General features: G+C 32.7%; 4 protein-coding genes across 8 annotated transcripts in view; 2 read left to right on the forward strand and 2 right to left on the reverse strand.

Moving 5' to 3' along the window:
* Positions 1–8,298: 8,298 nt before the first annotated feature.
* On the reverse strand, positions 8,299–9,922 carry LOC133291720 (phenylcoumaran benzylic ether reductase POP1-like). Of its 2 annotated transcripts, none has more exons than XM_061490024.1 (5): positions 9,663–9,922; positions 9,432–9,566; positions 9,055–9,292; positions 8,829–8,975; positions 8,299–8,585 (listed from the first exon to the last, which is right to left on the reverse strand). In XM_061490024.1, the coding sequence occupies exons 1-5, from the start codon at positions 9,846–9,848 to the stop codon at positions 8,359–8,361; spliced, it is 933 nt and encodes a 310-aa protein (XP_061346008.1). In that variant the 5' UTR covers positions 9,849–9,922; the 3' UTR covers positions 8,299–8,358. The 2 variants fall into 2 exon arrangements, with proteins under 2 accessions (XP_061346008.1, XP_061346007.1); XM_061490023.1 differs by having other exon boundaries at positions 8,772–8,975.
* Positions 9,923–20,994: 11,072 nt separating this feature from the next.
* On the forward strand, positions 20,995–24,102 carry LOC133291724 (probable pinoresinol-lariciresinol reductase 3). Of its 3 annotated transcripts, none has more exons than XM_061490030.1 (7): positions 20,995–21,248; positions 21,350–21,484; positions 21,966–22,209; positions 22,288–22,491; positions 22,703–22,804; positions 23,029–23,115; positions 23,766–24,102. In XM_061490030.1, exons 1-6 carry the CDS (start codon positions 21,066–21,068, stop codon positions 23,109–23,111), a joined length of 951 nt encoding a protein of 316 aa, XP_061346014.1. In that variant the 5' UTR covers positions 20,995–21,065; the 3' UTR covers positions 23,112–23,115; positions 23,766–24,102. The 3 variants fall into 3 exon arrangements, with proteins under 3 accessions (XP_061346014.1, XP_061346013.1, XP_061346015.1); XM_061490029.1 differs by having other exon boundaries at positions 23,051–23,115; positions 23,766–24,101; XM_061490031.1 differs by lacking the exons at positions 23,029–23,115; positions 23,766–24,102 and having other exon boundaries at positions 22,703–23,003.
* Positions 24,103–29,173: 5,071 nt separating this feature from the next.
* LOC133291723 (transcription factor bHLH63-like) lies at positions 29,174–32,338 on the reverse strand. 2 transcript variants are annotated; one of them, XM_061490028.1, is made up of 7 exons: positions 31,757–32,338; positions 31,386–31,634; positions 31,133–31,267; positions 30,950–31,021; positions 30,609–30,830; positions 30,418–30,520; positions 29,174–29,337 (listed from the first exon to the last, which is right to left on the reverse strand). In XM_061490028.1, exons 1-7 carry the CDS (start codon positions 32,171–32,173, stop codon positions 29,300–29,302), a joined length of 1,236 nt encoding a protein of 411 aa, XP_061346012.1. In that variant the 5' UTR covers positions 32,174–32,338; the 3' UTR covers positions 29,174–29,299. The 2 variants fall into 2 exon arrangements, with proteins under 2 accessions (XP_061346012.1, XP_061346010.1); XM_061490026.1 differs by lacking the exon at positions 29,174–29,337 and having other exon boundaries at positions 30,262–30,520.
* Positions 32,339–71,603: 39,265 nt separating this feature from the next.
* LOC133291722 (protein RADIALIS-like 4) overlaps positions 71,604–72,089 on the forward strand; it is a 1,781-nt gene continuing 1,295 nt past the window's right edge. The window contains exon 1 of the mRNA XM_061490025.1: positions 71,604–71,999. Coding sequence (XP_061346009.1) covers positions 71,725–71,999 — 275 coding nt within the window. The 5' untranslated portion in view covers positions 71,604–71,724. The remainder of the gene's footprint in view (positions 72,000–72,089) is intronic.

Below are 72,089 nucleotides of genomic sequence, written 5' to 3' on the forward strand. Positions count from 1 at the left end.
CAGGTAAGTAATATCCATTTTCATACCCCATTTGCAAAATGAAGAAGGAAGAAGAGAAAAATGTTGGAAATTTGAAGAGAAATTCTTGACAAGTGTTAGCCGCTAAAACTTCCCATTCAGGCCGTTTTAGCGGTATAGAGTTGCATAACTATGAAACTCTCTGGCCATGAGCGCTAAAATGTTCATACGTACCGTTTTAGCGTTCACCTGATAAATCAATTGCAAGCACTCTAGTAAACTGCGCTAAAACATCCATGATGACCGTTTTAGCGTGATGCTCAACACGAAGTGTTCACATTTCTCTGATAGTGAGCGCTAAAACTTTCATATTGACCGTTTTAGCGTTCACCAATAACTTATTTACACACTCTGGTCAACCGCGTTAAAACGTTCATGATGACCGTTTTAGCGTGAAGCTGAATACGAATAGTTCACATTCTCTGGACCTGGGCGCTAACACGGTTGGTTTCGCCGTTTTAGCGCCCGTCACTAATCTGAAATAACACGGGTTTTTCCCCCTTCTTCCCCTTACATTTCTTCTTTTCTCTATTCTCCCTCATTTGCTTACTCTCATACCAGTTGTATCATCATTCTTCATTTATTCCTCCACATTCTCTCATCAACATCAAGGTATGCTATTCATCTCTTTTCTCTCCATCGTTCTCCATAGTTGCATTGTACATGATAGTTATTTTTTTTTCTTTTTTCCTCTCCATCCAATGTTGATATCATGAATTATTCATATGATTGTATGTTGATATTAGTTCTATTAGTTCTATTGTGGTTTTCCTGTATTTTGGGGATGAACAAGTTTCCCAAATCAGTTTTACATTTTTGCAGCTGCACTTACGCACACAAGGTGTTTGTGTATTTGCCTGACCCAGAAAAGCCAGGACGCTAAAACGCTGGTAACCCAACGTTTTAGCGCTTGTCCAGTTTCATACACGTTTAAAGCCAGGCCGCTAAAACGCTCACTATGAACATTTTAGCGCCCAGGCTTGCTGCATACACAATTAAGGGTTCAGATTTTGGGCATGCTGAGGGTATTCACTTACAATATTTGGATCCAATTCCACCATTACTTAAATTCTAAATCTGGGAATTGGATCCCATGTCTTCAAATGTGATACTGACTATTTCTTTTGATTTTCAGGACAATGTATGCTCCTCCACCGAAGAAGACTAGAAAGAAGAGGTCTAGGGAACCTCAAGCTTCTGCATCTACACCTCCACCTCCTCCTTATGATGCACATTTTTGGAGGAGTGCTGAGCATGAGGCTCGTTACACTACTAAAACCTCTTCCAGACCATTCGTGAGGGAGCGGAAGTTCATTCTGGAGAAGGATAAATACCCTGAGTTCCAGTCCCAGTTGGAAAGAAGGGACTGGGTTACTTTTGGTAAAATTCTGGTGGACAGCAGCCCTAATATAGCTAGGGAATTTTTTGCTAATGCATATAACGGGGATCAAGGTGGTAAGAGGACTTTCACCAGCTGGGTGAGGGGCAAGAAAGTGAAATATGACGCTCATACCATACAAAAGTTGTTGAAAATCAGGCACTGTGATTATATTGACCAAGCCAGCTGTGATTCTAAGAGGAACTGGCGGAAGATTGAAATACCACCTAGGAGACAGGATCCAGCATTTGATACTTGGACTAAGATTGGGGCAGCTGCGCCTATTCTGCAGACCATAGCCAAGCCTGGTGAAACATGGGAGATGACCAAAGATAAGGTCAATCCTAAATTACTGTGGTTAAGGCATCTGAAAGGTGATGCCCGAGTCTGGTTCCATTTTGTGGTTTCCAATGTTATGCCCTCTTCCAACCAGGCAGAGGTAATATTGATGAGAGCTGTCTTGATCTATACTATCATGATAAAAGGGAAGGTGGAGCTACCCATTCTTCTTCAGGACAGTATCTATGATATGGCTCATTCTGATAGCAGCACTTCTGCTTTGGGTCATTGTTCTCTAATCCAGCTTCTATGCCAGAAAGCTGGAGTAGATGTTACTGATAATGGGGTGCCAATCAAATTGCATCCTACAATTGATGCAAAGATGATCAGACATCAGTTGAAAATTGAAGGAGAAGGACCCTCTGGATTACAACCTGGCAGGAAGTCCATGACTGAGGAGGCTTCTGAAGAGGATTCTGAGCTTGAACAAAGGATTCGATCTGGAGAGCAGTGGCTGGTTAATAATGACATTACATTGGGTCATTTACGCCGCCGTCTCAAGTTCATGCAATAAAGTCAGCATTCATTCCAGACTCATATGATAAAGATGTTGACTGATATCTGTGTGGCCCAGGGCTTGGAGTCAGCTGTATTCCAACCTTCTATTTATCCACATTCTGAGGAGGAAGATGCATTTGAAACAGATGTTCGCACCTATTATGACACTGTGGCTACTATGGGTGTAACTACTGATGGTGCACCTCCTACCCAGCCTTCTACTGCTGCTACTTTTGCCCAGACTGCTACTGATGCCACTGCTGATGATGACCTGATAGTTGGTGATACTGCTGTTATGGATGAGGACAGGGATGCTGATGCAGAATACAACCCCTTACCCACTGCCGACCCAGGATCTGATTTGCTATTTTCTGATGCGGAGTCGACTTATTAGATTTTCTGTTTTCTGCTTTTATTTTGGGTTATTTGGTTATATTTTAATATTGGTTTTAATTTTGTGAATTGGTTAAGTACATTGTTGTTCTCTGTTTTGAATGATTCACATTTTGAAATAGTACTGATATTATTTGCTTATATGTGAATATGTTTCAGACATGATCAACTAATATTTTAGATTTAAATTAGTTGTCGGGGACAGCAACGTTTAAATCTGGGAATGGGGTGTGAATGAATGACATGAAAAATTCCATTCCATGGAGATATCACACAGTTTGATGATGACACACAGTTGATGAGCCACAAACAGGGAAACATCCTTAATCTTTTCTTTTTAGTTTCTTGTGTGATGTAGTTAGGTAGTGTAGTTGTGTATGTATAGAAGTTGGATTTGGAGTAATATGATGTGAAATTTCATGAGGATAGGATAATCAAAGTTTTACATGATTGATCAAAGTCTAGGATACAATTCTGAATCCTTGCATGTGTTCTTAAATGACATGATTGCATGACTCATTCTATGTGAAGAGTAGAGAGAACAGTTTGATGTATATAGAGGTAGTCAAGCATGCACTCTGAACTGTGAGAATTTGAGCCTATACAGAAATTTTTGTTTAAGAGAGCACTACATTGCATGACTAACTCTAGAACTTGTCCTGTTTCTTGTTTGAAATGGTTCACGATTGTAGGGTAGATTTGATTGAGGCATTTTTTTTTAACCAAATATTCCTATTGCATGAAACTCTTGAGCCTAAGCCTGTTGTTTGATAAAACCAAGAGCCTACATCTATCCCAATTTTTTAGATTACATGTTCAAATAAGGGGCAATGGATGAAAGTTCTGTTTGGAGAAAAGGTGTTTCTGCAATGTATAAAAACACAAAGTATTGGAAATTTGGAGAAAAAGAGGAAGAAAAAGGAAAAGTAAAGTAAAGGCACAAAGTGCTTGGTTGAGAAAAGGGGAAGAAAAGGAAACAAGAAAAAGGGGGAGTTAAAAACACAAAGTCTTTGGAAGAAAAGGAGGAAGAAAGTTTAAGAAAAAGAAAAGCTGTAGAAAAGGTGGTGTAATATATGAATGAAAAAGAAGAAGGGAATGAGAAGGATTAAAGAGCATATAGATAAATTCAATTGTGATCCTCCTCTTATCTGACTCTGATTCATCTAATCTGAACCCTTTTTGCAACATTAAATCTTACCTTTAGCCAAACCACATGCCAAGATATTTCTGTCCTCCTATACAGAATCATATTCCTAGCCAAGCCATACCACCAAAGTCTCTTTTGATCTACTTTATAGATCATTTACTGTGGAGAGTGAGAAGATGGGCAAGCTTATGGTAGTTTGAGTGCAGTGAAAATTGTGTGATACGTACATCCTTAAACACTAGTGTGCAAGAGTGTTAAAATTCTCACAATTTTTGAGAAATTCCTAGTGAGGGGGTGTTTTTGTGTTGAAAGTCTCTGCATTTCATCTTACTGATCTGTTGAAAGTCATGTGATGAGGTTGAGCAAGTCATAGGAAATGATAGATTGCTTGGTTGTAAGATTGTATCAATGAAGGTTGATTTATCATAATTCAAATCCATCCTCATAAGTTTCATGTGTAAAGAATCTCAATCCTCCTCTATTTTTAAAATTTATTGCTGAGGACAGCAATATTCAAATCTGGGAATTTTGATAAACCCTTAGTTCATCAAGTTTTTCAGCATGAATTAGTATCAATTTTTGTGATTAAATGATGGAAAAAGAGGTTAATGTCCTAGAATTTCCTCAACTACAAGTTCAAGAAGCTTTATTGAGAATTTGTATTGTTCTTGTAGGAAAAGCTAGCTAAAAAGGCAACTGGAGAAGGAAGGAGATTTTGAAGAGGAGAAAAATGCCTAAGTGTTGAGCGCTAAAACGTCCACACAAAACGTTTTAGCGCCCTGTTGCAGAAAGAGGCCAAAACTTGCTGGTGCTGAGCGCTAAAACGGCCACACAAAACGTTTTAGCGCGCTGCTACATTCTGAGGACGAAAAGTTGCTGGTCTTGGGCGTTAAAACTTCCTTCAACGAACGTTTTAGCGCCCCAATGTTTAAAAATCTCTGGTCTCCAACGTTAAAACGTCCAAACCAAGTGTTCTAGCGCTGGAGTCAGTTGAGGACAGTTGAGTATTCACGAGGCATGGACGCTAAAACGTCCAATTATGAACGTTTAAGCGTTCAAGTTAGTTTAAAGCAGTTGGGCATCCGTCAAGCATGGACGCTAAAACGCTCATTATGAACGTTTTAGCGCCCATATTAAAATTCTGTTTTAAATTGTAAAACTATATAAGGCAAAGGCCTTTACAAGTTGAAAAATCTGAAGTCTTTCTCTCTCTCTTACATCAGAATTTCTGATCTGACTTCTCTCTAAAACTCTTAGACTTAGTCTTTGTATTAGTTAGTTTCTCTATTGTAATTGCACTTGGAGATTGAAGATTCACTACATGGAAATGGAGTTTGATCTTTCTTCTCTTTTATCTTCTTTTGTTATGTCTGAGTAGAGTCATTGTAGTCTGAATTCACTGGAACTCAATGATACTCTTATGTATATTTGATTAATATGATGAAGTGTTTTTCATGTGTTGATATGAGATTTTCTGATTCAATTCTTTCTACTAAGGGAAGAGTGTAGAACAGGAATGTTTACACTATTCCTATATTTGACAATTTCATCAGCAGGTTTATAGTACTCAAGGAATTGATGCTATAGTTCTGATGTAGTCTTAAGACCTTAATATTTCATGCATATATTAAGAAAGGAATCACCAAGGGATTGGGGTCTCTGATTAATGTATCTATCGGGGTAGTAAGGGATTACATCTTGAGGATAAGTAAAAGGTTGATTAACATCACATGAAAAAGATTTCATCATATGATCAGTTTACTTGAGTTCATTGTTGAGGAAAGTTGTTTTCTGACTATTGGTTTTTATAAATCTTAATTCAAATTGTTAGTATTAAATTAATTAACTTTCTGGTGACAAAACATTCATGATTTTTACAAACTTTTGTTTAATTCAAATTAGTTTTTCTATGGTTCATTGGTGTTTGAATACAAATCTCTGTGGGAACGATCTTTACACATCATTTTATTACTTGTACGACTAGTACACTTGCTAGATTCGCAACACCAATCTACTCAACATTTCATAAAAACCCTAAAACACTATTCATAAATCCTAACTCATGCAATTTTCCATGAAAATAAGGTTCAAGGGGTAGAATCTTACCACCAATGGTTGCACAACCAAGCAAGGAGCGTTCCTCAAGCTCCCATGGAGGTAGAAATTCCCAAAATCTCACAAAGGGCTGAATTTTTGAGAGGCAATATCTCTCTCCACAATGCTCCCCACTCAAAACTAAGCTAGGATTATGAAAGAGGGAAAGATTTAGAGTGGTTTAGGCTTTGGAATCACCCAAAACAGTTGGGATTTGCTCCCTCCTCTCTCACTTCTTCTCTCTCCCTTTCTCCTCCTTCTCCTTCTTCTTCTTTTCTTCTCTTTCTGGCTCGACGAAAATGGGGTTCTTTTGTGCTTTGGTCACTTAACTTATGTTAAGTGACTTTAAGCGGGTATTGGTTCGTCTATCTATTCAACTCTATTAATTACCAAACTTTACCCAAAAGTCTGGAATATTATTCTAGGAATATTTTCATTTTTATTTTTATATTTTGGGCACTTTTTCCTGTATCCATTTATACCCCTTAATTTTCACTGAGTACACTTTTTTAACTTCAAGTGACTCAGATTCATTTAATTAAGCCTTATACTTAATTTTACTCACTAAAACATGCTTAATTATTTAATTCAAATTAATCAATTAAATGCTTAAGTTTGGGGTATTATACATTGCATGGATAGTTGCCATTATACTGTTATTATCGTTTTGGAACTTATATTGCACATGTAAGTGAACTTGGGGTGGAGAGATCCTTGAGGACCTCTTGTCTTACCGAGATTTCTTGTTAGAGATCTCACCCCGTGTGAGACACATTTTCAGGTATAGATACCTCTAAGGTTGAGACCTCTGGCAGCATGAGGTCGGAGTTGAGCTGATATGATGCATGCTTTTTTATTGCCATATTTTCATATGATTATGCCTGATTATTACTATATGGTTTTAGTACTTGAGACATGATTGACTATATTATTTTATTTGGTGAGCATAGGGGTTGTCCATGAGACATTGGTATAAACTATGTTTTTTTTCAGACCTAAGTTGTAATATTGTATCAGGATATTGTCTGATCTACATGTTGTAGTTCCATGACTTGATACACTATTTATATTATGAGGTTATTCAGTGTAGTTATTTATTGCAATCTACATACAGACGTTTTTTGAAAAAGAATAATTAAATTCACTTGGTTAATATTATGAGTTCCATAATTGAAAAAATTCAACTTCCACATTTATTGAGCTGCACCTATTATCATTTATATGTTTAATATACCAGGTGCACACGAGGTATTACAGAATCAGATAAAGTTAATTTATATCGTTGGTGTTTAGGAAAGTGGTTCAAGGGCCAACCCTTGATTTAGTAGTTATTTAATTAGTCAAGATTATAATAGCACGGAGAGACTCCCACTGCATTTATACTTACTTAAACAATTGATATGGTTAACAGAATCATGAATTTCTAACAATATATGCCTTGAGTGTTAGGGGTGTAAATGGGTTAGGTTAGCTTATAGGGGCTTACAGCCTAGCCATTTGGCCTATTACAAATAGTCAAATAGAACAAACTTAAGCTTTTAAAAAAAATATTTAGAAAGCATGTCATAGGCTTTTTAGTACATGTCGGGCCTATAAGCCTACAAGTCGTCCTATATCATATTATTTATTTTAAATGAAATTATTATTTTAATAATTTTAAATAATAAAATAATATTATTTTAGTTATTTTTTAATTACTGAATATTTAATAGGTTTAAACAGGCTAACAGGCATAGGCTAAGACTTTTATTTTTTAAATATAAGGCATGTCAGACTTATAATTTGGTCTTGCACAGGCTAACTAGTCAGGTCAGGCATAATTTTTATTTTTATTTTTATAAAGACCCGATTTATTTAAGCCAATGTCTAGCCTAACCTTTTTACTCCCTAAGTGTCACCATTATATACGGTAGGTTGAAACTTGTAAAAAAAAACCCATAAAATAAGGGGATATGATCTCTATCTTTTTCATGTTTTCTTTATTATTCTTTTTTAATATTATTAGATTGGATCTCAACTCACCTTCACATTTTTTACTCTTGAGATTTTGATCTAATGATATTAGAAAGGAATAAGATAGAATAGAAATAAAAAATAGGCATAATATTATATTCCTAAAATTAATATTATATTTTTCTAATAATCTAATATATCTCCTATTATAAAAGTTATTAGCTTAACATATTCCCTCACAAACGAGTTGAATGATCAATACACACATATACAATCTTTTATAATAGGACGTTAAGGATTAAACTTGTGAATACTTAATTACAAAGACTTTGATATCATATAAAAAAATTATATTCCAAAACTTAAAATTATTAGATAAAAATTACATAAATAATTTTAATTATATTCCATATCAAGCAGAACTATGCCCGTTACTTATACTGAACAATGTAAACAAGACATAAAATTTTTAACCCATATTATCTGTTTAACAATCAAGTAACCTATTGCTACTTTATTAATCAAACAATATACATTTTTAATAAAAAATTTGCATATCTTTAATTGATATAAACTGGTGCAAATAAAATGGTGTGCAAGCATCATTTTTCTTGATGAACTCATCCACAGTGGTGTATTTGACGTCAGGATAGAGCTCTGAAGCTTCTACACCAAATGAGGGCTCAATTTCATAGTTAGTGTGGTCTCCCTTCACATAGGCAGCGTGACAAATTGACAAGCCCATATTCATGGGAAATGAGGACTCTGCAAGAACAGGAAACAACTTGCAACTGTCAGCATAGCCATATATTTTGAAGTTATATGCACAAAATTTCAAATTCCGTAAGAACTTAATTTGTGAAAGTGAAAGAAATATTGACATTACATCACCAACAACTAAAAAGAGAAAATCTTCATATTGAATATTTGCATTAATTATTACTAATTAACCTTGAATTTTCTTCAGAACTTGTTCCTCTGGAATATAGACTCTTTCAAGAGTCTTACCAATCTTCTTGTCCCATAGAAATACGAGGTCATTAAATGACAAGGTATTTGCCGGCGGTCTAATGTAGAGACTTTTGTTCAAAGTTCTTGGATCATCAACTGCTTTGATGGTATAAGTAGCAACATCTTCTTCCTTGTTAAAAATAACTGTTTAATAAAGACAAAGTTATTAGGAAGATGTGTGATATGTAAATTTATATTGTTTGGTGCAAAACTATATTTTTACCTTTGGGGTTTCCATCACCAAGGATAATAGCGATATCTAACGGGGAAGCTGTGGCTCTAAGATCTGACCAATTGGGTAGAAAGTGTCCAATAAAGAAATTGGCCACCACATAGGTATAAGGAATTCCTTCTGCCTCGATGGTTCGTCGAATTTGGGCCTTAGTAGCAAATATATTGGTTGCTTCATCCATTCCATGAGCCCGATCCACATCATTTCCAAACTCCGAAGGAAAGAACCTCTGCAAACAAACAGCTGTCAAAACAAGCTCAAAAAAAGTTATATTTTCTTCAAATTATAATCAGCGGACACTGTCACGAAATATTCAATCATCGAGTTAAGCTTCATTTACGCTTCAACAATAGTAACTTTGAATGTACCTTAACGTTTCCTGCTTCTTTAATAGCAGAAATGATCTTAAATTGAACAGGTAAGTGCATGTAACTCACAGCAGAGATAACCACATCCACCTGCTTTATTGCCTTAACCAAACTCTCATGATCATTTATATCTCCCTGTATATATATATATATAAGATGAACATCATCAAACACTACCATTAAATAGATTCCTAAACATTAATTGTTCCCTAAGCATAAGGTTTAACGTACCAAAACTAGTTTGACGCCCAGGTTCTTGAATTTTTCGATCATGGTTGCTTTTACTGGGTTGGAAATGGGTGACTCTCGGACAAGGAGGTAAGTGGGGTGGCCAGCCATGACACTCGCTTCCACAATGAACTTTCCAATGTAACCAGTCCCTCCAATGATAAGAATCTTGGAAAATGCTGCGGCCATTGGAATATTTATCAGGCAAGATAGTCTTTGACAGAGAGAAAATATGGAAAAGCAAATAGGAGAATATGGAATGCAACAGTGCTCTCTGTGGACAACGAAATGGAGCGGAAGTTCTTATATAGAGAAATTGATGTGCTAGGTCAGTTGATTCTGTTTATGCATTTTTATTTTCTAACCTTTAACTTGTAACTGAATATTTAATAAATAAATAAATAAAATAGATTGAGAATTTTGGAGTGCATGATGCATGGTGTAGGACTTTTTGAAAGAGAGACTCGGAACTAAAAAACTCAGCTTTAGGTGGATGTATGACTACAAAGAAAATGAAAAGATAATGCATGTCAACCATTTGTTGTGTGCAAAAGCTAAGAAAATATCTTTTTTTAATTTTTCGCTATATACCCCTTAAGTTTTTTCACACATCAAATTCGGGTAAAGTGTGTGTCATTTTAAAGGAGGTAAAGTTGTGTCATTTTAAGAGAGAAAAAGAGATAGATAAAGGAGGAGAGAGAGTTGACAAAAAAAAATAAAGGTGTGGGTCCCACCTTGTAAAGAACCTAATGATTTATATTATTCTCTAACACACCCCCTCACGCAAGAGCCCTTTGGGCTTGAAGCGTAAATATTGCATAGACCCAATTTTTGGTTTACTTTTTGTGCTTTTTATTTAATTCCACTTGAAAGTGGGGGGCGGTGAGGATCGAACTCGAGACCTTGTGGTCACTGAAGCTCTGATACCATGTAAAGAACCAATTCAATCCAAAAGCTTAAGTTGTTGGGTGAGGTTACATTAATGATTTTATATATCTCAACACGCCCCCTCACATGAGAGCCCACTGAGCTTGAAAGGTGGACAATGTACAGGCCCACCTACCTGTGCGAAGAAAAAAATTTCACTAGAAAGAAAGTGGGGAGCAGTAAGGATCGAACCCGGTACACCGAGGCTATGATACCATGTAAAGAACCACTTCAACCCAAAACCTTAAGGTGTTGGGTAAGGGCCTTTTTTAATGATTTATATTATTCTCTAACACACCTCTTTGTGAGAGTGAAAGGATATAAGTTGTGTCATTTAAAAGGATAAACACTTTTCCCATCAAATTGACCCTACTAATGGGTCCCTTTAGGATGATTTCATTGGGTTACTTTCTTCTTTCCGAGGCAGGCGTGATGTTTCAGGGGGTGTTTGGTTCAGAAGTTTGTCATTGTTTCCCATCAAAGTGATTCTGTGATAGTTGGTTGTCCACATTTGATTCACTGATCTGGTGTATTTTACCTATCAATGGCAGTTGCGTAGGCGTTTTGTTTTGCATGTTAAAAAGCAACAAGTCACTCTTGAAGAAAGCAATTTGGAAGGTGGTAATTTTTCAAAAACCGAAGAAGTTATTAAAGGGGTACAATAGAGTGACACAATTACCCCTCACACGTCAGCAAAGTTTTACATTCCAGCGAAGTTCTAAAAAAAGGGCATTTTAGTATTTTCAAACAATTTTTTCATTAATATTCTATCTTCAACTAAACATACACTCAAAAAATTTAATCCAATTTATCCGGTAATATTTTGGCCAACCAAACAACTTTTTTTAAATTTTTCTACCAAAATCACTTTCCTACTATATTCCTACTAATTCTATTTCCCTGGTAAAAAAAAATTCTACTGAACCAAACACTTCCGTAATAATTGAAACACCTATACGTTTCTTGTTACGTGGACATGCCACCTAAAGCTGACTTTTTTTATGTTTAGGTTTAAAGAATTTTTTTATCAAAAGAATAATAAATTAGGTAGATTCCCAATTTCCCATGCTTTGTAGCGGCGGCTTTTTGACCACTATAGTCCTTTATTAATAATTATACTATATTGATTTTGATTAGAAATTATTTCAAAAATTAACCCTTCCAAAAAACATAATATCAATCTGTCCTTGTTTGACCGTTGACCACGAAATCTACCCGGGTATACCCCTTCATACCCGAGTATTTTTTTTAAAAATCAACCCTACCCGAGTATGAAAGAGAATACCCAGATATTGTTCTGAAATCTGAAAAAAGTTTAAATTATTTACTCAGATAGAGTGAGGATACCCGAGTAGAAGTCGGCCAGAAACCACAATATCAATTATGGGTGATTTTTGTTGTTTCCACTTCGAAAGAGTTGACCCTCGTACTAAGGCGAAGGCTTCGGCCAACTGGAAATAATTTGTAGGCACTTGCTTAAAACCCACCAACTCCAGGCCCCACCCCTTCTCTATCATACCAATTTAATTCAAACCTCTAACTACTATTGGAAAGTTGAACAAGCAAGCATTGTGCAGAAAGAACGAACATCGGGTGACTTATGATATTCTCAAGTTGTACGGGCGGTTGACCTTTTATGTTACGTGCATCAATGAACTACCGTAAAAAATTTAAAAAAATTGCGTCTCAGATACGTGTCGGACACTGATATATTTCGACATGTGTCTAACACACAGTCAATATTTTAAGACATACAGTTAATGCTCTAACATTTTCTGACATACAGTCAATTTTTTTCAACACGTGGTCAACGTTCCAACACACATCTGACACTTTTTTTTTTAGATCTAAATTTTATTTTATTAACTAAACATAAAAAAATAATTTATAAATCAATTTTTTCTGTTATAAAATTTGACATAAAAAATTAACAAGGTACAAAAAATCATTTTTGTTTATATTTATATTATGAAATTTTAATATTTTTATTTATATATATATTATGTAATTTGAATATTTGACTATTTATATGATTTATCATGAGTTATTATATGCATTAAATATAAATTATATTATATATATTAAAAATATTATTTAATATTAAAACGTGTCGAAATATGATATTTTTTAGAAATAACGTCTCGGTGTATCGTGTCGTGTCGTGTCGTGTCCCATGTCTATGTTTGTTTTGAACGTAATTGAATACAATAAATTCATAAATTGATTTCAGTTTATTATCTATTCATAATTTATTCGTAAAATAATAATATTATAAAAAAATTTAATTCACGTCATCTATACGTGATACTTCGCTAGCCTAACGAATATGGGTGCTAAACGAGCCAGGGCCTTACAGTGGACTTTGGCTTGGCTCGTGAAGGCCTGAGCTTACATGTTTAAATTGATTGTTGGAACCAGGCTTGGAATTTAATAAAAGCTCGTTTTCTTTTTATTTTATATTTTATATTTTTTATACTACTTGTGATAGCCATCTCTCTCTCTTCAATCCATTTCATCCTATTTTATTAATTAAATAGACTTTTTGAATGATTTTGGTTTATATTATGCTGTTTGGATATACATTAAATTTATGAATATTTACAGAATTACTAGCACTGTTGATTGTATATTTTATTTGGATAAATTTTTGTTGTTTTATTTTTTTTAAACAGACTAACAGGCTAAATCAGGTTTTTATTTTTTATAAATAAGACAGGCCACAGGCTGAAATTATATTTATAACAAGTAACAGGTTTGATCAGGCTGACACATTTAAACACGAACTTAGCCATTTAAGATCAAAGCTCGGCTCAGCTCGGCTCAGCTCGGCCCATTAACATCCCTACTAACGAAGACATGAATCTATGCCAAATATAATTATGCCTTTTAAGCTTGAAAATGACATTGACGTCTTCCATTAGGCTAGCGAAGTATCACACAATCAGAAATAATTAAACCTCCTTTATTTCACCAGGGGGTGGGGGGTTTGAAAAAGAAATAAGATATGATCATGACTTGGTAGAGCAATCTATATTTATTGACAAAAAAATAAAAATAAAAATGAACTCGTCAAATCTCAAGGGCATTAATTGTAGAATGAAAAACTTTTCTTTGCATAATATAATTTTTAAACCACACAAAAATTTCGATTGATTTATTATATAATTCACATTTTATGTGGCCAGGGGCCGCGATCATTTGGGAGCAAGTGCAATTAGATCAAGTTAAAAAAAAAAACTAAGTTAAAAGAAACCAGAGAAACCGTTGATTAAAAGAGGAAAGTTATATTTATAATTCAAGGGTATATTATATTGAGATTTCAAAGAATTTTAATGTATTATTTTTTGACAATAAAATTCATTAGTATTCAATTAGGATTTCAAAGGATTGAAAAAAGATCACGTGGTATTCAATTAGGATTTAAAAGATTATTTTAGAGTCTGTCCAAATTCATTGGTATTCAATCAGGATTTTAAATAAATAAAAAGTAATCTTGTGATATTCAAAGATCTGACGATTTTAATAAATTTTCTATTTGTGTGAATTTCATGAGACATTTTAGTAAGAAAAATAAACAGATACATCTTTCACAAAATCACCCTAACCCGTAGGATTTCTTGAAATTTATCTATTGCAGTGTCTTTTTTTTTTTAGCGGGTTGACCCGCTCGAAACATGATTCTGCCATGGGAGCTTCGTTAAAGCTCAAAAACAGCAGATTTTTGAGCTGTTTTCTTCACAAAACAACCCAGAAACAACGAACCAACAAGATTCTAATATAATCCATCTCAAAAGCAGCAAATTTCTTAAAGCTTTTGGAAGTTTAATAAATGATTTTTCAAGCTATGGGTCACGATTTTTTTTTTGCACAAAATGTATGATTTTGTATTAAAAACAACATAAAACAGTAGAAAAACAACAGGAAAACTAAAACCCTCAAACCAATTATCATTTTACATAAATGAAATCAGATCAATTTAAAGAAAGATTGAAATTTTCATAATATAAACCCTATATTTCGTAACAATACATTCATAAATGAAATTTCTTTGCTATAGGAAATGATTTCAAACAAATTTTGTATCAATAGATAACTAAAAACTTATTTTTCACAAGCCCCAAAGAAATTTAAGGTTTCAATGTATCAATTGAAAATAATTTGAGAAATTTTCTAAACTTTCATGTAATAAAAACCCAGAAATTCAAATTCAAAATTTTCTTATAATACTCAATGAAAACTTGTATATGATATATGGTTAGAAAACTCTTATCACATAGAACAAAAATCCCAAAGTTTCCAAGATCACTTGCAAAAAATTCTAAACAAAATTTTATCATAAACTTTAGATTTTATATGCAAATTTAGAATTATTTAATAAAAAAAATTGGGTCTTATAGTCATATATGTAAAGCTCTGATACCAGATGAAGAAGATAATTTTTATCTCATTGGTAAAACCCAAGAGAAGGAATGAGGAAATGCTAATGCATGGAGAACTAGTATAGCTTTAAATATGTGGAGAGTTGTTGCTTAATAATTTTGAATGTTTGTTAAAAGTTATATTATGTTTTACTGATTGAGAAAATTATATTAAGTTTTACTTTTTTTATTAATATCATTGCATTTTTTGTTATTTTTTTTGACTCTTGTCATTTTGAATTTTTGTTAAAACTTCAATTGGTTTTTTAAAATCATATAAATTCATATTGTCCTTTCAAATCATATAAATTATGTTAAAATCCTTTAAAATTCAATCCTATAAAATCTTGATTGTAAAAAAATCTTTTAAAAAAGTCTTTAAAATCCCTCTAATTTTAAATAGTCTTTTAAAATCTATAAGATTTTTTATCATAAAAAATTCTTTTATAATCTTAGTCCAATACACCTCCTTATTTTTCTTATAACTTTTTACTGTCATTTCTTTATGGAATTAATGTTTTTATATTATAGTCGATATAATTATCTCCTACATACATATAAAAGTATACGGTGCTTATCTAAAATCTTCTGAAGAGAGAAAAAGAAAATTGAACCCAATACACTTTCATTTATGTGCAGAAGAAAAAATTATCTCCTGCAACATGATAAACATTAATCCCTTAATTTATTCATGAATGAAAATTAAATTAAGTGCTTTCATTTGATCCAAGAATAAAAAAAGTGATTAATATTTCTTATGTTATAGGAAATAATTTTATCTCCTATACACAAATAAAAGTGTATTGGGTTTAATTTTCTTCTTCTCTTTACATAATCCTACATAGGTCCCACATACTTTTATTTATATATGAGATAATTTTATCTCTATAAAATAATTTTATCTCCTATAATATTAAAATATTAATTTCATAAAAAAATGACAGTAAAATGTTATGAGAAAAATAAGTTATGAATATAACTTTCCTCTTTTAACGAACGATTTCTTTAGTTTCTTTCTTCTTTTAGTATTAACCTGGAGGTATCCCCATTCAACCTCCTCCGGTGGTCACCTTGTTCTCAGGGTACGGCCCTGAAGGCTAGCCCTTTATTAGAACAACGGGTGCATTGAACTTCGCTGCAGGAGAAAGGATTAGACTAATTCCCCATTCGAGGAAAGAGGCAGAGTTTGAACTCCTGACTCAAGCAAACTCTTAGGAGCTCAATTGCCAACTGAGCTACCCTTGAAGTTTCTCTGGTTTCTTTTAACTTGTTTATTTTTTAACTTGATTTAATTGCACCCAAATGATCGCGGCACCTGGCCACATAAAATGTGAATTATATAATAAATCAATCGAAATTGTTGTGTGGTTTAAAAACTATGCTATCCAAAGAAAAGTTTTTCATTCTACAATTAATGCCCTTGAGACTTTACGAGTTCATTTTTATTCTTATTTTTTTGTCAATAGATATAGATTGCTCTACCAAGTCAGATCTTATTTCTTTTCAAACCCTCCTCTGGAGAAATAAAGGAGGTTTAATTAATTCTGATTGCGTGATCCTTCGCTAGCCTAATAGAAGACGTCAATGTCATTTTCAGGCTTAAAAGACATAACTACGTGGGTTTTATAATAGTTATGTTGTAGAAAAAATGATTGTGTAATGTTATAGAGATTTATTTTACGTGTCGTAGTTTTTTTTTTTTTGATTCAAAAAATGTGGGCCTCACAAAATATTGTGTGTGTAGAAAACTTTCTTGTGTCATATTAAATGATAAATACAAACCCTAAAGTATATTTGGCATAGATTCATCATTCATGTGTTCATATGCATAAAAGGAGATTTTCAGTCTTTGGTTATACTAGGGACGGATTAAGGTTTTTATAGGAAATCTTGGCCCAAAAAAAATTGAAATATTAGTGTTTTAATAATAAATTGCGAATAGATAACACTATGAAAAGAGAGGAAAAAAATCTTATATTCTATGATTGGATATATATATATATATATATATATATATATATATATATATATATATATATATAGGAAAAAATATTTTTCAAGTTGCTTGAGACAATATTATCTCCACTACGTCGTTTTGTTTATTTATTTTCTTATATTAATTGATTCATCTTTGAATGGTTATGATTTCCTTTTTCTCTCTCTTCTTTTATCACCATTTATCCATCTTTATACGGTTATGATTTTGTAGCCGGAGATAACATTGTCTCAAGCAGCTTGAGAAATGATAAGCCCATATATATATATATATATATATAGACAAAACGATTTGTAATGTGAATGCATATAAACATAAAACTATGTCGTTTTGGATGGGATAAAGGAAGTTCGCGTTCAAAATTAATTGTAGAAAATGAAAATATTATATTTATTTCCATCTTTGTATGGTTATGATTCCCCATATTTAATGCTTTATATTTATTTTCACTTTTGTATGGTTATTATTCCTCATGTTTAATGCTTTCACATTATAAAACGACGTAGTTTTATATGACTGCACTAATCTTTAGGTGCAGTCACTTTACATCCGCTAAACCCATATATATATAGGGGTGTCGAAACGGGTTGACACGACACGAATACATCAACACGAACACGACACGAATTTTTATTCGTGCCAAAATCGTCAACACTAACACGACATGAATTTTTTGCAGGTTGACACGACACGAATAACACGCAAAATATGGGTCAAAACGGTAATTGACAAAAAAATGTAAAAAAAATGGGACGAAATTAAATTATTTTTAAAAATAATAATAAAAAATTAAATTAAAATAATTAAAAAAAATATGGGTCAACACGAACACAACACGATTTTTTTTGCGGGTCAACCCGAACATGAACTTTCGTGTCGTGTCGCGGGTCGACCCGCGTGTCAAACCTATATTGACACCCCTATATATATATATGAGAAATAAATATCTAATATCACTTTAGACCATTTTATCTATGTTTATCAAAATGACGTCGTTTTGGATTTGAAAAATTAAAAAATTAGAATGATAAGTCTTACACCACATCTCAACCGTTGATGGACGTAAATCATCAGTTGGTATTTATAGTATAATTAATGATTAATTAACTCGTATAGCTTCTTAAATTATAATCGTTGGATGCACGAAAATCAACGGTTGAGATGTGGTGTAAGATTTTTTAGTCTTACACCGGAGTAAAATGATCATGATCCTATATATATGTAGGTTTAATGTCTCTCATGGGTTTACTGTCTCTCATGCAATGTTATTAAAATCGGCTCAGTCATTAACCCGATCGAGGTATTGGGTTACTGGGTCAACCAGTGGGCCACTAATTCAGCCGCATGATCCGGTGGTTATATATAAATCTATAATTTATATTTAAAAAATTTTAAACATACTTAAATAGTTGAAAATAATAATATAAATTCTGAATATTTTAATATAAAAAATAATAAATTATATATTATTGTCCAATAAATGATCAAACAAACATATAATGCTTGTGATATTGGTGTTTTAGGTTCAGTAAATGATATCTCTAACTATAAATCAAATCAAAATTCCTTGCATATTGCATAATTGAGATAATATTAATACTGTAGGTATATAACTTATGTAAGTCAATAAGCAACAAATACTTAAATATGTCAATTATAATTTTCTTTTTTGGATTTTTCTTAAAAATAATTGGGTCGGGCCAACGGTTTTCACCAAAATCGGCCGGGTCATATTGGGTCCCACCGGGTCTGGTACTTGGCCGGTCAAATGTGATAATCGGACCTGTCAAATGAACGGTTCACCGGGTTGACCCGGCCAGTTCGATCCGATTTTTACAACATTGCTCTCATGTTGTAAAAAATAAAATTATCTCTTACACACATATAAAAGTGTGTGGGACCCACATTTTTTTTTCTCTCTTCTCTTCACGTGGCCCCATGTACTTTTATGTTTGAGTAAGACATAATTTTATCTCATGAAACATGAGAAACATCAAACATGTTGTAGGAAACCAATATCTTATGTCTTAGACACAAAGCATGTGGGACCAATTTATTTATTTATTTATTTTAAAAGAGTGAGTCTCATATACTGTGTGTTTATGACATGAAATACTAATCTCCTAATACTTAATCTTGGATAAAAAATTATGGTTTATCCCGCTCACAAATTAATTTGACAATAGGAGTGTGTAACATGTTTTTTTTTTTTTTTTTTTGTAAATGTAAATTATTTTTAGGTAAAGTATTTATTATTATTATTATCTTTGAATCTAGCGGATGTTATTTTTATTATATTATGATCCAAGAGTTCTTATGCAGTGGCGATCCAATTATGATCCAATTATTTTTATTATTATTTTTATTATTTGATTTGCCCAGATTCATAATAGTCATAATTCTTTAGAATAAGTGGAAAGGCTCAACTTCAAAACTGAATTAGTCGGTCGGTTGGGATTTTGGGCACCAATTGATATCTAAAAATAAATAAATAAAAAATTATATTATGAAAAGAAGAGAGAAAAGAAAAAATAGTGAAAGAGGCCATCGACGCTCTTATGCACATTGGGTTAATTCCTTCGGCCTCAATGGATCGGCCCTTTTGGACTTTAGTATCAAATGAATTGGTTACTTCATCCACTCAATGAGCCCGATCCACATAATTTCCAAACTGCAAAGGAGAAAACCACTGCTAAAAAACAGGTATCAAAACAAGCTAAAAAAATGAGAGAAACTTACGAGATCAGTTCAATAATCATCATTCAAAGGTTGTGTACAATTTCAAGGAGAATATATTAACATTTCGGAGAGAAAGGGGTTAAGCAGTTCACGTGGACCAACGTATTCTCCAAACATGTGTGCATTAGAGAGAAAGAGAGTTATAAAATTAATTTAGTTGCCATGATTCAAAAGTTGTGTGAAGAAGATATTAGTTCATATGTCATATTATAAAACCTCGTGTGAACTAAAATGGTGTTCTGGCGTTCTCTAGACAGTGTCAAGTGGCGTTTGCTTAGATAAGTTAGATTGTTTTATACATAAAAGACGTTATTCTACATGTTACCATGCCATATTGTGAAACAGCATTTTGACATACATGCTATGATCCTTATATAAAATAACCCAATTTAAAAATTAAAAAAAAATTAGATAAATGAAAAAAAATTATTTTGGAAAAAGTTTTTTTTTATTTAACTTGTTTATTCTTCATATTATATTAGGTTCGAACACTTGTCGAATCTTATTAAACGAAATAATTCTCTCAAAAAATATAATTTTTTCACTTCCCAAACTCAAACTAAAGACATCTAGTTAAGGGGTTTAGACACCCTAAACCCTAAACTTTCCCGTGCCATATATGATTAGTTGGGGATTTAGCTCCTATCGTGTAAAAAAATAGTTTTATGGTCATATTATTTAATTACAATTACTTATTTTTACAATTAATGATGAGATAAAAAAAAATATATAATTTTTATATGACTGATTATGATTAATTAATTACATGATCACTTAGGATCACTTTTGCACGTGAGATAAAGAGGAGGTTGGAGTTTCCTTAGTATTCTACGAGTGGTGTTTGGTAGAAGATTTATTTTAAGATTGATGGGAAAGTGTAAGTGGATATTAGAAAATATCACGTTTGGTTTAGGTTTTTGAAAAAAATACTAGGCAAATAGGATAGATGAAGAAATGAGTTTTGTGTTAATTTTTGGATGAAATTCACTGTTACAGATGCCACTTGAGATGTGGTATTTTGAGATAACTGAGAAAGTGAAAAAATAGGTGCGAAATTTCTCCGGAACATAGATTTTGCAAATTTAAATAAATTTCCCTAGTAATATTTCAGTCAACCAAACAACTTTTTTTACATTTTTCTACCAAACTCACTTTTCAACTATTTCCCTAATAATTATATTTTCTAGTATTTAAAAAATTTCTCCTGAACCAAACATGTCTCGCAGTGCTTGAAACGTGTTCTAATGAACCTCAATCTAGTCGAGACTCGGTTGTCGTTTTAGTTTGTGGGGGTGTCTTTGGCTTTGGCACTAAGAGAGTGAGAAAATGATGGAAAAGAGCAAAATTTTGGTGATTGGGGCGACGGGAAATCTGGGTTATCATTTAGCGGAAGCAAGCCTCAAGTTTTGTCACCCAACATTTGCTCTTTTTAGAGAGACTGCTTTTTCTGACCCAATCAAAGCCCACAAGCTTCACTCCCTTTCTCATGCTGGAGCTACCCTTCTCAAAGTCTACCTCTCTCTCTATCATCTTCATTTTGCCATTTTTTGTTTTGATTTTTCTGGATTTGATCTTATTCTGAATTTTTGTTTGAATTCTTATGCTCTCAGGGTTCGCTCCAAGACGAAGCCAGCATTGTTGAGGCTGTAAAGTTAGTAGATGTGGTAATTTGTGCTGTTTCAGCTAAACAGACTCTTGATCAAAAGCTTCTTATCCGAGTTATCAAACAAACTGGCTCTATCAAGGTCATCCATCAACCTCTTGCCATAGAATTTTTTTTTTTTTTTTTTATCTATTTTGATTTCTTGCCTTATGGATTAAACTCATTATTGAGAAGAAATTAGAAGTGAGTTTGGTAAATGTCAAATGGGAATGAGCTTGTACGGGCTCCAAAATCCATGGAGCTCAAAAATAGATTATTTAGCAACTGTGCTTTCCTGAAGCATGAACCCTTTAAAATGTTGATATTTAGGCCTTGTTGATTGAAAGAAAAATGTATGTTCTGCAGGAATTTGTTTTTGGGAAGGATGATCGTTTATGCCTTAGGGACTATAATTGATAGGTTCTGCAATTTCTAATGCTATTGCAATCTTACTTTTTTCTTTTCATTAAGATATATGTTTCCAGAGTTCTCAATATACATGTGTGAATTAGTGAAGCATCTGTTCCTTGCATTATTGAACTGTTAAATGTGTTCACTAATCCGTTGTTAGTTGTGCACTTCAGAGGTTCATCCCATCTGAATTTGGATCAGATCCTACCAAGGTTAAAGTATCTGAACTTGATGATGGCTACAATTTTTATGCACCCAAAGTTGAAATTAGGAGACTAATGGAAGCTGAAGGCATTCCATATACTTGCATTTCCTGCAATTTCTTTATGAGGGTTTTGCTTCCTTCTCTTGCTCAACCAGGCTTAAAAGCTCCTCCTAGGGACAAGGTCACCATATTTGGTGATGGGAATACAAAAGGTCTGCTTAATCAAGACCATTGTGATTTGAGTGATATTCTTTTACTTGGTGCTTATTTATGGAATGGTTTCATTGCAGCTGTCTTTATGAATGAAAGTGATGTTGCAGCCTTTACTATCAATGCAGTTGATGACCCCCGGACGTTAAATAAAGTGTTGTACTTGAGACCCCCAGGAAACGTTTATTCTTTGAATGAGCTGGTTGAGATGTGGGAGACTAAGATTAAGAAGAATCTTGAGAAATTGAATGTCTCGGAAGAAGAGTTGCTCAAGAAAATCAAAGGTATCATAGTAGTAGTATAAACAAAACATCTATCCATTCACTATGTTGTTGCTTCTTGTCAATTAAGACTTTAAGAGACATGAAAAATTTATCATACATTAAGGGAAACTGACTGATAGATATGAAGTCTCTTTTCCTAAATATATGCATCCATAAAGAAAATGCAAGAGGAAAATTCTGATGAACGTCTGTAATTTTTTTGACATTGCAGGAACTGCTTTCCCTGCCAACTTCCAGATGCTTTTTATATATTCTGCTTTTATAAAAGGAGATCACACTTACTTTGATATTGAGTCATCCTCTGCTGTGAATGGTACAGAACTGTATCCACATCTGAAATACACCACAATCAGTGAATTCTTAGACACCCTAGTTTAGGATTTGTTTGGAAATGTTGTGAAAAAGTGCCACGCACATATTTACTTATAAATTTCCATGTTATATTTCTAAACACAGCTTAAGAATGTGTAACTGAAATTAATAATGCCTATTCGTTGCTTGCCTGCTTTGCTATTGCCTTACCCTGAAATTGGCAAGGTGTGAATGGCACAAAATTCAGCACTAAACTCACGGTGTACGTGGGGCAGGATAAGGAATTCACAGCCATTGAATCTCATTGAACAGGTACATTGGAGGGCAAGGTTTCTACCATACTCCGGCGTCCTTTTTCTTTTTTTAAAAAAAGAAAGAACTTAGAATTTTCAAGCAAGAAAGTAAAATTATAACATGAGGCTTCAATAGAAATGCCGCAAAATTATAATAGCTTTATTCACAAGGGGTTATATTGATAAAAAAAAAACTCTTACAAACTACACTAAGTATAACTAGTCAGACTTTAATCAATAGTGTATGACCAGTCAGACTTAATGTAGTTTGTAAATTTGAAAAAAAAAAGTTCGTCAATATAACTTTTCCCTTATTCATATATGTTTTGAGAACATCACTAAACACTGCTACTCCGTGGTTTTTTATTTGGACAGTGAATTTTTACAATACTGGACATTTTACAACTAGGCCTTTTGTATCTCAACGAATTGATTTTGACTTTTGCATACCATTTTTATACTAGTTAATGATATACAAATTTTTTAAGCAATAGATATTATTTGTTTAACAATCTTGTAATAATTCCAGTTTAGTTTATTAATCTAACTATATGCATTGTTAATCAAAATTTTGTTCATCGTTAATTGATATAAACTGGTGTAAATAAAATGGTGTGCAAGCATCATTTTTCTTAATGAACTCATTCATAGTGGTGTATTTGATATCAGGCTAGAGCTCTGAAGCTTCTACACCAAATGAGGGCTCAATTTCATAGTTGATGTGATCTCACTTCATATACTCAACGTGACAAATTGACAAGTCCCATATTAATGGGAAATGAGGACTCTGCAAGAACAAGAAATAACTTGCAAGTGCAGCTTGGGTACATATTTAGAAGTCCCATGCCTAGAATTTCAAGTTCCCCAATAACTTAATTTATGGAAGTGAAAGAAACATTCATATTACATTACTAAAATCTAACCAGTCAAAATTCTTATCTTGAATATCTACAATATTTATTGCTCCCTAAACTTGAATTTTCTTCAAAACTTGCTTCTCTGTAATATAGACTCTTTCAAGAGTCTTACCAATCTTCTTAAGGTTGTTGCCTTGTTGGAGGATATTCATCAACTGCTTTGATGGTAAAAATAGCAACACCCTCTTCCTTGTTAAAAACAACTGTTAATAAAGCCAAAGTTATTAGGAAGATGTGTGATATATAAATTTATAATCTTTGGTGCGAAACTATATTTTTTACCTTTGGGGTTTCCATCACCAAGGACAATATCTGAAATTTATTGTCATTTTTTTATTCAAAGCATTCTACAATGTGTAATTTATTCAAAGTTTTTTTTTTTTGATCATTTATATTTTTTACCTTTGGGGTTTCCATCACCAAGGACAATATCTGAAATTTATTATCATTTTTTTATTCAAAGCATTTTACAATGTGTAATTTATTCAAAGTTTTTTTTTTTTTTTTGTGTGTGATCATTTTGAAATTTGAATACTCAAATTTTACAATCTACTAAATATCTTCTGGATATCTGAGTATGTATGCATTTAATACAATCATATAATTTTCTTAATTTAGCCGGTGCAATTTGTCAATACCGTATGTCATAGTTGTTATACTGATTGTTATTTTTGCAATCTGCGCATGTGTCCTTTACTCAGTATTTTTTATTTGCTGACTTTGAAATTTGGATATTCAAAGTATGACATTCTACCTAGTGAAAATTTGTTCGGTACATGTACCTAGTTAGTAGCTTCTTATCCAAATATAGGCATATGTAATTAATAATATGTAAAGATCTTACATAATGTTTAATGGTTAATGAATAATATTAAGTATTTTAATGAATAAACGGGGACAAAGAATGAGTAAAAAACTAAGATTATATCACTTGGCATATAAGTAAGAGTTTCCCATGGATTGTGTCACTTACCTAAAAAAAACCTTGAGTTTCGCGAGAGAGGAGGTGTGAGACTCAAATCCGTTGATCCCTACAAAATTTGAAGACCCGAAACGACAATATATTTCAATTATATACCAAATTGATACATTTAAAGATCAAAAACCCCGACGTGGTCAACGAGCCTACACTTAGCACATTCCTCCTTTTGCATGATGAAGATGATCCGTTTTTGAGCTAACAAATAACATATATGACATCATGGTAACCCAGTCCTTGTTCAATATATAAAGTTGAGCCTCGACTAAGTCCAACCCAACATGAATAGCTAGGGCCATATTGGGTCACCAAGCCCTGAGCAGTGGAGCACCCTATACCTAAGAAGAATTAATGAGACACAGACTTGGAAGCTAAAGTTGATCATAGCTTTTAGAATTTACTATTGTTTTATGCCTCCTGCAAAGGAATCTTTTATACCTTGGAACTGCACAACAGTGCAACATGTGAGTGAAAGGGTAGAGGGAAGTTTTCACATAAAGCTGAAGTGGGGCCAATGAAAGGGAAATCCGATATCATCTCTCACAATCCACAGAAACAAAGAGAATCAACAGGATCTTGGCTGTGGATGAGACAGGTCCACCAATCTCACCATTATATATGGCTTGAAAGTGAAGGGAAACCTGAGGCTCTTGTAACTCTAAGATAAAATAACAAGATATCCCATACCTCCCTTCATAACCTTAAGTGGTCCCTAACTAACCATCAATGCAACCTAACACTGAAAAGCTCCTTTCATCCCTAGTAAGACATGAATCTATGCCGAATATAGTTGTGTCTTTTTAATAATATGAAAGGTATATTAAAGTACCCCAATGAATTATGATTAAGCTAGCGAAGTATCATTCAGGGTTAGAATTAAACCTCCTTTATTATCATGGGGGAAGATTTGGAAGAAAAAAAACAGGATTTTACTTGTTAGTGCAATCTATATCTATTGGCCAACATTGTAGAATGAAAAACTTTGATGAATTTATTATGTAATGAACTTTTTGCATGGGGAGGTGCCGAGGTCATTTTGGTGGTGTTGTATCAAGTGAGTAGAAACCGGAGAAACTGGAACATCATTGAACTATCAAAACCTGGAAACTTTGATAATGAGATTTGAGTTTTTGGTTCCCGTGAGTCCACGACCCCAAAGTGTGAGCAATTGAAGAACTCCACTGAACAACATTAAACATCTTTTCGTTTTCGTGTGTGACTGTTCTTTGTCCATGTAATTCTAGACATTTCAAGCACAAGGATGACCATCTATCCTTTTAACCACAGATATGAGTTTAAATGTCCTTTTTGATTGAACTAAATCATAATTCATTGGGGGTACTTCAGAGACAGAAAAACCATTCTAATTAATTGAAGAAGTTGAAATGTCTGCCCATCACCTTCTTCTCTCCATGTGTTAAGGGATCTGTATTCACCACACTCTGGAATATCACTGTCTCAATCAGCATACTGTTATTCTGTCCCTAAAGGCAGCTTTGTCTTGAGAAGGTCCACTATCAGGCTCATGGCCACTGTCTCTCTCACGCATGTTCAGTGTTGCTTTTCTTCTTCATCCAGTTAACTAAATGGTTAAGGTAACTTAGAGGTATCTATTTAAGTATTAGTTTCACTGTTTTGTAATCATGTATCTGCTCACCTGTATATGAACTTGCACGAATTGTTCTGGTTAGAAAGACCGGCTAGATACGTTACAGAAGTATAATATAAAATTGTTAATGTAGAAATTATTTATATCTTTAAATTTTGGGTTTGATTTTTTTCATTTGCTAAAAGATAAAATTATCTCCTACACACATGTGGAGACTCATGTGAGATTAGGGTTGGCAAAATGGATCAACCTGACCCAACCTGAAAAAAACGAGCAGGGTTAGGGTTGGCTCGAAAAAAAAAAAAACGAGCCAGAAAACTCAACCCGACCCGAATGAGAGTTGGCTTGCGGGTTGGCTCAAAAATATGACTCGTGGGATTACTTGCAAATATGGCTCGTGGGTTGGCTTAAAAATTGGCTAGCGAGTTGGCTCAAAAATGGCTCGCAGGTTAGCTCATTTTTAGCCTATTTAAATGAACTTGTAGTATCAATGCATCAACTATGTGATTTCCATCAGCTTAAACAATACAACTGTCTTAAAGAATATTTTATAAAAAAAGCAAAATACAAAGTTACAAAATGAGAAGTAAAAGCAAAATGTTTTAGTTTTGAATCTTCTTCACAATAAATTTGCACTAACATCGAGAAACAATCAGAATCACTTGCTACCAAGTGGGTAAGATATTTGAACCAAACAGAGTCAACAGAGCCTAACAATATAAAAATGGCAGCGATGTGCAAAAATTAGGGACTTAGGTTTAGAGAAGGAAGAAATATGATGACAACATGCGTGAATTTTGTCCATTTTTGTATACTATATTTTGTATTTTTTATTAAAAAAAAATACACCCACGAGCTGGCCCATTTGACCCGCGAGTTGGCTCGTGTTTTTTGTGCTGGCTCGGGTCAGGTTGACAGCTTATTTTTGTCAACCCAACTCGGCTCATTTTTTACGGGTTGGCTCATTTTTGCCAATCCTATGTGAGATCATGTGAAGATAAGAGGAAAAAAAAATATAAATTCTACGTACTTTTATATGTGTATAAGAGATAAAATTATCTCTTATAACATGAGAGTCATTAAACACTTAAATTTTTTGAAGAATTGATTGCGTAATATAATATAAAAGTTGGTGATTAAGTGGAAAAGAGTTCGGTCCACCAAATTTATTTGAAAAGTATAATACAAAATTATTAATGTAATGTTAATTTAACATCTTGAACCTTTAAATAAGATGATTATTTAATATGTGGAATGTTAGATCAGGTGATCTGCAAAAAATCAACGAAGCTCAATGGCTGTGGATATTAAGGAATGAAATGCCAAATGAAAGTAATAATAATAATAATAATAATAATAATAATAATAAGTGGCCGTACAGAAAATAATAATTATAAATGAAAGTTTTGAGAGAAAATAAGATAACACCAATTGATGAGAAGATGAAGAAATCTCGTCGAGTGTGTTTTAATCAAGTAAAAATTAAAATAGAATAAAACTAGTAGAAACACTAATTATAAAATTGAATAAATGGAAAATAATGTAAATGAATGCTAAGAACAAATTTTTAAAAATACATTACCCTTGATGTTTATTTCTAAAGTTTTAATTTTGAGAGATTCTAATGATATCAATAATTAATTCATGCAACCGATTTGATAAAATAGTAAAGCTTTAGTGTTGTTACTCTAAAATAAGATGTCATCACTCAATAATGACAGCTCAGTTGATGCAATGAAATGGAGTGAATAGAAAAGAATCTCGGTTCGATTTTTTACTAATCTCATAGTCGGCTCAAATAGTCAAAATTTATAAAAATATTTAAAAAAATTTATTTGTCTCAAAGAAATAATTATGGTTGATATCCAAAAGAATAATAATAATAAGATGTCATCCTAATTATTTTTTCCTTTTTATTTTATTTTTAGCCCTCCGCTAATCCCACAAGCCATTTAAGGACTAAGGTCTTAGGTCACTCCCAATATGACATTCGTGGGGATTAAACTGAAATTCTACTCTACCCACTCAATTTTATTGCACCAACTAGAATTATTTTTTCCTTTTAGGAGTGGGCCTAATAATCTACAACATCAAATTTAAAAAGACACATAAATTTAATTTCTTAAGATTTTGAATTCACATATTATCTCAAACTTATTTACTGTGATTTATTATTTTGGCTCTTTAATATAAGTCATCTTGCGTTATGGTTCAACCACCCCCTCCCATAATAGACTTAGAATGATGACACCCTAAACATTATTTGCACAACCTTGACACAAGAGTGTAAATATTCTTTTTAGGTAAAGTATTTATTATTATTACTATTTCCATTATTCTTAAGTAGAATATTTCCTTTGCATCCAGCTAATGTTACTTTTATTTTACCAAAAATCATATATGGAGAGGGGAGGGGGTAAAAAAGAAAAGCAGAGGAAGTTGCCATCAACGCCCTTATGTACATCGGATTAGGTGCCTGGTCACGTATCCGCTCATCGTTATCAACCTTTATTTTTTATTGGCTACAAAGTGCTTTCAATGTGCAAAAGGAGGTAACTGAAGTTAACAGGTATTAATATGATCTTATTTATACTCCGGAGCAGTATACAACCAAATATGTTATGTACTTGAAAAGAAAAAGAATCTTTGATAAGAGACATTCGGAGTGAGCCCCATCCAACAAATGAAAATAAAAGATCTACATCTCCATCTTTAGATTTCTAGCTTCAACTAGACCTGCAGAGATACAGAACAACACATTTAGAATTTCAACTGCTTTCAAAAGTGCTAAATAAGGGTGATTGTGGAATGGCCAACTAGTCTTGAAGAAAACAATTGACCCAGGGCCTCATCATCTAAATTGCCAAAGAATTTAAAAGATACAATTAACTTAACCAAATATAATTAATTTCATACATCGAAAATTAATTTTGTAATGTATTACAAACAACTTAGTTATATACAGCAATTAGTACTGATCTTTTCATGATACATGCCCGTAATTAGGGGTGTTAATGGATCGAACCGAGTCGAGCTTTGATCTTAAAAGACTAAGCATGTGTTTAAATGTATTAGTCTAACCAAGCCTGTTATCTGTTATAAATATAATTATCGACATGTGGCCTAGTTTATTTACAAAAAATAAAAATCTGGTTTAGTCTGTTAGCTTGTTTAAAAATAAATAATATAACAAAAATTTATCCAAACAGAATATAGCATCAACAACACTAATAATTCCATAAATATTTATAAATTCAATGTATATCCAAACAGCATAATATAGAACAAAATTATTCAAAAATTTCTTTAACTAATAAAATAGTGTGAAATGGATTGAAGAAAAAGAGAGAGTTATTACAATGTATATTAGGCCGAGTTTTTAAATCAGAGCATGAGACTTTTTTATTAAACGAACTTTTATACAAATTCAAGCCTGATGCGAATAATTAATTTTATAAATATAAGTTGAGGCCTTCACCGGTTCGTTTTAGAACCCCCAAATGTAATGCATCGAGTCAAGCTGCCAAAAAAATCATTACTTTCTCTTTCTATGAGAGAAAGTAATGGAAAAGAGAGGAGGAAGCAGATAAAAGACAACTGGCTGTATAGTCACTGAATGGTTAACACTGTATAGTTCCTTTTTAAAAAAAAAGTATTCATTTTGATGAAAAAGGACTTATCAATATCTGTGGAGCTCTCATGTCTCTATCATCTACGAAAATCCAATCTGCTTTGGTTCTACTTTCTTTCTACTTCTAGGACATCATATCAGGCCAAGGAAAAAAGTGATTTGACAAGTCAAAAAATTGTAGCTACCTGTAAATGGCTGAGAAGGAAAAGATGTTGTTGGCCCTTGATCAAAAGTCACATTGTAAAGGTTTTGGAAATCACCTTCCCAAGTTGAGGAGGGTAAAATTTGCTGCAGTGCACGTAATTAAGATCAATTAGAGAATACTAATTATTAAAACAAGAACACTAGGGGACAAATGCAAAGAGGGGTAACCTACATTGAAACAGGATGAGTCAAGAAATGTTTCGGGCAAAGATACAGGAACATTAATGTTTCTTCGAAACCCCATATCCGGAGTGCTTGTCCCCATATTATTTATTAATCCACCACAACATGAAACAAGTTGTTGTGCTGAATTAAACTGGAGATAAGATGGGTTAGTAGTCATGTCTGATTGCATCCCTATGGATGGAAAACTTTGAGCACAAGCAGGAAAAACCTGCGTGATCAAATATATAAGAGTGTGTCAGAAACAGAAGCGTTTATACGAGTTCTAAATATTCTTGTTCATTGAGTGTGTAATTGAGCTAAAAGAAATGTTGAAGTCATTGCACTTACCTCTTTGGCAAACAGTTCATCAATGTTGATGTCAAGTCTTGGGTTTACAGCAGCTAATTTCATTGACAAGAACTGCTTGCGGGGATAATACATAGTAAGTCACGTGAGCTAGGATTGTTATTAAAATTGAAACCATATAAAACTTCATACTTAAATTTCCTAAGAAGTGGGTCTAAATCTTACCTCAACTTGTCGTTGAAGAGACTGAACATAGTTAATGATTTCATCAAGCATTCCAGCTTTTCCTGCAACTTTGTTGCAACCAGGTACTAAATCTTGCAAATACTTCATTCTCTCACTAATTTTTTCCCTTCTAACCTGCACGAAAAACAGAACGTGTACATTGAACTCACAGCATTGAAACTTGCAGCAGATAAAATGCTCCTAAAGAAAAACAAAAACAAAAACAACAAAATATTTGTTGATTTCTACTCACTCTTTCGGCTAAGCTATGACTATCAGTGGCTTGACCACGACGTGCTCGGACATGAATGTATTCAAGCTTTTGATTTTGAACCTCAGACCCTTTTGAATTTTCCTTTGAAGTATCTGCAGAAGTTTCTCTGTTGTTTCTATTTGTGTTACACTTGGTATTCTTGTTGCTTGTTTGTTCCGTGATTTTGGATTCCCCTTCGTCAGCACTTACTTTGATTCCCTTGTCCTTGTTATCACTCTCTGCAACAACCTAAACAAAATCAACAAAAACTCTCACCGTTAGTTTAACCAACACACACTATACAAATTTCCACACTACTATACTAACACTACAACGATAGTGCCACAGTGTAGAAAGCGAAACTTACACACCTTGGAATTCTGAGCCTTATCAGCTTTCCTCTTCTTGAAGTTTTCTTTACATGGCGAGCTTACCATCTTCTCCGTCTCTGAAACCAAGTCTCTGCCACGTGGACTTGCAGATTTCACGTCAAACGCAGAAGAAGGTACTAACCCAGAAGAAGAAGAAGACCCGAATCCCAATTCGGGCCACCCATTTTCAAAACCCGGGTCGGGCTTCATTGAGTGAGCTACGACCTCAGCAAGCGCGGAATCACAACCCATCATGACCAAGCCATGAGGATTCTGAACTTGCATTGAAGAAGAGAAGATACCGTTAAACTCAGCGTGTTCTTGTTGCCACTTCCTCTTCGCCCTTTGTCTTTCCAACACTGTCATGTCCGAACAGCTCCCTCCTAGATTCCCCGAAGTGTTGAGACAGTGCAACATGCTGTTGTTAGTTATTCTTTATTCGGATTAGGCAGTGCCCTGTTCTTGAAACAGAGTAAGTACCACGCAAGGTGTGTGGAAAACCAAAAAAGAAAGAAAGTAAAAGGCAACTACTTTAGGACGAGAACGAAGTAGGGTCAATAACCCAACACAGGGAAGGTCTCGTGAGGTGAAGGTACAATGTTGCTAACGTTCGCTCTTCTGAGATGGAGTGAGAGAAGGAGAGGAAGGAGAAAGAGTGAAATGTTGCTGTTAATGTGTGATGAAGAAGAGAGGTTTGGTATAAATAAAGGAAGAAAATAAATTTATTTAATTATTTTTGAGAAATGATATAATAAATAAATAAAAAGAATAAATGAAATGGCCGGAGGATGCCGGAATGTGTGAAGAAGTGACCGGAATTATTAGGAGAGAGAAAGAGAGAGAGAGAGGAGTGAATGGGGCAGAGAGCCAACCGATGTATCCATAACCAACGCTGTGGGTTTTGGGCCCCACTGATATGACTGCCACGTGGGCGTGTCCTAACACTCAAAAGGCAATTCATTTTTTTTTTCTTATGCATATTTTGGCACCAGATGTCAAAATAAATTATGTATGAAATACTTGATTAATATTTATTATGTAGACACATAAAAGTATGTGAGGTTTAAGTAAGATCATATGAAGAGAAAGAGAAAAAAGAAAATATAGATCACACTCTTTTATTATTTATTATGATATGACAAATATTAATCTCATGAAATAATAATGAATAATGTGATAAAAATGTGTGAATTAAACTATTAAAATTAAAATTTACATATACAACATTGAAAAAAACAAATATATGCATTTCTACCCAAAAATACTTCCATACCCCGTTAAAAAAATAATTTTTAAGAAATTAAATCATACTCTAAAATTAAAACATATATGTATATATATAATTAAATCCTTAAATTATACACATAACTTATATAACAAATATTTTAATATGTTACGTTATTAAATATTGACATGGGAGCGAGAGCATTGTCATCGGGTTTTTCTGGGCCCCGTGAAGAATGGCGGGAAGACCGGTACAACCTACGTTTCCAGCCACGTGGACAATGTCATGTGGTACTTTGTGGAGAAATTTTGTAGTGCTCCCGAGCAAATTTCAATTAGTGGGGCTGAAAAGAGAGAAAGAGAGAAGAGAGAAAAAAAAATTCTTTCAAAGAATTATGATGGTTTGGGATCACTTTAAATTTTTCTACTTTGTGAGAGAAAAACATCAAACTCTGTGGAGGTACATTGAAGTTTTTCTTACTTTCTGGAGCTTTAGAGCTAACATGTTTGATGATGATCTGTCATATGGTGGGATAATTTTTTTTTAGGAAAAACCTACTTTTATGCAACATAAGAGTAGTTTATCTCTAATAGATCCATCGAAAATCGTGATATTTTTTTTTCTTTTTCTTTTTGTAAATTGTGCGTCCTACCACACATGTATCTATAACATGAGAGAAGACCTCTTATGTAACATGAGATTAGATTAACCCTTCTTTTTATCGAGAAAAACACTTATATAATTAAAAAAAATTAATATTTTTCATGTTAAAAGAAATAAATTTTAGAGTAAGCTCATTTTGAGTCCCTGACAAAAAATGCGATCCTCATTTTAGTCCCTCACAAAAAAAATTAGTCGGCTAGTCCTTATGAAATTCAAAGTGGATCCATTTTAGTCCTTTTGAGAGACTAATGTGGGTCTTTTTGAATTTATAAAGGACCACGATTTCAACTAAATTGATCCACTTTGAATTTCTTAGAGACCTCGAGACTAATTTTTTTTGAGAAAGACTAAAGTGAGGATCGTGTTTTTTGATAGGGATCCAAAATGGGATTTACTCTAAATTTTATCTCCTACACAAATATATAAGTATGTGGTCCCATGTGAGAAGAAGATAAAAAAAAAGAGAAAATATGGGCCCCACATACTTTTATGTGTGTGTAGGAGATAAATTTATCTTTTACAACATGAGAAACAATAAACTCATAAAAAACAATCTTTAGGGCATATTTGGTGAGGTGTATAAGGCTTGATAGTATAACATTACACCATTTGTTATGACATTTTTAGTTGTTTGATGTGACCGTCGTATAGTATAAGTTTGTACAGCAGAATATCTTAATACATCAAAACGATGTATAACTTAATCAGGCCGAAAAGGGTGGGATTAGACCTGATAAGAGGTTGATGTACCAACATATCTCATAAGTGCAATTTTCAAGAATTAGTATATTATATTAATATATTAATATTAAAATAAAAAATAATTTTTCAATATGTTAATTTTTAAAATATTGTAGATTTTTATGTTTATAAAAATTAATATATTTTTTAGATATGCTAATCAATAGATTTTTATAAAAATTAATATCATATAATATATTTGAAAAAATTATATAATTTCTTTATTAAAGGATATTTTTGTCAAAAATATTTATTTTTATCATATCTAATATTATACAGTGCATTACAAAACACTTGATGATATTATTTTATACAATATTATATCAAACGCTGAATAATATTAAAATTAATTAAAAAATATAATCAGACATTACACTATATATCAAGTCTTATACTATTAGGTTTATCCTATAATGTACACTAAATATGCATATAGTTAGTTTACCAAAATTATAATACATTTGTATAATTAGAGTTGTGGATAAATTCAATTTAAAATAGGGATTTGCATTTGTCATGACACAACAAACTTTCCTACACACACAAACATTTTTTGGGCTCACACTTTTTGAAGGAAAAAAAAAAAATTACGGCACGCAAAAAAAATCTCTATAATATTACATAATTATTTTTCTTAAAACATAACTCTTATAAAACTCTTTAAAATATTATATATTGATAGGGAAAAAAGTATCTAATGTTATTTTAGACAACTTTGTCTAATGTTCATTGAAACGACGTAGTTTTATGGTTGAAAAATTAAAAAAATAGAATGATAAAGACTATTATAACCCTGAAATAAATTAAAATTACAAAAACACCATGATTTCCGCTCCAAAACGATGTCGTTTTGGTGAACATGACATAAAGTTATCTAAAGTAACTTTAGAAAAAATAAACTCATATTGATATTACTAAAAATATAATGCATGTGGCGCGTTGATATGAAGGCATTGCACAGTGAGTACTATTGATGATTAGCTCAAGATTCTCTTCTACGGAGAGGATCAAGGTCTTGTCCTCAGCCCCTTGGAAATATAGTAACCCCCCTTCTCCCAAATAATAATCTTCTCATTCAACTTTCTAATGATTTCAATGCTTTAATAATAGTTCTTTCATTATGACTAATCTGCTTTGTTCTTCAAACGAAAATTTGTGGCGTTTGTATTTTCAAAGAATATATTGATTGTCCACGGTTCACCAATCAACTAATCTTAGTGTCTTTTCATTTGATCTGCATCTGTCCTCAGTAATTAAAATGAGCGAAGTTAGATATAGGAAAACCTAAATTATGTGTTTGGTTTTATTGCAATAGATAAGAAAGTTGTAAAGGTTGAATTATGAATAAAGGTCTATTCAACGAGTAACTTGTGTTTGATTAAATAACTTTGAGGTTACACTTTAAAGTTTAAAGAAAGGGATTGATGGGTTAACAAGAATAGCCTGTTAAGACTGTCAGATAATCCTAGGTTAGGAATTGACCTCCTAATTAGTTGCTAAACAGAACATAGATTTTTTTTATTTTTTTGTTCTACTTACTTGTCACAGATTCCTAGTCATTGCAATGGGACAAATTAAACAGTCAAGGAAATCATATCTTCTGCTACAACATGTTGTTGCATTGCAACCATAGCGATACCTTTCTTGTAGGTAAAATCTTAAATGTTAGGGTGACGCTTTGAAAGAGGACACTCTCTGCCATTTCCATGCAGCCACTGACATTAACACTCATCAATTGTCTAAATCATGCTTTGCTTGCAAATTTGTGCAGCATATGAAGCTTGAAGCAATATCTTCAGGGAAAGGTGACCAATTAATATAATTTTCGGATTGGTAGGAACAAGTCCAGAGAGGATGAAGGCAACTTCCATTATCATATCACCTAATGGGCCCTCTCACCTAGACCTCCCTCTCTATATCTCTCTAACTTTATTTTTTGTTCAAGTCTTTTTCAGTCTTTCTCACTCTTTAGGTCCCCTCTTCTGCTGTACTAGTTGTGTACACTTAAAAATGACCCTATACCACAGCTAAAGGCAAATGGGTCCTGCTTTCTCGATCTCATTTCCTCCTTCACTTTCTTTGTGGTATACATCAACACAAAACTACTATGTCCCCCCTCCTTGTTTTCTAGCCTGTCTTTCTTTTTGGTTTCTCAAGTGCTTTCCATCCTATATATTCTCTTTGACTAACTCTCCACAATCCATATACAGTGCATTTATAATTGTAGCAGCCCCTTATTTACACCATGTATAAACAAACGTTCGTCTTGTTATCTTTATAGGCAATTAGGCAAGTGCCATATTAATTCTACCCGTGTATTTTTCTCCAAATGGCAATCATGATTAATATATCTCTAAGAAGTTTGCATAATTATTACTTTATTTATAACCAAATATTACGATATAACTATAGGGTTTGCATTTGTCATTTAACATGACACAACAAACTTTTCTACACACACAACATTTTGTGGGGCCCACATTTTTTGAAGAAAAAAAAAAACTATGGCACGCAAAACGAATCTCTATAACATTACACAACATTTTTCCTACAAGATAACTCTTATAAAATCCTATAGCTATAGCTTTAATCTTTTTGCTTAATTACAATCTCTTAGCATTTTAGTATCAATAAACTATTCTGCAGATGATGAAAATATCACTGCCTTAAAAAAGTATATTTCATGCTACAAAATAATAATACCCTGATGTAATAGCAAGATAGTTTGAGGTATATTGCATTTTCTTTTCTTCTATCTCTCTCTTTATATTTATTTATCTTTTTCTACTTTTGATACAGTATCTGCTATTTTTTTCCCCACCTTTACCATTCAGAAGTCCAAAATTGTCCCACCTGATATAATATATAGGAAAAATAATAGGAAGGCCTTCTTATCTTATCTAATTGATATATTATGTATATGGACCAAAATAATAATTGGGGGGGAGGGAGATGGCATATGAAGAAGCAATGGAAGAGAGCAGCAGATCCGATGTAAAGGAATCCTAGTTCTTGCAGTTGCAGGCCCCTCCTATCAATTAAATATATTTATTGGCCACAATGTAAGAAAGAACTTGGGTTCTTGGAAACTCTGTTGGTATCTATAGCTCCTCCATTAGTCCACTTGCAAGTTGCAAATGATCATTGTACAGATGGATGCTATGGGCTTCCTTCTCTTCTTTAATGCACAAACATGCTCAACGCCTTCACCAAACAATACCTCTCTATTCATTGAAATTGAGGTCTTCTACTTTTTTTTTTTTTTTTTTTGAAACTGATCATAATTATCTTTTTGAAGCAAATCAGACCTACGGGTTCGACTCTTTGAGTCGTCTATGGGACTAATTCAGAGTTCGGATGCGAGTCCAAGAATTACGGTACTTATACCCCTCTCCAGATGGTGTTGATGAGATTTGAACCGAGGTCCTCTCCCACCACTCAGTCCCGTACTACCAATTGAGGGTTGAGGCACCACATTTGAGTGGTCTTCTACTTTTAGTCTCACAATATAGGGCTGTGATACCAACCGTAATTATTTTCTTATATCAGCAAATCAAAAATATATTAAGTAATTCAAATTTAATTATAAAAAATATGGATTCAAGATTGTGTAAGTTTTCATTAATTACTGCATAATTTGTTTATTAGTTGAAGTGTTTCTAACTTGACATCTGAAATGGCTGGACGTTGGAACCTGATAATAAAACCATTATTTCCTTGCTAGCACTTTATCATACTGCGTTTTCAAGGGATGAGAAATCAAACGTTAAACAATTATTTCTGTGGCCGTGAGTTGGATTGGGTTTTCTTTGTTGAACCGAATTCAACTGAAAAAAAAAATTAGTTTGGAGAACTGAATTGATTAATTTTTCGAATTAGTTCATAACTTATTCATAACCAATTCTGAATTGGTTATGAACTACTTCTGAACTCAAACAAAAAATACGAAAAAAAAATTAAGAGAAAAAAAGAATTATACAAAACATAAATGATACGAGAAAAAAAATTAAAATAAAGAAAAATAAGAGAGAAAAATACATAAGAGAATAAAGAAAGTAAAAATTAAAAACTAAAGAAATAAAAAAAGGAGCAAGTAGATATAAATAAGACAAAAAAATAAAGAGAAAAAAAAAAACCAGTTCAGTTAATGAATCTTCATAAATTGATTTTAGTTCAGCTCATGAACTAATTTTTAAAAATCATTTCTTTTAAGTGCTGTGCAGTTCAATTTGCAATACGATTCACTTCTTTTTGTTGGTTTGCACACTCCTACTCGTGGAGTCTTCCGTAAGAAACATAAATAATGATATTTCAAACACATTTTTACAAAAACTTTTATAAATAAAGGTAACTTTATTTTATGAAGGATATTGTTTGGATTAAAGGTGTGCATGGTGATCCAAATTGGTTTTTTCCATTTAAATTACCCAACTACATTATTTAATCTGAACTGGTTTTATTTGTGCTGAACTAATTCAGAACCGATTGATGTTTCAAAATTAATTTATAATTTATACCTAGTTTGGATATACAAACTAGTTTTGAACTGGTTTCGAACCGATTTCAAATTAAATTTCTAAACAAGTTTCTCTGGTTGGTTTCAATTTTTTGAATTGGTCAATAAAATCAGTTCGGCCCTTAAAACTGGTTTAGAAAAATACAATTCGGTTCGACTCAATTATTTTGCACAGCGCAAGTTTAAATTATTGCATCACAGGGATTAGCACCAATTTGTTGAAAATTATATAATATTTATTTATATAATTAACTATTTATAAATATAAAAATTTTATAAATATATTTTTTATAAATTAATACATTAGTTTATAAAAAAAAAAAATTTGTATTCAAATATATTAATAAATAAGTATTTCTCATTTTTTAAAGAAATCTATATTTGTGTTTCTTATTCCTTTGTGACTGAAAGGAGTTCATTTTTTAAATGAAAATGAATTCTGTCTCTAGTTTTACCTGAATTTTCGACGAAATTTATGTCAATCTCTATTTTCGACAGAATATATTTTTGTAAAAAATTTCATCAGTAATTTCAATAAAAAAAAATTCGTCAATAAATTCTATCAGAGTTTGGGACATTTCTTATTAGTTATATTCTATATTCAAAAGAAAAGTGTAAGGCTTTATAACCAATAAACAACGCACGACATGTTTAATTTAAATAAGTATAATTATGAATTTTTTATTCAATAGAAAAATATTTAGTATTACCTAAAATAGCTTTTACTATAAATTTTTTTTGCTTAAAAACTCTTACAACAAAATCTTATAGCTGTCAGATTGACGAAAATCAACGGTTAAGATTTAGTTGTAAGAGTTTGTAAACGAAAAAAGTTGTAATTATATATGTGTGTGGACGAGACCTTTTGTCACTGGTGTAAAAAAAAAAGGTTTGACATCTCATCTAAGAGACGTTGATCTTATCTTGACCTAATGACTCTGATTTGTAAAAATGTAACACCGTTGATATGCTTTGATATAACGACCTTTATATAAGGTGTCACACTTTTTGTTTGAATACGGTATCAAAGGATTTTATTCTATATATATACTAGTGAATTACCCGTGCGATGCCCGGGGGAAAAAGAACAAAATATTTATCGCCCGCCGTGGTTGGTTAATCGCACTGCAAGCCTTATACTTAAAAAAAACCTGTGTTGTTATCTTATTCTATATTTCAGGTGGAAAAAATTACAGCATTGACACAGAACTTTGCACATATCAATCATAAACAAAAATCTGCTATCGAGAGTGATCAATATTATGAAGATCAAATATAGTTATCTTCTCGATGAGTTATGTAAAAAATAAATACGCCATATTAGACTATGTTAAAATAAGGATGGGTAAAAAAAGAAAAATGCATACAACTTATTGCTAACTATAACAGCACTAATAAAATCAAGGTAACAAACAGACCAAGCAAATATGGAATTAAAATATCATCTTGTACCTATAATAAGAAAACACTATTAATTCAGTGTCATTCTGTAGCAATCATTGGAGGAATGAGTTCAACACATATCAAACATGTGATTTCCTATGTTTATGCATTACCAGGGACATCCTCTTCTACCATCATTTTTATGCCTACGATACAAAGTGCAAATACTCATTAAATAAATTACGCTAATATGTTAACACCCAGAAGTAATAATCTCAGGAAAAAAAATGAGTTTTTTTTTTTTTTAGAACCCAAAAAACATTGTCTGAAAGGGATTTGAAAGCAAATTAACCAAATAATCATGTATGAGTCATATTTTTTGCTTACATTGGAACAAATGTGTCTAAACAGCATCAAATCAATATACATGCTAAAAACTTGTAACAATATAAAGAACCCACAATGATAAATTTTTAAAAATATCCTATGATTTTACTTTTTAACTGTTTTCACTTTAAAGCCATAACAGATGCAAATATATCCATGCAAATTTTTGAACACAAAGCTTCGAACATTATTCAATAAAAAAAAGTTCAGATTCACAAATCCAAAAGGAACAAAGAACAATGAGATGCAGTGAGAAAATTTTGTTACGATTAAAAAAAAAAATCTTACCGCTGCACCAAGAAAATGAGATGTGGTGGCAGTATTATGAATCCTTCCATCCTGAAAAAATGAATAATCAGTCAGTATAAAATTTATGAAAACGAATTCATAGGGTTTGTTCATAAAGAAATAGAAAATTATATCAATAGAACAATCCCTACACACATGAACGAAAAAAAAAATGCAAGCAAGACAAAAAAAAGAAGCAACACTTCCATATTTATAGGCAAAGTCGTAATTTATTTATTTTAAAAAAAAAATTAGCTTGTAGAATACACTTCACCATTACCAATGCAGAAAATAGTGGAGAGAACTTAATTGTTAGGTGACTGATTTCAATTTCAATTAATACACTTCACACCCATTTCAAATTTCAATTTCGAATTTTGAATTGAGAACATCATTAATACAGCTGTCTGCCACCAAGTATTTCATAATGATTTAAAAGAAACTCTCTCTCCTTTGTAGAATTTTTTTATTTACGAAATAAAAAATATTTCTAAAAGAAGTAACTTTTCAAACTATCTCCAATGTGTACACAAAGCTGAGAATTAAGGAGGAAGTGACACGTCAGCAAAGTTTCCAAAGATATGGTTCTCCTTTCTATATATTAAGATGTAGAATTTTTTTATTTACGAAATAAAAAAACATTTATAAAAGAAGTAACTTTTCAAACTATCTCCAGTGTGTACACAAAGCTGAGAATTAAGAAGGAAGTGACACGTCAGCAAAGTTTCCTAAGATATGGTTCTCCTTTCTATATATTAAGATATATATATATATATATATATGGGGTAGGATACTTTGACACCAAATCTTAATCATTGATTTCTGCCAATCTGACAATTATAATTTATTTGGTCGAATTTATTAATTAATTAGAACTAATTCCCAATAAATTATAACCGTCAATTGACATAAATTAACGGTTAGGATTTGGTGTCAAACTACATCTTGTCAAACTTAGAAGTTTGACACCAAATCTTAACTATTAATTTTCGTCAATCAACGGTTATAATTTATTAGGAATTACTAATTAATTAATAAGTTTGATATAATAAATTTTAACCGTCAGATTGACAGAAATCAACGGTTAAGATTTAATTTGTGTCAAAGGATCCTGTCCATATATATATATATATATATATATATATATATATATATATTATTTAAAGTAAAAATTGTAGTTAAAATATTTTAAAGGTATCCACCAAAAAAAAAATAAGGTAATAATTTTTTCGTTATAACATTTTCATATACTTTTTAACTTTAAATACATAATTTTCATAAAAATTTATTATTTTTATTTTGAGTTTTTTATTACATGAAATTATTTATAATTATTGTATCTTTATTCTTTTTATTTTATAAAATAACTTTCAAACTCCATCTTAATTACATACTAGCTTTTTTTAAAGACATTATATGCCAAACAATTTTTTTATTTATTATGGTATCTTATATTTATAAAAAAAAATTTACATGTCTTATGCTAATGTTATTAGTATAAATAAAATAGAAAAACATCTTCAAGGAAATTCATATAACTATAATATTATTTAATTTTATGTTATTTGTTCAAGAGAAGATTCCCCATATAAGTAGGGTCTTAGGAATGTCCATATAGAGCACATAGGAAGGAAAGAAATGTGATAGAAAGGGACAAAATGTATTACAAGTTTTGAAATTACGTATTCTAATTACACTTTTATAGCTCTAGCAACAAAGCTATCTCACCGGAATTTATTTAAATATTATCACTAGGACTTTCAACATTAAAATAAAAATAAAAATAATTTTAAATACATAATAAAATAATACTTTTCAGAAATTTTTATAATATATATTTTTATAAGAAAGAGAGTATTTTTTAATTTATCAAAAAATATACTTTGATTTTTATTTCAAAATGATGAAAAACGAAAGCTTAAAAAAAACAAAATAAGAAAAATATAAAAACAATTAAAAGTGAAAAAAAAAAACAATTGTATAATAAAGAATAAAAATTTTAAAAGTAATATCACGTGACAATAATAATGGAAGAACTTTTACATTGTGATATTTAAATTAAAAAGGAAATTAGCTGTTTATTTAAAGTCCTAATCTAGTCAAGACAACAAATAAGTTAATTAAAGATATAATGTGTCATGGCAATGTGGGTCTCAATCCCTTAATATAATTCTTATGTGTCAAGATGAAGTGGGAAAATCAGTGTCCCTAGCTAATACGAGCAAGGAAAATGATAATGGGGTATCTTTCTTTGTAACATTAGACATAGCAATGCATTAGAAAGCGAAAGCAACATATTGTCAGACCCGGTTGGACGCAATTTTCTATGGGAATATCATTTATGCGTATGTGTCAGAAGAAGAAAAATTTAGTAAATTAAAAAGAGAGAAACTCGTAAGAAGAAAGAAATTGATTAAATGATGGACTCATTCCATTTTTATTTTTTGTGGCAATTTTTTTTTTTTCTAGCACATATGCAGAAATGATATTCCCATTTTATATTTTTGTTTCTTTTACTTCGACCCATTTACACATGGAGAGTACAAATGTTAGATAAAGAACGCTCACCAATTAAATAACCATAATTTTATCAAAACCAAGTTGTAGCCTCTGCAGTCAATTGTTGCTACCTCGTGCGTAAGTTTTTATTTGCTTATTATATTGCTCCTAATCATTGCCACAATTGATAATCCTATAAGGAATTAAAACTAATTCTATTTGTTTGTCCTACAATGCAAGTTTTAATCCTAAGCTCCTGCATCCATCATAACAGGGAATGGATCCAGGGAGAAGGAGATATCATAAGCGGTTGACCCTCCCTAATTTTTTATTTTATTTTATATAAAATAATCTTTTTGAATAATTGTTAGAGATATATAAAAATGTTAATGTAACCTCATCCAATAGCTTAAACTTTTGGGTTGAATTGATTTTTTATATGGTATCAAAGTCTTGGTGTCCCAGATTTGATCCTCCCCTTTCTCCCAAAAAAATTTTCTTTGTGAATTTTCTTAGTACAGATAAACTGAGTCTGATGCATCATCCACATTTCAAGTCTAAATGGGACATCTTGTAAGGAAGCGTATTAGACATATATAAAATCATTAATGTAGCCTTACTCAATAACTTAAATTTTTGGATTTAATTAGTTCTTTACAATAATAACAATAATAATAATAAACTATGAGAAAAATGTTTCCGCAGTTAATGCAGAGAAGTTATCTGTATTTATTCCCAAAATGACATCGTTTTGGTATTGAAATCTGAAAAAATTATAAATATAAAGACTATTATAACCCTAAAATAAATTAAAATTACAAAAATACCATGATTTCCGTTCCAAAACGACGTCGTATTAGCTTACTGCAGATAACTTATCTGCAGTAACTGCAGAAAAAGCGAACCCATAAACCATTAGTATTAATAGTTAGTCCCCTCAAAAATATTTATAATAATTAGCATCTCCTATTAATTTTAAATAAACTTAAAATTTTATTTTTGTCCCTTATTAAAAAAAAATTCTGGATTCGCCTCTGCATCATAAGAGATTTTATCAAATTTGCTAACTGATATTTCAAAATCTCATTTTTTTAAAGATAAAAATTAATTTTGATCCATTAACATGTAAAATATTGTTGCTGTATCATTACATATACGTTATGACGTCATTAAGCAAGTTTAATTTTATTGAATTATTATTATTATTATAATGATAATTATGTGAGTGATATGTAATGATATAAATTATCTGATAATTAATCAATATTAAGAAGGAAACTCCTGTTAGTTGTCACTAATTTTTTTGAAAGACAAAAGAAGAATAAAAATTAAATGAACAGTATAAGGATAAGAAGAAACATGAACGCAGCAATAAGCTTTTGTTAGAAGAAATGTGCATGGATGGATACATGCATGTATAAAGGGTGAGTCAAAAGTCAAAATCCAGGGTAGTGATCAATGACAAATTATCACTACCTAACTAGTAAAGACAATTCCCCATGTCTCTACCAGAACTACCAAAATGGCCAGGCGAGTAAGGGAATTGCCAGCATGCATACACTATTTCTTCTAATCTCTTCAAATCTCAGCATAATCCTTTTGTTTTCCCTTTACACTTTTCTTCAAATATATTGAATAATACTCATTCAAACCTACCCCTCGAGGATCATCAACTTGTGCTTCAATTGGGCCCGTTGGATTTTGTCCCTGACAAATCCAGTTGCCTCCAGGATAGTTCAGTTCCATTGAGGCCAAATCCTAGAAGCATGCCCACATGGGTTTTCTAAAGTCATCATTCCATAGATATATCCTCTCACACTTTTTGTGCAGATTAATTCACCTGTGTATGTTTGCCAATTATGTCTCAACTTGGTTCACTATTGGACCACATTAAACTACACTTTGTGCTGAATGCTGATCCTAGCTAAATACCAAGCCAAGTTTTGAAAAACATATTATTTTTGTTGTCCTTATTTTATAACTTTTGAACTGTAATGGTAACTGGATACTCCTAAGTCGTAACTAGTTAAAAACTAATTCAATTCACATGTCAAGTAGTGGAGACATCCCAAACTTTCAATTGCTGCAGCTACAACGTGATGTACCTGGCACAATGTCTGCTATCTGAGGGGAGGGGAGGCTGAACCAAACTGAAAAGGGTCATTGGCAGGAAGTACAGCTTTCTTCACAATGAATGCTACGTTAGAAGATACTAACCCTTGAAGACATGACATGACAAGATTTGACGAGCCTCAGATATGTTTATTCCTTTTAAGTAATTGCCTTTACAAATATCCATTACTCAAGAACTACTCGTACGAATAGGAATAAGATGCTTTAGGCATTTATCGAATAATACGTTCATTTCCAACCCCCTAGTATCATCTTTGGAAATGATTTAAAATCTTAATCTCGGTACCCCGAATTAAATGAAGCGATGAACCGATTGAAATATCTCCGATAAAAAAAAAGAATACATTCATTCCTTAGATTGTTATTATTCGAGCTAGCCAGGGAGTTGATAGGTGGAACCTTGAGAAAGACATTGATATCCCAAATTTTGTCCAAAATTGTTACCTTAATTAACCTTGGCATTTCTCATATGAATATTTTTCACATTCATATATTTTAGAATGATGCTATTATCCTACAACTTTAACGAATGCTCCCAAAATCATATACACAGAAGAAGGAAACCCATCTAGATTGAGAACATAACAGGAGAAAAATAAGGATATATGAATGGAGAGATAGAGACAATATCACATGAACGTTTTGGAACAACATTAAGAACAAAGACATGAAAGGCCTAGAACTACGCCATATGTTTGAAAAGATAGAATTTTGTATTCGACAAAGTGAGAGACTCTTGAGAAGTTTATGGATCGAGAGGGACCATTAGATCTCAAGGAGCGTATACAATATCTTTGCCACACTTTATTAACAAACATATATATGGACTTGTTCCCATTGTATTTCTACAAGTTTTTTTTTTATGTGCACCAACCAACTCATTATGTGTTTGTATTTTTTATAATAACCCAAATAATAAAATTATATTAATTATAAACTAATGCATAATTATAGGGTTAATTAAGTGAAAAAACAGATTTTAGGGCTAAGTCTCCACCAGGGACAAAATGATAATTTGGCAAAAACTGTCTGTACTTAGGGATAATTCTGTGTAATACACTCCACCTAAGCTCATGGAATTAGGGAATTATATTAGAAGAGGCTAATTAGATGAAAATTTTAATTATATGAATAAATACATTTTTTGGGCAAAAGTGCAATTAATGAAAGTTATGGGGTAAAAATATAATTATGTAAAAGTTACCCAAAACATGGAAATGTTGTAGTAAGACACTTTTAAATGATTTTGGTAAATATTAAAATACATGTTAGATGACTTAATTCATGAATTAGAGGAAAATTGGAGGTAATTTCATTAAGGGTAACTTAATCATTTGCCATTAAAAGTATAGTATTGACCAAAGGTCAAACCACTTAATATGACTAAATGTCTGTTTGGATCCTCTCTTTTTTAAGTTAGAAGCTACTTATAAGCATAAGCTAGGCCAAACAAGTTTTGAGAAAAGCTCTTATAACGAAAAGCTCTATTTTTATAATGAAGAAAAAAGCTGCAAACTAAAAGCTCATTTGTCATGACAACGCAACGACTGACGAGGAACACGTGCATTACCTTGAAATCCTCCGGCAACCCCGCAAGGGGAGCCCGGATGGAAGGAGAATTACGGGCCACGCGAATACCATTTCACAGGGTAGTCAGCACAGGAACCGCAAACGAACACCAAAGCCGCAACGGGACACTTGGTGACGCTGTAGAGGGTTACGTGCAGACCGTTCGATGCACAAGCATGGAGCCAGCCAGCACAAACAACCCAACCACCGCTCACACGCCCTCGCGTTCAGTAAGACTCAACACCACCGAACGAACCACAACCCGCATTGCCTACGGCATGCGCGCGATGGAAGCATCGGGTAGTTCCATGTCCACCTCGCTAGGCATGAACGATACCATTACGAACCAGGCCTCGCCGCCGTCAATTCCTTTCACAACTTGTTCCGTCTTGATTCCTCCGGGTGCCTCCACAAGATCAACGATTCACGTAAGGCAATCACAGTCGGAACCGAGGTAAGTCCCCAAAATACACCGTCATGCATGCATCATCGACGCTAAATCATCAACGTCAAGTTGTTCTGGGAATCCAACCTCAATGCAACGGGAGATGGGTGTGCACAACGCTGCTCCGAGTGCACGATACTGGGAGATGAGGCTGCGGCTAGCCCTCCGAAGGCTTCACCTAGCAGGCAGCAAAGGCCTAACCCACCTCCCTCGGTGATGTACACAATACCCAGGGCTCGAGTGCATTGAGAAGGAACTCCCAGTTCTCCCCGTCTGACCGCGCCGAGACTCGTCCAGCACCTCAACAGTCATCGCAACGGTTCCCCCAAGTCATATCAAAATTGAGAGGCACGCATCGAACAAGGGACATGACATGACTTGGATTCTCCACTGCTCGTGCGTCGTCGATGGCTGAACGAGCCACGCCACGTTGTCATGGGAACTCAACCTCAACACAGCGGGACATGGGTGTGCACGACGCTGCTCCAAGTGCACGATACTGGGAGATGAGGCTGCGGCTAGCCCTCCGAAGGCTTCACCTAGCAGGCAGCAAAGGCCTAACCCACCTCCCTCGGTGATGTACACAATACCCAGGGCCCAAGTGCATTGTGTGCTTTTTAAGCTCTTATCTTTTTTTACTGAATTGTGTGCTTTTTTTAAATGAAGAGTGATAAAGATAGAGAGAGAGAGAGAGAGAGAGAGAGAGAGATAATTTTCTTGAAATATGTGCTTTTAAGTAATTTTTAAGCTAAATTTTTTATGTAATTTCCAAACAGCTTTTAGCTTCTTTTTTTAAGCTCTTTTTTTTAGCTTTAGCTTATAAGTAGCTTTTAGCTTAAAAATAAGAGGATCCAAATAGGCTCTAAGCCATCTCATTTTTTCCTCACATTTCTCTCCTTCCTTCTTTGTGGGACTACTTGGTCGAACCCCTCCATGGAGGAAAGCTTTAAAATCAAACTTCTGGATTAAGCCACTAAAACACAAAGTGTTGGTCACAAAAGTTGTCAGTCTTCCTCCAACTAACATAACCCTCCAACCATTTAGCATTAGGAAGCATTGAGTGAGGAGAAATCCCTCCAAAAGTTCAGCGCCCTTTTTGAAGAACCTTGGAGGAGGAGAGTTTTGCTTCCACTCTTGCTTGGGAAGTCTTCCATTGATGCTTCTAAGGCATTTCTTGGTAAGAAACTCAACGTTCCCTTAGCTTTCATGATGATTCCAATAACTAGGGTTCTAGAGTGAATAGTAACCAACATGAGTTATAACTTGAATTTGGCGTGTGTTGCTTTGGAAGAAATGATAAGGAAGTATGTTTAATGAAGAAAAAACTATGAAACCAGCATTTGATGCATTTTCAAAAATTGGTCAAGAATAAAGTAAAGGATTTTCATGGTTGGAGGTGTTGTGGTGAAAATGAACATAGATGCCTTACAAAAAATGTTAGGAAGATGTTCTTGATAGAGGAAAAACATTGAAAACCCCATTAGAAACACTTTTGAAATTTAGCTCATGAACAAAGTGTAGGTTTCTTGTGTTTTGAGTCTTGAGAATGAATATTGGTGGTGATTATTGTTGTTTGATATGATACTGGTGAACCAAGAGAGGTTGTGATGGGAGAGCATCCATTGGAGCAATCAAGTGACCAAAACTTGGATTCTTGAATCATCAAGAATTGGGTACGTCACTAAACCTAAGGTTTTAATGGAAAATTGGAAGTCTTGGCTTGTTGAATATATTGTGATATATATGTGTAGTTGATTGGTGTATACCTTGAATAGGTTGCATTGGTGAAATTACTTAGCGTGGATTTTTGAACCAAAGATTTCCAAGCCTACATTGTTGAAGCTTTGATGATTACAATGCACCAACAAGCTCTACATGGATGTATAACTTAGAAGACAGTGTGACAAGTCTCAAATGACTCTAGAAGACCAAGGCAACATGCAAAAGTGAAGAAGTGACTCAATTGTGCAAAGTCAACTTCAAAGTCAAAGTATTCAAGTGAAGAAAAGACCTAGAAGACTCAAAGGATAAAGACACTTGAAGATAATTAAAGAATTATATTCTGTTTATGTGTCATATACTTTTAGAGTATTTGAATGTATGAAGTTGAGTTTATAAAGCCAATATCTCTCGAGATTGCATTTAGTAACATAAACTCATGCATACAAGTCTGAAACATGTGGATAACTATTAGATTGATACTAGAAACATGCTTTCATGTGTGAAAAGAGATAAAAGATCATTTAGAACTAAGTTAGATTAAATTCGGATGATTTTATGATTGATGTCATGAAATATCCAGATATATGAACTGTATATCCGAATATGACATATCCAGATATTGTTTCCGGATATCTCTGCCCAGAATATCCGGATACGGATTCAAATATATCTGGATATATCTAATTTTTTAAACTAAATCAAATCTTTTTGTATCTTTTTAGATATCACTTGGGTTATTATATATTCACGTTTTAGGGTTTGGAAACAAGAAAGAGAGTAATATTACATGCATTAGAGTCAGAATCGCTCATGAACATGATTTTTGCATAAACTTGAGTTCTAGAGAGAGAAAGCTATGTAATTCTTCTTCTTCATCTATTTTCTATTTTTACTTGTTCTGAAATTGGAGAAGTTGTTTCTGCTATGGTTGTTCAATTGGAGTGATCCTAGGGTTTAGGTTAAGAGTGATCAAGGGGTTGGTCACGGTCTTGTAAAATTCCAATTGTGTTGGTTCAAAAGGAGTGATCCTAAGGTTAGGTTGAGCATAATTGAGTGAAGATCATTGGTCTTGTAAAATGGTTTCTTCAAGCATCAGTTGAAAGCTTGATGATAGTGGAAAGATCTGCCTCAGTCTGGATGTAGCTCTCAGTGTATAGAGTAAATCGACATAAATCTCGGTGTTATTTTCTCTTCCTTTACTCTTTTTTATTTACCGCTGCATTACTCTTCTCTAATTCATTATTCTTGATAATATGCATTTGTTTTTAGGGTTTGGGAATTTTTATTAAGTCTCTCTCTTGCATGTTTTCTAAAAGGGATTTTTTGGTTTTAAATTTTGAGTTTATTTCTGAAAAAGTTTGAAACACAATTCATTCTCCCCCTTGTGTTGTTATTTAGCCATTCTTTCTTTACATGGATAAGTCATTTGGGCTTGAAACCTTGAATTGTCAAGTGTAGGGTGAGTATTCGAAAAGAATATTTTTGGAGATATTCAAGCTTTGACTTAATAATTTGTATGATTGTATATGTTGATAAATGGATTACATCCTTTAAATAGGTAATTTTTTGTGTTGAAAGATTGTGAATTGGACTCATTGAGTTAGAAGAAAGCTTGGATAAGGAAAGTGCTATAGCATATTACTTCAAAAGGTAAACCTTTGTTTCTTGGATTTTTATCCCTCTTGGTTGTTCCACCATGGCCTAATGGGGCGATGGCTATATGTTTGGATGATTGTTGGTATGTTAGTTATATGGTACAAATGCATTCGTATAGAGTTGTTATGTCATTGGTGAATGCACCATTGGACAAGCATTAGGGGTGGAATGTGTGTGATTTTATTGTTTAGTTTTTTGGCCAATCAGAACATGGACTTTCCTTGGGGATTTCTCCATTGAAGGATAGCCCTTGGAAGTTTGCTACTCTTGGAAGGCATCCAACAAGAGTTAGCTTTATGTTTTTGGAGTACATGTCCAAGGTGGAATAGTTGCACAGATCCAAGGTGTACTTGTTGCATGGATCTGCGGTGGACTAGTTGCACAGATCCACAATCATTTATACATCCCTCTAGTTATATGTTGTTTTTATGCCATGTGTACTAACCTCTCATGTAGGAAGTTAACTCTTGGGTGGAGAATTACTACTGGAACCCAGGGTTTACTGAGATTTGTATCTCACCCTTTTTTGGGGACATATTTCATGTACTCCAGGAGTAGTAGGAGAGCCCTCACAGGGCAAAAGACCCGTACAAAGCTAGAGGCTTTTAGGTTAGAGGAGATTTAATGATGATGCATATGTTTTGATGCCTATGTATATTTGTTTGGATAGTATGATGTTAACTTTCATTTTGAAGAAACTTGTAAAGTTGTAATGTAATAGTTATAGTTCATGATATATATATATATATATATATATATATATATATATATATATATATATATACATATATATAGGCAAAATGATTTGTAATGTGACTGCATATAAGCATTGGTGCAGTCACCTAAAAAACTATGTCATTTTTTGTGGGTTAAAGGAAGTTCGTATTCAAAATTAATTGTAGAAAATAAAAATATTATATTTGTTTTCACCTTTATATGGTTATGATTCTCCATATTTAATACTTTATATTTATCTTCACCTTTGTATGATTATTATTTCTCATATTTAATGGTTTAACATTATAAAATGATGTAGTTTTATATGACTGCACCAATCCTTGGGTGCAGTCACTTTATATCCGCTAAACTCATATATATATATATATATATATATATATATATATATAATATGTATGTATATATATATAGAGAGAGAGAGAAAGAAAAATATTTCTCAAGCAGCTTGAGATATATTTATCTCCGTCCATCCCAAAACTACGTCGTTTTGTTTATTTATTTTCTTATATTAATTGATTCACCTTTGAATGATTATGATACCTTTTTTCTCTCTCTTTCTTTATCACCATTGATCCATCTTTGTACGGTTATGATTTAGTAGTCGGAGATAAAGTTATCTCAAGTAGCTTGAGAAACGATAAACCCATATATATATATATATATATATATATATATATATATATATATATATATACTATAAGCCTATGCTATAAGGTTATGTGTATCTCATTCATGTCTTGGTATTGTAATTATGAGACATGTTGATGTAATTTTTTTTATGTTCATGTGTTAGATTAGTAAATCCTATTATAATTGCATAAATGTTGATGAAAATTATGTAGTGGATGTAGATTGTTGGTGTGGAGCCTTATATAGAAAATCCATTGATGGATTATAGGTGTAATCTAGTGGATAGGTTGATTTACACCTGAAACTGTATAAATTGTTAATTAGGTATTTTATTAGCTAGATTGGGAAACATCCCAAATCCACAGAATGCAGCCAAATGTTGTCCGTTTTATTTTGACCAAGGTGGTATGTGATTATTGATAATTGATATTTATTAAACTTATTTGTTACTCTTGATTAGTGATTTTTGGATTGTTTAGTGTGTAAATAATGGTCTTTGGGTTAAATTAGATGTTGGGTTTATTTTGAAATTCGTAATAAAAATCCAAATTTACATTACTTCAGTATTTTGACCATAACTCATTACACAGGTGTCCAATTAACCCCCATTCTTGTTTCGTTTTGCAACTAACTCATAGGGCTACAAGTGTTATGAAGACATGAAAGCCCAGTTCTGACAATAGGATGGTCTAAAATCAAGCCCAAGTTTGTCACGAGTTGTTGCAGTTTTAATTAGTTAATTGGACTTAAGTTTGTAATTGGGAACCCAATCTTTATGAGACCAAATCTATTATTTATCTTTTATTTCCTTTTATACTAAGTCAAACTTGTAGAGCTTATATAAAGGCATGATTAGGAGACCTTGTTATTCAGTTTTAGTTTTAGTTTTCGTTTTGAGAGTTTATGTTTTTACAGTTTCAAGATTCAATTGCAATTTATGTTTTCTCTCTTCTACTCTTTTGTTCTTTTTTATTTTCTTAATTTCAATTATGGTTTTCTACTTAGCCATGTTAGGCTAAGTGTTCTTTAATCAATCCAAGAATTAAGGACTCCGCGGTTGAATCCGGAGGACCTGCGCTTCATCTTGATCCAAATCGTTTCTCTTCTTTCAACTCGGATTCGAGTTCTGCGATTGTGCCTAAAGCAAGTGATTAAATATTAGATTTAATGTTTAGGTTGATTAACCCGATGATCTTAAGTCAAACAGGCTGATACTCCGCGATTGCGCGAGTAGATGCGCCAGGCGATCGTCTAAGGAGGGGTTCCTAAGCAATTGCAGGGATTCCGAATTGCTTAGGGTCAACCACGATCTGGTAATCCTTTGTCCAGTGATGGATATCTTGGAATCCTAATTCTTGGGTTGATTGTTTTTAATTGATAATTTCAGTTTTTAAATCCTTGTTTTTACTTTCTATTTTTAATCACACAACCCCCCCCCCCTTTTACTTCTTATTTTTAATTGGTCGATTAAGATCCTTACAAATTCCTTAAGAGACGATTCAGGTTGTCAACCTTATTACAAATCTTTATTTTTACAAACCTGATTAATTTGAGTGAGTTTGACAGCTCACGTCAATTATCATTCTCAGATAATTGATTACCATTGCTTATGGTTTTGTAGGTGTTAGAGATTTTTATTTTTTGGGGAGTTAACCCAATCTTAATTATTTTTTTGAGGCGAGTTGACTCCTCCCGGTATCCCCACAAGCTTCGACTATTTGAGCCGCCTATGAGATTAATCCAGAGTGAAGGAAACCCCTCCCAAAGATAGCATGTGAGGATCAAACCGAGGTCTTTTTCTTTCCACTTACTCAACTCTCTTGTTACCAACTGAGCTACCATCATTTGGTTCAAATGTTAAAGATTTGAGATATAGGAGAGCATGATAATTTTAGTAGTCATGCAATAAATGGAGTTACGGCAATACATAAGGAAAGAAAAAAAGTTAATTCTCATTTTACTAGGGTGTAATTGAATTATTTGTATATGTAACTTCCACTTAATTTATTATTATTTATACTGCGTTTAATACCGTATTGTGATGTCAATACACAAAGATGTTAATACGTAGCTGCCTAAATGTGACTCTCTTTCTCTCTTTAAATTTACATACACAAATAAAATAAAACAATTCTGTTTTGATTATTATATACAATGTTTGCAAATGTTGTGTGTGGATTAAATAAATGGACAAGTAGCAGCTCGAAGTGATAGACCTTATTCCTTTACACTTCTTTTTGTTCCATATTCTAATGTTCGGGGAGAAATAAAAAAAAAAACACATCATCTTGAGGCCAATCATCCCCTTCTTAAACGTCATGAAACTGCACATGTTTGCTGGCCATCCATCATAATCAAATCCAAATGGTTAATTGATTGATGATTGTTAAGTATATGTCCCCATTGAAGTCATTCTTTAATCAATTTCCTCGAGTTTTATTTTAGCTGTTAGATCGCAACCTCCTTCTATTGGGACCCCATCCCCAACATACACACATGTAATGTTTCATTTGCTTTACAAGACCATTGTCTCAACTAAGTTAAGTACCTTAAGTAATTGGACAATAAGAAGTTAGTTGATAGTCCTAAGAACCAAGGATATGTGGTCCATACTGTAGCTGTTACCATCTTAGAGAAAGGACATCCTCCCTTTCAGTTATTATTAAATGATGACTTCGATCAACATTATTGCATTTTGATAAATTTATAATAAAGTTTTCTTTTCATAACGCACTTTTAAAGATTATGTGGAATTTTGCTGAAACGTAACAGGTCCCTCTTAAGACAAATTATTGAGGATAGGGTGAAGGAAAACTATTTGAAATTTGTGTCCCTCAAGAGTAAATGATTGTGGGGAATGAATAAGTCATTCAATAATATGATTATGCCTGGTGAGGCGTAAACAAAGTCAATATGCATGCCTGATTATGCCAGCTGTATTTGGTGATTTTTATTAGATTAAATATAATATATGCGAATAGATAGGATCTGTACACCACTAGCAGTGGTGGAAATACACCAGATATTCTCAATATTAGATGCTCATTTTGAAGTGTGATTGTTGGATAAGATTATGGAACAAGTGATTACCGTAATGGATATCAGAGTCCATAGAAGGCTTTAATCAATTTTTAGGAGCATGAAATGATTAAGTCATAGAAAACTCCCTATTATATATTCCTAACTTTTCCGGTTCACACTATACATCGAACTAAATCTTGCATGACAGCATTTCTATTTTTGACATCTTCCGTTGGGCTAGTATTATGATCATGCTAACTAAAATTTCGATTTAAATTTGTGTTTTTATGATTTTACAATTTTTTTTTAAATTAAAACGATTTCATCAAAATGCAAAACACTTTTATGTTTTTACAAAAAAATTTACGTTAAGATTTTACGTTTTACAATTTTTTATCTTTCTTTTGATTTTAGATAAAATTTCAATTTTAACTGAACTATACTCGAAAACAGGTATTAATTGGATGCAGGGGTAACTCTATCTCTATACTACATCATGTTTGGTTAGGAAGAATGATTATTAACAAAATAAAAATAAAGAACTCTAAAAAAAAATTTGGTTATAATTTTGTTCAAATTTAAAATGAATTAATCCAAACACTCGTATATTTTCAAACATAAAAGTACTTTTTGGTATTAAAAATATTTTAATACAAATTTACAACCAAGGATAATTGAAGATGTTATGTCATGAGTTAGTTTATTCTTGTATAATAAATTTGAATATTTTATCTTAAAATTTACTTAATCTTTTAATTATTTTTTTTTAAAAACTATATACATTATTTTTTATTTTTAAAAATTTAATTAATTATTTATTCTTTATAATTTTAAATACTTTTCTTTCGATTTATATTTTTTAAATTTCGGTTGATTAATTAGATATTTTTCTTGTAATCTTAAAAAAAATAAAAATCTGTTGATTTCATTTATTTATTTTTTAAATTTAAAAATATCGATACAATTTACATCACTTGCGGTTAGAAAAGAAAAGTGAAACTAGTGGTTTACCCAAAAAAAGAAAAGAAAAGTGAAACCATGTCAAGAAACTCATATAGCTCCTGCTCCTGAGAATGACTTCGTATACGAATAGTCGAATTGGGATTGCATTAACTCAGGCTCTCTGAATTTTTTTTTCTTTTTTCTTTTCGTTTTGTTAATGGACCGCAAAACTTAAAAGTTAAAGCCCATTTCTGATATGTTTGGGACAGATATCAGATTCAAGACAAAGATGGAATCCATGCTTAGCCCGCTAAGCAAAACAAGCTGTAACGAGAGGTTTTTTTTTTTTTTTTTTTTTGACCATTTTGTCTTTTATTAAATAATTAATAATATTTTTGTCCCTTGTCCAAAATTATCTACCAATCTTTTCGCCTTTAATCGATTAACTTGAAGATTTAATCGATTAAATAATCAAAATAGACAAAAATAATTGACTTGAAGATTTAATCGATTAAATCTTCAAATAATTCAATCTGAAACCTATGTCACTTTTGGAAAGATGTGAGCGAAGCCCTTTTTTCTTCAAACCGATATAAGCTGGTTGAAACAAAGAGGAACTAAACGTGAGTCATGTATATATACATATATATAAATAGTAGAAAATTGCGCGCAGCCCTTGTGACTTTTGCGCATGAAATGGATTCCGCTACAGGCACCAAATTCTCCAACACCAATAAGGAGATAGTCTCACATATTCCCTCTTATATATACGTTTACGGTGATGGCACCATTGAACACCCCAGAAAATTACACGCAGCCCCTTGTAACTTTTAAAAGGAATGTTTGATTTTTGTGGCAAGTTGATAGGAAGATTTAATCGATTAAGTTGAAGATTTACTCAATTAAATCTTCAAGTCAACCATTTTTGCCTATTTTGACCATTTAATCGATTAAATCTTCAAATTAATCGATTAAAGATGAGCAGATTGAGAGATAGTTCTGGATAAGGGACAAAATGGTTATTAATTATTGGAAAAAATATCTATCATTTTAAAGGATATAAGTTTATATCCTTTTAGATTATAACCGTTGATTTTCGTCCATCAAGGGTTATAATCTATTAGGCCAAACTTAATGGGCCAAATTTATTATTAATTAATTAATAATTTTAATCCAATAAGTTATAACCGTTGATGGACGAAAATCAACGGTTAAGATCTAAAAGGATATAAGTTTATATCATTTAAAAGGATAGATGTTATTCCTTTAATTATTTAATGAATGACAAAAGGGTCAAAAAGCCTCTAACGAGATTCTTATGTTTATTGATTCAGTTATGGGAAAAAAGTTTCCGATGTTACTTTAGATAACTTTATCTAATGTTCATCGAAACGACGTCGTTTTGGGATTGAAAAATTAAAAAATAAGAGTGATAAAGACAATTATAACCCTGAAATAAATTAAAATTACAAAAATATCATGATTTCCGTTCCAAAACGATGTCGTTTTGATGAACATTAGATAAAGTTATCTAAACTAACATCAGAAAAAAACAAACCCGTTATACTAATTTATTTTTATAATAATTTTTTATTAAAATAATATTATTATTAGATCAAAATCAAATTAATGATTGATGTTATTTTATTATTTATTGATTAAATTTTGATATACCTATAACGGAAATGACAATAAAAAGTCGTAAGAAAAAAAAAAGTAGTTGGATCCTTTGAGGGTGTGCTGGCAATCGTTGTTTTGATCAAAGTTGACTTCTTAATAATAATTAGTGCACTGTGAGACTTCGTTATTTACTGTTATGTAATAAAACATAATCGAGATAATTTTTTATTTTTTTAAAACGGTGACTTATCATTATTTAATAATTCCTTTTATATCTTTATTTAAAAAAATAAATTATTAATTTTTTATATTAATTTTGTTCTTTTTAAATTTTAGTTATTTGTAATCTTAAAATGATTATTTTTAAATTTTTATTTTTTTGTTAAAATAATTTTTCTATATTTTTAAAATGAATTCTTTTTAAAATAAAATTCACCTTTTCTTTTCAAATATATCATTTTTTTATTTCTAATATTAAATTGAAGTATATTATTTTGATCTTTTGATCTAATTTTTTTAAAAAAGAATAATGCATGTTTTTCTTATTTTTAAGTTTGATTTATTTTCAATAATTATGCATATTTTTATAATAATAAAAAATCACTTTTAATAACTAATTTTTAGTTCTGTCGAGATTAAGTATACACATATTTTTATAATTTTAAATATTTTTAAATGTTAATTAAATTTAAAATAATTATACGATACTTGCCTAAACGAATCAAGGACCTTTGGCTCGGCTCGTGAAGGCCTAGGCTTACATGTCTAAAATTGATCAGGCTTGAACTTATATAAAAGCTCGTTTAATAAAAATGCCACATGTTTCAATTCAAAAGCTCGGTCTTAGAGCCTCCCAGGCTTGCCTGATATACTAACTTTTTATTTTTTTTATTTTTTATATTATTCATAATAGCGATCTCTCTCTCCTCAACCCATTTCATCTCATCTTATTGGTTAAACAAACTTTTTGAATGATTTTGTTCTATATTATGCGTTTTGGATATACATTGAATTTATGAATCTTTGTGAAATTACTAGTGTTTTGGATCATATATTTTGTTTGAATAAATTTTTGTTGTTTTATTTTTTTTAAACAGGCTAAACCATGCTTTTATTTTTCGCTAATAAATCAGGCCGCCGATAATTATATTCATAACAGATAATAGGCTATGTCTGGTTAAGATATTTAAACTCAAGCTTAACTTATAATATCAAAGTTCAGCTCGACTCGGCTCGGCAACACTCTCTGCTTGCTGATTCCATTTTGAAGATGATGCCACTAAAGTTCTCATTTTACCCCATGACTACCACTAATGCCAAGTTTGACTAATATTTTAACTAGTTGATTCATTGGTGTGAGACTGGTACCATGCTGTAACGTTTCCTTTTTTGTGTTTTTAAATTATTCAGTGTTTGGATTAGTTTCTTGTAATATAATTTTTTGACAAATTATGAAAAGAAAAAAATAAAAAAAAGATTATTTCTTAAAAGAAATTATAATCAAATATGCAATTGGTCATCTCCACCCACTAGCACTTTTTTGTGGTGTAAATCTTGGAAAAGTTATATTCACGAATAATAAGTCATTCCCTTGAATGGAGTGGTCCTGAATTGTGAATCAAGTGAATTGTGAGTGTCTACGTTGCTCACCAAGAACCAAGGTCCCAGATCCTTGGGGGCATTAAAGGTTACAAAAATGAACTCAAGAAGTTCACCACTCAAACCTGGTCCCTGCAATATCTTGCTAAATTTCAAAGAGAATCTTAAGAGATGGATAGAGTTATTGCAAAGCAGAGAAAGTGTTCTTTATGCCATAAAGCGTATTGGTGATAGATAAGTAGATAAAGGTTCCAATTTTGACAACCAACCAATAAGAATCATATCAGCTCTTGCTTCATTCATAGGTGAAAATTGTTTTTCTAAAGGGGCAGTGGAAAAAAGAGGAGGGGTGGGTGTCAACTGTCAAGCAAAAGTTATAAAAAGATGTGCTGGCGTTGATAATGTATTTGAGGTTTCTAAATGATTACTAAAAAAAAAAAAAAATTTAATTTCTAAAGGTATGGTGCTTTTCCACGAGATGCGAGGATTGAGACAAGGAAAGTTCAGTCATGCAACTTGATTTTGGGTGCAGGCACCAAGTATTGACACTTTAATGCAAAGGTGTGTGGCTGATGCAACTGTAAAAGCCCATCTTATTTTCCCTTTTCTTTTTTATTCTTGGTTTGACATATTGACTCCAATTTCATATTAAAAAGAGTAATATAACTAATTAACTACTTAGGCAAGCTTGTGTTCGAAACGATGTTCGGAATATCATCTAAACTACAACTATAATTGCCCTGCAACAATATGTAATTATGTGTAACTTCTTTAACCATGAATCATAGCTAGAATGGGTAGCTTTCTGTATTACTTTCTGGTCGGTCTCTAGCTAAGAACAAGAAAAAGGAAAGCTTATTCGTTTTTGCATAAAAAAATTTAGAATTCCTTGCGTCTTAAAATCCAAATTCATCATTTATGTTTATTAATGCTGAATTAGACCATATACACCCCCAAAGATTATTAAATTGAATGAGACTATCATGCAAGTGAAGGAAATCTTAGATTTATGCGGAAGCGGTTTAGGACCTAGTACATTGGTATGCTTACCGAATCATCCTTGTTTCACAATTACCTCTCGGTGCGCAGGTCTCGTGTAGAATCTTCCCTTGTAGGATTCCTCTTCACGAACAGCTCACCTCAGTGCCGCAGCACGAACAACCTCCTTGAAGCTGGACTGTGGCAGATCTTCCAAACTATCTCTCGAGGAGGAAGGGGAAGTGTGTGGGCACTGATTAGATTATGAGCTTGCCTCTTTCTCACAAAGAAGACCTTAGAGGCTGATGACTTAAGAGGTACTATTTATATGGGTTCCAAGAAACCCTAGCTCATTGGGCTCTAGGTTCCTTGGGCTCTTCTCATACTAATAACCCATTTGGGCTTTAGTAAAAGAGCAAACCCAACAATCTCCCACTTGCTCTTTTGGATACAAACTTGAGTCGTAAAACCCAAGATCATGTAACCCATAAGTCATCATCTATCCGAAAAATACCCCATCCCTTGTCTCAAGCTAGCTTGGGGATCTACCATCTGTTATTAATCAAGGCTCCTGATAATCAACAAATGATTATCTAATTCGGTGCTACTCCACTAAAAGCCCGAACTTGAACTCCAAGATTAACAACACTTATAACATGAATATGCATCGCCCCTTTGTAAAATGTCTATAATGGATTGACAAGTTTTCTGTAACTCAATCAATTATTTATTCCATTGACTATGATAGTTTCTTTAATGGATTACATGCACTGGCCAGTGTCTTTAATATCCAAGTACCGAAACATATCAAGGGGACATATCCTACAAATTCCATGTTGTTTATCTCATAAATACCGATAATCAAATAATCTCACTCCCAAAATACCGAGTTATTGGCCGTCAATAGATCGAACCTCACCCGTTGGTAAATCAAAGAATGAAAACTATTTGATTACCTATTTATAATAAACTCAGGATTAAGAGCAATTACATAACTATAGTTAACTAGAGATTTGATACCTTATGACAGAAAAACAACCTTAATCAAATCTCTCCTTGATCCTTTCAATGTGAATGTTAACTCACACCAATATTTTACAATGATTCAGACAAAACCATTTCATAAAATATTGCAGCCTAAATAAAGTGCCTAACTTTATTTAACAGCTGTGAATCCATTCATCAATTGTGAGAACCTATGATCATGTCCTCTATGAACGTATCCATATGATCATATACTCCACAATTTGATCTGGACCTTTATGTTTGTAAATAGTGCGCAAAATAAATAAATAAAACCTTATTTATGAAATTCAGAAAATTATTTTATTGTTTCATTGTCTTACTCCAAGAGCACAATGAAACCAATAACTCCCACTTGCTTAATGCAAGTCTGGGATCCTCCTAAGACCCAAAGAAGTAACATGCCTCTCGAACACAAGTTCAGGCAAACTCTTAGTAACTGGGTCTGCAAGATCCACCTCTAATGCTATCTGAGTTTAGTGAAAAACTCATAGCTCGAGGTTGATTTTCTTGAGTCAATATCCACTTGAAATAACTGAATTTTTGAAAACTCAGCTTTTCAAGACTCCCAACCAGCATATAATCTCTCGTTCTCCAAAGATACTTGAGTACATGCTTAACAATAATCTAGTATTCCTCTAGGTTCAAAATGGTACTATCTCACTACTCCCACTGCGTGACAGATGTTTGGTTTAACGCCCAACATGATATGCGTGAGTCTACCTTTGCCAAAGCATAAGATATCTTGCTCATGCATTCTTCCTTCTTAGAAGTCTTTGGTCACTCCTTAGGAGGATGAATTTCACATCTGAGAATTATAATTCTTCTCTTAGAATTCTCATGTTGAATTTTGGGTTTTGTCAATGTAAGTAGCCTGAGGTGATGCCAACAACTTATTCTTCCGGTCTCATAAGAGTTTTATACCAAGAATATAATTGGCTTCCCCAGTACTTCCATACCAAAACACTAACTTAGCCAACTCTTTATGCTTGATATTACCTCCACATTGTTTCCAATAAGGAACATATCATCTACATAAAGTACCAGAAAAGCTATTGTCTTCCGTTGTATCCTTTACATACAAATACACATCATTCATCAAGGTTCTTTCAAAATCAAAATTTTGATAACCTGATCAAAACTGATGTTTCAAGACCTGGATGCTTGCTTAAGTCTATGAAATAGACTTTCACAACTTGCATACCGTGTGTTCCTGCTCATTTGCTATAAACCCTTTTGGTTGTTGTATGTAGATATCCTGACATCCAACTCCCAAAATGAAATCTCATAATTGAGACTTATAGCAATTAAGAGAATCTGGATAGACTCAAGCATGGCGTCTGGCAAAAAATGCCTCCAAGCTAGCTTTGAAGGTTTTCACCTTTCTGTCCATCCTCTCTTTGCCTTTTATGTCCACATGCACCTTGTGGGTTTTACCCCTCTTGGTGTATTTACTAGGACCGAACGGAGTTGAAATACAAGTATTTCATCTCATTGTTCATAGCGTGAGCAACACTTGATCAACAACATCTTCTAGTGTATTATCATAACTAGTAGGATCAATATCACTCAACAAGAGACAACTTGAGAGTTAACAAGGTTCTCTCCTACTACGAATGTACTGCACTAGACCTTGTGTATTTATAGGTAAAACAAATAGTGGGTCAAATGATGGATCTTCAATTTCTTGAGGATCCGATTATCCTTGATATTGTTCCTTTACATGTGATACTAATATTTCTACTAGTTTCACTTATATATTATCATGTTGAATTTCCAATCATGGTTCTCTTGTTTGTTCACTTAGAGATATATCTATCCCCTCTTGAACAATCAAGGGAACAATGGATGAAGCTTCTAGAGATTCTGGAAATTCTTGATCTGAGATAAATCTCATCGAGAATAACCTAACTTAAGAGCTTGTAATTTCTTATCTAGTCCTCCTTTAAGAAAATCATGTGAGTGCTCACTTAGATTATCTTGTCCTTAAGACTAAATAAGAAATCATCCCTAGTTCTCTTAGGGTAGCCAAAAGATATGCACACTTCCATACAAGATTCCATCTCATTTGACTGCTGTTGTAGGACGTGTGTCGTAGCACCCTAAATTCGAATATGGTTTGATCTGGGCTTGCACCCCTTCCATAATTATTTAGGTGTCTTTACAACAAACGTTGACGGAACCAAGTTAAGAAGGTACATTTCCTTCTCTTAGGCATCTCCCTTGAACAACATTGACAAAGATGAATAACTGAACATGATCTTCACCAAGTCTAGAAATGTTTGATTTTTGCATACTGCAACTTCATTCAACTAATGCGTTCTTAGAGTTGACAGTTACGAAAACTATCCCCTCTTAAATCAGGTAAGACCTGAAATTACCAGACAGGTAGCCAAACACTTTAGTAGACCAAAGTGGTTTTTGATTTGAACACCTACATGCTTTTCTGCCTCAGACTAAACCTCTTGGAATTTCCAAAAGCTTTAGACTTATGGCGCACTTGGTTCATCTGTCCAAATCCAGAGTAAACATTCATATAATGAAGTACTCATCACCTCTTCTGGTCTGAACGCTAATTGGTCCACATACATTAGTATGTACCAGGTCCAGTTGAATAGTTGCGCAAACCTTTTTGGCCCTTGTAGGATTGCTTGGCCACTTTACCTTCCAAATAGGACTAACATGTAGCTGTTAGTTAAAAGATTCTTGAACTTTCAGTATCTCTTTTAACTAAAACAGATTTTCTACTTGAGATAATGTGACTCAATCACAAAGGCCAAAGTTATGTTTCATTTGAAACTTTTATTTCTTTGGTGAAAATCCTTGTTCATCATCCTTTCCATTCAACATAACAAATTTAAAAAAGGTTATAGGACATAGGTAATAAAGACTATTTAAACAATGTACCAGAACAAACAAGACGAAGATGAACTTCGAAATGTAACTGAGGAATCAATTGCATTGTCAACCCATGTTTTAACCAAAACAACTAACAAAAATTGAATTCCTCTTGAAATCTGGAACAAATAAACAGTCACCCAAAACCATAGTCTTATAAATAACTTGTCTTACTGCAAATGCAGACACAAGTTCCCATTTTCAAGCTTAAAATATCTATGTCTATTGCTGACAGGTATGCCATGTTTGAACTAATACAAAGAGTAACAAACATAATCAGTGATTCCTGAATCAATAATTCATTCACTGATCAGGCCTTGATATGCCCATGTCTGGTTTTTTTCATCACCTCTGGGCAATTTTTCTTTCAGTGTCCCTTTAGTCTGTACTTGAAGAACTTGCCTTGCGGCTTCTTCATAGCAACTGGTTTGACAACTGATAACCAAGTCATTTTGTTCTTGTTACCACCCTTGGATTTCCCTTTGGATTTAACAAGACTCTTAGCAAAACCTGCACCGACTGCATTCTGTCTAGCAGAGCTGCTAGATGCAGCAAACATGTCATTAAGAGTCTGAAGCATTTTTACTCCACTCTTAATCATGTACACTTTCTTTTGCAAGTATTTGGAAAGACTGACAATAATATAGCAACGAACTACCATATCTGCCCTTTCTCAATCTGAGAAATGCCTCTTAGTTTCCTTAAACGCTTTCTCTGCAGGTTGCTATGGCCCTCACATTGTCAGAACAAATTTTAGCTTCCATGTTTTAGAACAATATCAAAGATTTGCTTTTCACTTATTCATAGTTGGTACCATCTAGAGGTTTTCGACTCAAAATCATTTCTAAGATATTTTCTGAAAAACATATAAAGCACACAATTACAAACAAATAATGCAATAAACAAACGAAGTGCAAGTAGATTCTCATAACTACTCTTGTTTATTGTTAACAATCCTTCAGTTTATCTTTACAAGGCTTACGATGGGCAAGTCACTTGTAAAAACCAAAATTGTTATTTGGGCCTTCAGTGCCATTGCCAGAGCCTCGATGGGAGGGTTAACAATTTTACCAAAGTTGAATGTAATTAACCATTGTTTAATTTCAAAATTATCCTTAGTGTCTAAGCATTGCCGACGATGGGTCGTACAATACTTTACTAAAATTTTGAAATTATTAAGATTTAATCTAGTGAAATCTGATTATCCTTATCCGATGGGGCTTCAGCGATAACCATTTCACTAATAAACCCACAAATGGAGCCCGCAGGTTTTAAAATTAATTAAATTTTAAAACCTTCACCCATTCAACATTTTTGTTTGAGAATTTTCATAAGGCCAGTCGAATTCATTGTTTAATTTCAAAATTATCTTTAATAACTTAGTATTATCGACGATGGGCCGTACAATACTTTATTAAAATTTTGAAATTATTAAGGCCCAATAAAATCCAATCATGCTTATCCGTTGGGGCCTCACATGATTATTTTATTGATAGGCCCACAATGCGCCTGGAGGTTAAATTAATTTCTTAATTTAAATCTCCTCCCATAGATATTTAAGTCCAATCTAATAAAATCCAATCATGCTTATTCGATGAGACTTCACATGATTATTTTATTAATGGTCCTATAATGCGCTTGAAGGTTAAATTAATCTCTTAATTTAAATCTCCTTCCATTCAACATAAGCAACATTTTCTAATTTCCAAGAATTATTTAATTGAGAGTATCCTTTGTTCGATTTCAAAAACTATATAAGTAAGAGCGCCGATAAACGTGCACTAAGCTTAACATAATTTTGAAAGCATTAAGGTCCTGAAATCCGGTCACTTTACGTCAGCGTGTGCTCCAAACAATCATGATACATGAAGGTTGTATGCAACGTGTGTTATTCCATGACCATTTCAGAAAACCCACAAATTACTCGCAAAATAAAAGAATTCTCTTAGGAAATTTTCTCTAATTATTTTTCTAGATTTAAATCATCCAAATAGTTGACTTAATTATTAATCTAGATTGCAACAATCATAATAATTATCATTTATGAGGATAATTTGAAATCAAAATAATTTCTATAACGATTATTTGTCTTGATGTTAATTATCCAAAATTAATTAATTCAATTATTAATCTAGATTTTCAATAAAGATCATAATAATTATTAATTAATTTCTTAGGATGATTTAAAATCAAAATAATCCCATAATAACTATCATACTAGTACATAATAGCTATTATGCTCATGCAATCATACAAGTTATGCAACAATATGGCACCACCTATTCTATATGGCATGTTATCGCAATAAAGCATGTTATCAATCATATAATTTATACCAATCAATAAAAGCATTAAATAATAAATCATAATTACTTTAATCCATGGCCTTCCTATTTTAAAGAAAATAAAATTAAATTAAATTGAATAATACAACTTTGGAATTCGACTTTTGCCTAGCCCATAGTATCTGTCTCAAGCCCCTTTAGGGTTTCATGGGCCCAAAAGCCCAAAGACCCAATCCTTTGGCGAGAAACCCTAGGACGCGAAAGAGGAACCCTAGCCGTCAGGTCTGCCGTGCCGTCACCCGAAGTCAAATCAGGCTGAAACTCCAAGGGAAGGACCGCCACGTAGAGACGAGTGTACCGCCGCCGGAACCACCCAAAAAGGTGGCCGGACGCTCCTTCACTCTCTCTTTCTTTGCCGGAGAGTGGCGGCCACTCTCAGCCGATTGTGGAGGCGCGTGGGGGCGCGTTAAGGCTCTGATGTCGGCGATCCACCCATAGTTGCGTTCGTATTTCCATTCTCTTTCCAACCATATATAGATCGCCCTATTCTGAGATCGGGAAGTACTCGAAAAGTCTCTGACAGTGCTGACTGCGCATCTTCCTCATGATTTCTCGATCTTGAACTTTTACAAAATATTGAAAAAATACACAGAAATTCCAGAAATAAACAAAAACAGCAAGGAGGAAACCTAATCATATGGGATTAGCCTCCTTGTTACAAATCGAGAAATACACAAGAGACCCTAACCATGGATTAAAGCATTTTTACCGATTAAAATTTAAACTTTTATGAAAATAAATTATAAAATACACATGCTAGATTCATACCATAATCCTAGAACCCTAGGTGCCACATTTCAAGAAGCAAAACTAATTACATGAATAGTGAAACTAGATTCACATACCAATGTACAGCCAAGGCTCTGATACCAATTGAAGGAAATCTTAGATTTATGCGGAAGCGGTTTAGGACCTAGTACATTGGTATGCTTACCGAATCATCCTTGTTTCACAATTACCTCTCGGTGCGCAGGTCTCGTGTAGAATCTTCCCTTGTAGGATTCCTCTTCACGAACAGCTCACCTCAGTGCCGCAGCACGAACAACCTCCTTGAAGCTGGACTGTGGCAGATCTTCCAAACTATCTCTCGAGGAGGAAGGGGAAGTGTGTGGGCACTGATTAGATTATGAGCTTGCCTCTTTCTCACAAAGAAGACCTTAGAGGCTGATGACTTAAGAGGTACTATTTATATGGGTTCCAAGAAACCCTAGCTCATTGGGCTCTAGGTTCCTTGGGCTCTTCTCATACTAATAACCCATTTGGGCTTTAGTAAAAGAGCAAACCCAACAGCAAGCCATTGTAAAATTTAAAGGAAGAAAACAAAAGCAATCTGTATAATGGAAATGATATATGGAATTTGTGTTGTACGGAGAGAGAGCGAAGGAGTTTTAATTGTGATTAAGTCCTGATTCAGAATTAATTTAATAGTTAGCTCAAAAAGTTAAAGCTTGTGGAGATACCTGAAGATCGACTCATCTAAAAGAGATAATTATAATCGGTATACCAAAATTTTTAGTATAAGTTAGATATAAGTGAAGAAGTCACAAGTTAAAGAAAAAAATATATAATTAGAAAGGTGCATAGATCTAATGTGTCAAAGATTGAGTCAATATGTAATTTAATGCTGTCCAATAATGTCAATTAGTAATTCATTATTATGCATATTAAAATTGTTGCGACAACAACTTCTAAGGGTTTTCTAAGGGTTTGCTTGGGTCAGGAGTTCAAATCTTGTCTCAAACAAATTTTTAGAAGCTCAATATAAGGTGACTAGAGAAGGTTGAATATGGATACTCTCCGGTTATAAAATAAAATAAAAAATTGTTGCAACAACTACTTAGAGTCTAAGAATCAATTGTAATACTAAAAGAGGTTATATTTTCAATCTCCTTTTTGTTACAACTTTTTACAATTATTTCATTATTGTTCAATCAAAATTAAATCAAAGGTAATAAAATGACATCAACTTAAAATTATTTTATGTAAGAAGTTATATAAAATGTCATCTCTATTTTTTTTTCCTTGCATGTAGCCTCCTATGTCCAAATGACGTTGTCTTTTGTTCTATTATCTCTTGCTTTGATTCTGCTTTTCCTTTAAAATTTAATAACTTTTTAAGATCCTATTTTAAACAATTGATTTTTTCGATTAAAAAAATGGGGCTAACATGCGCTAAACTATTGAACTTTTTCTCTTCAAAGAAGGGGGGGGGGGGGGGGAGAATGGAAATATTTTTGTTAAAGAAAATCTAAATTCATTTAAAGAAAAAAAAAAAAAAAACTGTTTGATTAATGGTTGCACTCAGTTTTATTCAATATTCATAGTGTATGCGTCCGTGTCATGAATTATTTATTTCAAAATCTTAATCTGTAAAGATAAATTGATGATTTATTTTATAAGCAACAGTTCCCGAGGCTTGATCAAATCACCACTACCGCTACAAAAGAATGCACAACCTCTGCATATTACAACATTAACCTCACTGATTAAAATGTAGGATATTTTAAGGTTATTGGCGGAATGTGAATTATTTTATGAACACAAGATGTAAGAGCATATCCTATCAGCTTATATTGTCAGTGACTTATATAAAGGGTACTTCACTCTTCCAATCAACTGACACACGATTCCTCAAAGAACCAACTAGGAAAATGATAAAACCAGTAGAAAATGTTAAAATCCTACAAAAACATGCAGAAAGGAACAATGTGCTTTGGTGATAATGTGATATATACGGGACTCGGGTTGCCAGCTAGAACCTTTTGGAATGTTGCTTATGCCAAAGTTTGAAAACCCAATTCTGAAGATCAGAGAACTGAATATAATAAAGTAATTTTGCTGAGGCTCAGTAAATTTAATCTTTTCCCCCTCTTGGCAGATTCTTGTCAGTTCAACAGATTAAGTCATTGATGACTGATGACCACTATTTTTTAAGATAAGTGATGAACACTTATCTCTGACGCCAAAGATTTGAGTCTAACTTGCATGTAATACCAAAAAGGCCATCAAGAAAAGTGTCTCATCTAATCAAGTTTCTTGATGCACCCTTATATGAAAATTTCTTTGGTGATACGGATGTGCCGTAAATTCGGTGCATCTTTCACTTATATTATGACACATGTCTTACTTTTGTCAAATTAATAATAAATAATGTATTTTAAAATCAAGAGAGTGATTTAATATAAAATAAGACACGTGTCATAGTATGAGTGGAAGATGCACCGAGTTTTCGATGCATCCGTAGTATCAAAGTTGTGAAGTTACAATGTGGTTATTGTTGCCACCTTGGCTTACCTCATGTCATGCAGTTAATTGGGTGAGTGAGAAACTGATAATTGAGATAAAGGACATAAATTCAAGTTATAATTGAGATCAAGGTCCTGATGAAATTGCCAATACCAAAAGAAATGTTATTCATGAACATCTTCGTGTACACTAAACAGAAAAATCATAAGTTTTCCAACACTAATTGCTTGTCTTGTTTAGTTTACCCTTGGAGCATGGGGGATCCCGTTTAACCACTCAACGTTCTGTTTTTCAAACATTGTTTTTCTGGCTATTATGTTTTGGTGTATATGACAAACACACTTTATTTTTTTGGAACAATGACGGAACTCTCTTAATTTTATTTTATTTTTTTAATAGTCTGCAAAACCAAAAACTCATTTAAAAATATTATTAGTTCAAAAGTGTATATTAAACACTGTCCAAATAATATAAATTACATCAGGCAAACCCAATTATCAGCAAAAAAAATAAAGTTCATGCAATCCAAACAAACACTAAATAACAAAAAGGATTCCCTATTGTTGGCCCCAGAGAACCTGATTTGGGTACTTCAAGTTTTAATAAATTTAACAATGTTCTGTGTTAACATCAAGTTCAGAAGCACCCAATAAAGGAAATTTTTTAATATGTTCCAGAATCACCATATCTTTTCATTAAGAAATTGACACTTGGATCAAAAAAAAAATTCTCTCTTCTCTCTCCTCAACCTTTTCTCTCTTTCTCTCACCTTCATCCCATCAAATTTTTTTTTGGGTCGGGTGCACACAAATATTGCTCCCATTAAAGAAGGATGAAGATTAAATTTGCATGACAGTCCAGCTAGTGGATTGACCAATAATATTATACTTCTATTCAGTTCTTTCTTCTTCATCACATATTTTATGATTCTTTTGTTTTCTTCCTCCTATGTGGCTTAAGTCTTAACTACAGATATTTATGATTTTCTTTTTCTTTCAGCTTCAGAGCTAAAAGATGGTTCTCCTTACTTGATGCTTAATTAAACAATGTCACACAGTTAAAAAAAATTATTAGTTCCAGCATAAATCCTGTCAGTCTATACAACCCTGATGCTCACCTGACTTCAAGTCATTTTGATTCTTACAAGTTGATTATATATAAAATATCGAGAAATGTTATATTTACAAATTTTTACAAACTTACCTATGTACTCTGGTCCCTGATGTATATAGACAAATTTATAAGAATTTGTAAACAAAAAGTTTGTAAATATAACCTGACACAAATTGAAGCTAAGTTTGTAAAATTTCTATACATTAAAAAAGTTTTTTCACCAAATATGCAACTATCAAGCTAATCAAGTCTGCTTTGGAACCAGATTCATTATTCCCATCTCTTGCTGTATGCTGTAGCTCACCAAATCAAATCATCCTGCTTCATTTAGATGTTCCAAAGTAGACAGGTCACAAGACTTTTTTGGCAATTCAGATTCCCTAATTAGCCACAAGTCACTATCCTGAACAATATATAAGCAGAGCACCAGCTGCATTTTCTTACACAAGCTTTCCCTTCAACTAAAATCTCCTTCTTCTTTACTCCTTACAATTAATCTTTCTCTTACTTTTCTTACAAAATTACTGTCCCTCTTAAGTTCTTACCATCCAACAAGTTTACATACTGGGAGAAGAAAATATATTACTTATGGCCTCAAGCTCTCTCATCAAACAAAAGCCTTCTGACTCCTCTTGGACGCCAAAACAGAATAAACTGTTTGAGAAAGCACTTGCAAAATATGATATCGATACCCCAGATCGCTGGCAGAATGTAGCTAAAGCAGTTGGTGGCAAATCTGCAGAAGAGGTTAAGAGACACTATGAAATCCTCTTGGAGGATCTGAGACACATAGAATCTGGCCGTGTTCCCATTCCCAAATACAAGTCCAAAGTAAGCAGCAACAATGTTGATGAAGAAGAGAGGTAATGGCAATGCTTCCTAACAAAAACTTTATTTCCTTCCTACCATCTTACTGTGCCTTCTAAATTCTAATCCTTCTCATACATGCATTA

Source organism: Gastrolobium bilobum, unplaced genomic scaffold (assembly GCF_033153095.1).
Source record: "Gastrolobium bilobum isolate Gb01-03AN ecotype WA unplaced genomic scaffold, APGP_CSIRO_Gbil_v1 utg31780, whole genome shotgun sequence".
NCBI classification, from domain to species: domain Eukaryota; kingdom Viridiplantae; phylum Streptophyta; class Magnoliopsida; order Fabales; family Fabaceae; genus Gastrolobium; species Gastrolobium bilobum.

Bases quoted from the DNA above. Each gene is read 5' to 3' on its own strand.
- LOC133291723 (XM_061490026.1), bottom strand. From the start codon at position 32,173: ATGTTGCACTGTCTCAACACTTCGGGGAATCTAGGAGGGAGCTGTTCG. The intron at 31,268-31,385 runs GTGAGTAGAAAT...TTTTTCGTGCAG, and splicing joins GTCATAGCTTAGCCGAAAGA to GTTAGAAGGGAAAAAATTAG. The intron at 30,521-30,608 runs GTAGGTTACCCC...CGTGCACTGCAG, and splicing joins TTGACTCATCCTGTTTCAAT to CAAATTTTACCCTCCTCAAC.
- LOC133291720 (XM_061490023.1), bottom strand. From the start codon at position 9,848: ATGGCCGCAGCATTTTCCAAGATTCTTATCATTGGAGGGACTGGTTAC. The intron at 9,293-9,431 runs GTACATTCAAAG...GTTTGTTTGCAG, and splicing joins AAGAAGCAGGAAACGTTAAG to AGGTTCTTTCCTTCGGAGTT. The intron at 8,586-8,771 runs GTTAATTAGTAA...CTGTTCTTGCAG, and splicing joins AGTTCTGAAGAAAATTCAAG to AGTCCTCATTTCCCATGAAT.
- LOC133291724 (XM_061490029.1), top strand. From the start codon at position 21,066: ATGATGGAAAAGAGCAAAATTTTGGTGATTGGGGCGACGGGAAATCTG. The intron at 21,249-21,349 runs GTCTACCTCTCT...TTATGCTCTCAG, and splicing joins CTGGAGCTACCCTTCTCAAA to GGTTCGCTCCAAGACGAAGC. The intron at 22,492-22,702 runs GTATCATAGTAG...TTGACATTGCAG, and splicing joins GTTGCTCAAGAAAATCAAAG to GAACTGCTTTCCCTGCCAAC.